The sequence below is a fragment of the Micromys minutus genome (genome assembly GCF_963924665.1).
Source record: "Micromys minutus genome assembly, chromosome: 24".
Taxonomy (NCBI): Eukaryota; Metazoa; Chordata; class Mammalia; order Rodentia; family Muridae; genus Micromys; species Micromys minutus.
In genome coordinates, this window is record NC_137959.1 from 1375384 (window position 1) to 1447472 (window position 72089).

A 72089-nucleotide genomic window follows, 5' to 3' on the forward strand; every position below is an offset into this window, starting at 1 on the left:
TTCATCAACATAATCCACCATATAAACAAACTGAAAGAAAAAAAAATCACATGATTATCTCATTAGATGCTGAAAAAACTTCGACAAAATCAAGCACACTTTCATGTTAAAAGTCTTAGAGAGATCATAAATACAAGGCACATACCTAAACATAATTAAAGCAATATACAGAAAGCTAATAGCCAAATCAAACTAAATGGTGGGAAAGTTAAAGAACTTCTACTAAAATCAGGGACCAAACAAGGCTTCCCATTTTCTCTCTATTTAAATAAACTTGAAGTACTATATTGTACTATGTACCCACAGCAATTAGACAACTAAAGGAGATCAAAGAGATACAAATTGGAAAAGAAGGAGTCATAGTATTGCTATTTGCAGATAATATAATAGTTAACATAAGAGACCCCAAAAATTCTACTGGAGAACTTCAAGTGAAAGATCTGTATGAGAAGAACTTCAAGTCCCTGAAAAAAGAAGTTGAAGATATTGGAAGATGAAAAGAACTTCCATGCTCATTGATAGGCAAGACTGACATAGTGAAAATGGCCATCTTGCCAAAAGCAATCTGCAGATTCAGTGCAATCTTCATCAAAATTTAAACACAATTTTATAGACTATAATATTAATATTTTCATTCAATTTCTGCTTATGTCATGTGGGTCCTGAGCAACTGGAGTGGGTGTTATTCCAAAAGCTGTTGCTTGTACATGGGACACGGTCTATCAGGAATAACTTGTCTGGCCTTAGTGGGAGAAGATGTGCCTAGCATCAAAGAGACTTGATGTGCCAAGGGAAGAGGATACCCAGGGGTCTCCACTGGCTCAGAAGAGAAGGGGAGGAAGGGAGAGGGAAAGATTGTAGGCAGGGTTGATATGGAGGTGGGCAGTGAGCAGGATGTAAAGTGAATAAATAAAACAATTTTTTAAAAGGTAATCCATTACAAACATCCTCAGAGGTTCTTCTTCTAGGTGACTCCAGATTGTATCAAATTGACAATTAAAATTTACTATCACAGTTATTATGAATGGCTTGTGTTCAATGCAATTTCTCTGTAATGGGCACAAGTTTGTTTTTAAATGTCCTGACTATGTTAATCTATAATAGATAAAATATTTTTACTTTCTACTTTACAGATGGGGAATCTAAAATTGTATTATTTTTCAGAGATCAACCATCAGAGTGACATTGCAAATCTGCCAACATTTGAAGGTAAAAAGATTCCTCTGGGTATATAGGAATAGAGACATCACATAAACCTTGACTCTTGGAGTTCACCATTGCTGGAGGAAGCAGGCATAAGAACACTGATTACAAGGGTTAGGCAGTAAGACACTTTTAAAGATAAAGTAGTTGATCAAGGTGGAAACAGAAACTAAACATAATATGGATCCACTCAGGCAGATGGCAAGAAGGCATGAGCCAAGGATACTCCATAGGATAAACCAAATATATTCTGTATATCCAGAACTAGACCATATTCAGCCAACTAATGAGACAGGTGGCACAGCAAGTCCACCTAATGACTGAACATCTGGGCATTCCATTATGCTTTCAGAAAGTGGTCTCTGCAGGTGTCCAGGTCTTTCCCAAACAGTTAGCAAGCTTGGGATACAACCACATGGACTAGGATTTTATTTGGGACTGGGTATATTCGAGGAAGACAAGTTTCCAGCCTTGAAACAAGGCAAGTCAAATACCTGAGCTTCATTCAAGACCTGTCTGAGTGCCTGTGGAACCTTGGGTGACCTGCCTGCACCATTCAGGAATCCCATCTAAGAAACATTTACTTTCAGCATGTCTGTCATAGTCTATTCTCACAATGTCTGTGAAATGACTCATGGAACTCATTTTATGCAATGCCTGACAAAGATTAATAGCTATCTCATTCCTTGAAGCAGCAGATTTTGGGATGCCTGCTACATACCAAACATTGCACTAAATGACCCAGACAAGTTTGTATACTAGTGCAGATTCTATATAAATGGAGCTTACTAGTAAATTATTTTCATTGAGGAACATAATTAGAAGTAGGTGCAATGAGATCACCACCTTTATTAGGAATAAAAATGGAGGCTGTGTGTCATCTCTCTATTGTGCATGATCTGGAAGTGCCCATCTTACATTTCAGATCACTGTCCTTGTATCTTCATCTAGCACCAAGTCCTGGCTTTTTATCTTAAGTGATACTCTTCATTTCTAGCTCCTTCATGCTGCATGCCATTCATTCCTGCATCCCTAAGTCTGCGTTAAAATGAGTCTAAATCTGAGTAGAGGTTTGAATTAAATTGAGCACAGACAAAGAGCACAAGCTTGACCAGAACCACTCTAATTTATGTGGGACTAACTCCAGCAGCACTCAGTGACCGCTGCAACTACAATGGGCCCCAAGATAAATTAAAGTCACTTGCCCCTGAAAAATCCGAACCCCAAGTCTACTTGCCATCAAACCTTCTGAGAGTTAATCATGAGCAGGTCTAAGCTGTCACTGGAAGACATTTCTGTCATAGCTAAGGAAAGGGACAGTACACAGGGGCCTGAAGATTATACAGTTTAAATGTTCTTTAAGAAAGAAGCTACAAGTTGTGATCTAAACCTGTGCCTTTAAGAGAGAAAGAATGTTGTTGATAATCCCGTCATCTCCTTAGTCACTCAGGAGGCTGAGGCAGGAGAATCAAAAGTTCAATGCCAAAGTGAACCACTTAGTAAGATCCCAGGTCAAAAAAAAATCTTTTTTAAATGTTGGACATGTGACTCTTAGCTAAAGAATGTATTTTGCATGATTGGGGACCAGGTTTTCTCCCCAGCAGTAAGAAAAAAAAGCCACGTCAAGAACCATCAAGCCATGCAGAATGTGTGTTCTCCCTTGTGCTGGGTGGTATGAATTCTGGCACCCTGTGACTGTGCAAACTGATCTTGCACATGTTCCGTGTGTTCTATGTGTGGACTCCATTTGTTTGAGGCTCATACTGGGTAAGAGACTCAAGAAAGCCAGCTTGCTTGTCTGTCACATTCCCATGCATTTCTCAAACCACTCCAGCTGTCACTCCATTTACTCCTCCATCTGTAGGCTCATTTCTGTTTCTTCCATCCACTTTGGACTCATTTTGTTTTTATTAAATTTTGCATTTGTTTTTTAAAAAAGGAAAAAGAGGCTACAAAAGTCAGAACATTTGGTCATGTAGCTATTTTTATAATTATTGTTATCGTCATAAACTTTTTCTTATTGTACATTTTTCCAGATGTAATCTTGTAAAAACAAAAAATAGAGACTACAAAGTTTGGTTTATAATAAAATTAAAAATACAAAGGTAATATCATACAAACAGAAACAGCATAGCACAGATTTTTATTAACTGATGATTTCTGTAATAGTCTTTGTTGTCCTAAACTTTGCTACCATACTCATTGGTAGGCTTTGTAGTGACAAGAACTTTGTGATGTTATTCAATAAAAAGAAATAATTAAACATTTTAGTAATGATCAAAGCAGATTTTCTGAATGTCTTATAACTTAAATTTTCTTCCCTTTACAATTTGATATAGGTAAATGATTATTTATGGTGATGATAGTCAAGATGTGCTTTACAGCTGGGTAATGATGAGTATACGCATAGTGGAATGCTATACAAGCATGAAGATTATGGCAAAAACTACTACACATTCTTCCCTTTGCAGAAAAAAAAAACAGTATATATTGTTGACAATTGTCTTCATGGCATTGTAAAGTATAGTCATGATCAGGGGGCTTGGAAGCTCAAGGCACACTGACAGATTAATCAATCCACCCACTACTCATGTTGTTTTTCTGGCTTTATTCTTCTCCCACTATCAATGTTATCTTCAGTATCAGTTTAAATCACAAGACCCAGAATCAACTGAGGTCCAGGGAAAAGCTAATGAGTGCAGCAGGTATCCAACTGTCTCCCTGGAAGCTATCCTATGCCAAAGCAGAGGTACCATAATCATACATGGAAGTGATGGTGACCACATCTATCCTTTTAACCCCAAACCAAGTATTCTTTATCTCAGTTTCTCCTATGCCGGATACTAAAACCATCTCCCAGCTTGCTAATCCTGAGGCTAATTAGTCAAGTGGCTCATTAGCCACAAACTCCTGTAATTATAGAATCTTATTAGTTTGAAAGAAATGGTACAGATGCCTGTACATTGGAGGAGCAAATTCAACAAGTAACATTGAGCCTAGAGAACATCTGCTCCCACATCTCCTGGGAACCAGAGCATCTGCACTTGACAGTTCTGTGCTTCTACCCAGATTTCTACTCTTGAGGAAAAAATAATCTGGCTTCAGGAGGAAATAAAAGGGAATATTTAAAGGGAGGGTTTCTCAAGTCTAATGGCATGCCTGTAGACCATTCCTAAGCACCATGACTTTTATTCTGTCAGCAAAAGGGTGAGAATTTTTGTTTATAATAGCTGTTTTGTGAGGTGGAAAGGATCCTCTTGGATTGCCTGGCTCCAGAAATGAGCTAAATGCAAGAGTGTGACTTAGTGTGACATAGCAGGTGAGAAGCACTCAGAACTGAAAAGTGGGCAGTGACAGTATTTTTGATTATCCTGTGTGTATTTCTTATCTTAAGAAAATTCATGCCTAACCATAAGCTAAAAATAAGTCTCACAAAGTTGTGACTTATTCCCAGAAGGCATATCTTAAAATAGTTTTTAAGCAAATTATTTGGAAATATGCTTATGCCCACTGCTATTCTTTTTGAGTTATTTTACAGGAAAGATTTCAGGCTGTGTGTTGAATAGATCCCACAACAAGTGACATAATAGAAAGCATGTCATTCACTCAAAATAAGATTCTTCCATGTACAGAGGAAAATGGGAAAGGGGAAGACAGAGGGACTTGGCAGAGATGACTTGGTAATCTGGTGGGTGTCTGAGACACTGCAAAATTAATATCACATTTCTAGTCAAGGTCTATAATTGTCTTTTTATTTTCCATCTGCCTTCTTAGCAATTTAGCCAGGGCTTTTCCAAAGCCCCAATGGCTGACCCCTATATCCAACCTTCTAGAAGATGCTTCTGGTCTTCTGACCATCAGAAAGTCCCTCTGTGCTTCTCTATATACTTTATTGCTTTCACATTGCATAGACATCTGCTTTACATATTGCTTTCCTGAGACTTCACTCTCAGCTCTGGCAATCCCAGGAAAAGCACATTTATTTGCCCAGAATTCAAATGGCCTTTGCTTATTCAGAAGTTCTGGTTGGAGCTCTGGGTCAAATTACTCTGTGCTTATCATATAAAGTTTTCATATGGAGCCCTGGGACAACAGATATCAGCCAGAAATAGCTTCAACACTGGGTAGAATTGTCATGGGCAAGATATACAGCAGTCACTGAACAAGGAAGGCTTCGGGGTGACCCCTGCTGGCACTTCCACTTAGGGATTTCTTTGAAAGCACCTACAGCTTGGCCCTCTTTGGAGTCACATACCCAGCCAGGAAGTAAATGACATTTTTGTTATTTTCTCTGCCCCTCCTTCAATGGTTCAGTGCTCACTATTAGACTATCCTGCTGGGATCATTTCATTGCTAAATTCCCCCCCATCATTCAGAGACTATCTCGTGTGTGAAACATTCATGGAACATTCTTTCATCCAGAAACCTCCCACACCCCATTTTTTTCTTTCTCTGCCTCACCACTTTACCACTTTGTTGTGATTTTTTTTCTTAGCATGAGTTACATTCTAGAAAAGTCTCTATGGCTAGGCTCCCCACATTCAACACACACTTCTCACATCTGATAATTATCTAGTCCAGTGGTTCTCAACCTGTGGTTGAACTACTCATCCACAGGGGTTGCTTAACACCATCAGAAATATTATCTATTTACATTACTATTTATAGCAGTTACATAATCACAGTTATGAAATAGCAATGAACATAATTTTATGGTCACCACAGCATAAGAAACTAGGTTAAAGATTCACAGCATTAGGAGAGTTGAGAATCACTGCCCTAGTCATGGTATAACTGCTCCATCTATGTCTTAAGTTTAACACTAGTAGAAGTATCATCATCATCATCATCATCATCATCATCATCATCATCATCATCATCATCATCATCAACATACCATTTACTGATATGTGGGACCTGGTGCCAGAAATCCCACACAGCTTTACCACCCCCACCACTAGTTCCAGCTGGCATGTGCAAGCTTGGGTGAATGGGGAGATAACCCAGCTTGGCCACAGCTTTGCTGCTGGATCCGAGAGACCAGCTTCACTGCTTCTGCTGCTGGGCTTTGCAGGGTACACGCTTCCACTTCAGCCACAGGAAGCCAGGCCAGGCTGAATCAAGCCAGCAAGAGACTTTGGTGTGGGATGCAAGAAGCTTTGGGAGAGAAAATTTCTTCCCAACTGAAGGTGTTATCAGCTCTTTAGAACAAAGGATCTCAGGCAGGGAAATGATTCTTACACTCATCTTTTTTTTTTTTTACTTTCAACCCAAGTTCCTATATATATACAGTCTTGAAATGGTTCAGAGTCTGACAACTAGTACTTCCTATTGGCTTGGCCTGAGGGCTTAGGAAGACCTTGTCTACATATTTGAGGTGGTCCTGACGCTGCCTGTAGCTTCTGCCTAGCTTGCATGATATGATAATTAAGTTAGCTCATAAATAACACCTTGGGCTTATCATCAGAAGCCTCATAAATGTCAAGCAACATTATTGTTGTTTTTATGTTAGACTTTGCACCTTCCTATTTTTCTATATTTCCTATGAAGATGGAAGACCATATCAGTCATATATATCTATGCCTCCAATACTTATAAGGATACCTTATTTTGTGTGTGGTATCTCAAAACTTTTTGCTGAATGAACAACCTTCTTCAGTATTTCCTTCTCCTCTATTCCATCCTCTAAACCTTGTTCTTGAATGCTACTACTTCATCTTATCAAACTTTAACCAGGAACATTGTTTATATTCTAATTGGCTTTTTATACTTAATTTACTAGTTATTGGTGAGAGTATACATGATGTGTTATATAAGTAAAACAAGAGTAAAATTTTATAAAACCAGTTTTCTTCACTTTTACATGAGTTTTAGGGCCTCAGCTCAGATCTTCAGGCTTGTGCAGCACACACCTTTCCCTACTAAGCCAATTTTCCATGCATTGTTTACTTTTTGATACACAGTATGATATAAACCAGATTGGCCTCAATATTATTATTTAAAGAAAGATGATTTTGAATTTCTTATTCCCTTGTCTTTATGTTCTGAGTGTTAGGATTATAGTCATATCATTTCTTTACTCTATTAAGCTTCAGTATAACACTATGAACTGTTTAAGGGTTGGACCTATCCATTTGCCTCTATATAACCCGGCCTAGCAGTGTCTCTGGAACATGAAAAATTATTATACAGAGGGAGTAGAAATATTCCTAGTTCACTTATTATCATAACACATTCCATGAGATTGCATGGATTTCTGTCATGTACATAGCAAACATGCCTGTTCCTAATATATGGTTTCTGTTTATCTATTATCAGAAACTGTCTATGGCTTCAAGTTTTGTCTTTTTGCTTTCTACTTTTGAGCTGCTGTCTGACCATGCACATGAATATCTGTCAATCTTTCTGAGTCGCTGATATTGCTCTGTCCTAATGAGGATGCCCTATGGCAGCCTATCTCTTAGAACCAATAATGTTACTCACATCACTCATCAGGTCGTACCTTCCTTGTAATCTCGCAAGGTGCAAGTCCTCTTTATCATAAGTATTTCCAAGATGTTACTGGCTCCTGAGTTAGTATCTGTCACAGTTTTCCTCAAGGTTTTTATTTTCTATTCACAGACAGTTGCAAGGTTCAAATATAACTTTTATGTCATAGTATTCACAGAGCTTGAGAAATGATTGGCCCAGAAGAAGCATAGAAAAATATTTGGTGGATAAAGTTTAGGTAAGTATTACCTGAGTCTATAGGACCCTAGTAATAGAAACTCACTTTTAGGACTGTGAATGTTTCTTGTACATGTGACAGAGAGCTGTGTGACCTCATGTTAGTATGTTATGGTTTTATATATATATAAATATATATATATATTTATAAATATATATATATATAAATATATATATATATATTCGGAATATTTTTCTACTTTGTGCAGGAAATCTTTTCATGTGCTTGATAGTCATTTGTATGTAATATTAAAGAATTAATCATCTTGAAAGTACAAATGCACTAAGAACCAGTGATATGCAACTCTGTTTCAAAAGATATAAGGATCAGCCATTCCCTACAACTGAGCTAACTCAGATACATTAAAAAACAAAACCATAAGAAGAAGCTTTAGAGGCCTCTCACCCTACACAATTCACAGACATAGAGTAAATGTTTGAGGTCTAGAGAAGACATGATTTGGCTGTTCTCAAAGAGTGAGTTTTAACAAAGGCAGAATGAACCAGACCCAAAAGAACTGCTACTACTCTCCTCTACAATAGTCAATAAAAGTACAGTATAGCACACCAGATATTTGCATGAAGGTGAAAATTTAATTAATTAACATAAAACACAACATAAGACAAGATGCTAAGCTGTAACACACAAGAAAATAGTACTGCATTTATTGTTATATAGGAGACAGGACATCTACTGAGTTGTTCCTTTGATGAAAATAAGCACTTTGGCTGAGTTACTTTGGGGAAGAATCCAAGAAGATTTTGCTATGAGAAAAGCATGTATATCCGTATATCGAGGGTAATAGGAATATACAATGCCTAAACTTGAAGGGACCTAATTCTTCATCCATGACAATCTCTACATGTATTAACATATTGCATACCCCACTCAATATTGCTAGACTAAGCAGTATCTGATCTAGAAATAATTCAGTTTTCTTAATCTAAGAGTGCATGAATATAGAGTGCATGAAGTTTAGAATTAGACAACTCTACATGTAAATGCACATCCTGTGTCAGTCATACCCAAGAGGTTGGGATGCTGCTCTCTGTGAAGAGCAAGTCAAAACACATGATCCTTTATTCTGTGTCCAGTGATTCTTTGGCCAACAGGATGTGATAGATTTGAAATATTGCCAGCCTCCATGGCTCCCTGCTTTTTGTATCTCAGGATACTTATTCTAAAGTGCAGAGGCTAGGATATGAGGAAGCCTAAGCCAAGAGCAAAAATAACATTTTGACGTGCAGTTTCTTAACATCTATAATCAATACAAAATATAGGAGAGAGGAAATCTTTAGATAATTTCCTTTCCAGTGCAGACAGTTATCAAGAGAATTTTTAATCTAGAAGCACCTAAATAAAATATATCAATGCCCAAAATGGGTAAAGAGAAGAACAAAATGATGACACGGAGTAAACTACCATGTTTGAAGTAATTTGTTACTCATCAATAAGTCATGAAAACATATTTTGTATGAAGACTCAGTATGGCAGTCATCTGATCTCATCTGATCTGATCTGATCTGACCTTGTGGGACATTGACCTTCACAATGATCAATGCATGCTGCCTGTAACCCACCAGAAGCTGTTTGTTTGTTTTGCTTGTAGCATGGATTTTTAGATCCGATAAGAAAAAGAAAAGTAGAAGTGAACATTTTTTTTTAACCATCTTGATTTTTATCTCTGTGACTTTAAACTCTGTGTTCTTAGATAAAAGCAAGAATGTGGTCACTGGGATGAGGTAATTTATCTCTTAAGCAAGAAGCTGGGACTTCTACTGGATCACACTGAGTAAGTCATTCCCAGGATCAGCAGTAGAAGAAGACTTCTGGCTCTGGCTGAGATAACAGATTCTGACTGTTCAAATGGAAATGGAATGTCTTTGCATAAGCAGGATAAAAGAGAGTATGACTTAAAGCAAGAAATTTCCTAATGTTCCTGCTAGCAGGCCATCTTGTGATAAAGCTCACATGGAAAATACTGTCAGAATTGCCAAAAAAAAAAAAAAAAAAAAAAAAGCAGCTTTGAATCCCAACCATGGTCCGAACCACAGGAGCCAACCTGCCTTCAAAGAGTAAAAACCAAAAAAAAAAAAAAAAAAAGAAAAAGAAAAAAAGAAAAATATGGGACAAAGGTAATAAAAAGAAGCTATGAGTCTGAACTACAGCCACATAGTAAATTACAATCACAGGAACTTTTGTTGTGACTACTTTTGCATGCCTATTAATTACTTTTCTTTCTGTCTCCCATTTTTATGTTGTCCGATGTAAAATGTGTTTAATAGAAATTTATTGTATATCTCAGTACAGGACATCAGAGAAGGAATGTGAGAATTGCAGAAAAATGGAACTGATCCAAAGCTTATAGAAACTTTAAATTCTTTTGGAGAAAATAGTGTAAGGTGCTCTTGGTTGGTGAGAAAATGTAGTTTTTTTTTTTTTTTTTTTTTTTTTTATTTTTTTTAATGGCAGGCACAAACAATAGTCTAGTGTTGGACTCACTAAAAAGTTAAAAATGGTGAAACACATACACACATATGAATGAATGAATGAATAAATGAATATGTAGACTTTGTTCTGTGCTCTGTTGACTGAATAAGTCAAACTGCCCAGAACTCCCTGAATAGCTACACCAAACACAAGGCCATGGGAAATATTTCACAGATTTGAAAGGTTGCAAAGAGAAAGCCAGAACATTTGATGTAGACATTGTTTTTCTTTTGTCTTGACATACTAATTGTTAGGGTACTCTTGATTTTTTAGTTATGTGATGTAAACAACTAAAGGAATGAATGTGTTTTGGCTCATAATCTCAGAAATGTCAGTCTACCACAATGGTGAGGACATGGCAGAAAAGACAACTCACATAAGGTGGCCATGAAGCAGGTAAAGAGGATACAGGATACAAGAAAGACTTAAGCACCAAAGAACATGTCCATGGTGATGCAATTTGCCTATCTAGGCCCTACATCCCACCTTTTACCATCTCCCAATAATATCATCATATTATGAATCTATCCACAGATTAATATATGGCTGGAGAGACAGCTCAATGGATTGAGAAAACAAAAGAGAGAATGATAGGACATAGTATCATGTGACATCATTCTCTGGTCTTTGTATACATCTGCATGAATCTGGTCTCACACATACACAGACACACACACACACACACACACACACACACACACACACAAACACACACACACACATACTGAGAAAGGGGGAGGGGCAGGGATGAAATCACTGATTATGCCAGAGCCTTCATTTCTCCAAAGCTCATCAGCAAGCTACCAGGTCCCACACACAAGAGACAGGGTAGGGTAGGGTCATTTCATAACTGTTTTTATACAGCCTGGTGCTGCAACAACTCACATACATATGCCACTAGTCTGCATCAATTACTTTACATGCTGTAAGTTCTAACTCCAAATGTGTCTCCTCCTCCTTTGATGTCTTGAAATCCTGGGTCTAGGTATTCAACTCCACAGCAAGTGAAGACATCTTCCCCCTGCTGGTCAGGGATGTCATGGCTTTTGCCTTTGTAGATTCTATTTTGTCCCAACTACCCATCCTTACTTAGAGTGTCACACCACATGAAAAGCAGCTTCTTTACACAGACTAGCCAATGAGTTCCAGATAGAATTTTCAGAAATCTTACCTACATACATTCACTGTTTCTGCCTATTTCATCAGACAGAAGCCTTTCAGCTATATTTTTTTCTGTATACTGGTCTTTTTTCTACTCCCACCCAAGACCTTACCACTTAAAATCCCCTCTCAGAAATGCTCTCAAGGCGACATCACCCCAAGTTCCTTCTTTTCAAATGTTTTTAGCTCTAGTGTCATGTCTGTTGTGCAGTGTTCCTGTACCAAAGCATCTGTAACGAAGCCCTAAGCATATCATCATTTATGGTTTCGATGGCACCAATAATGCCATAAAATTATTTCTATTTGTGTACACACCAGGTACCCTTCTTTTGAATACTGATGATAACAGAGATTTTTTTTTTTACTGTTCTGTTCACCACTGGACTCTGTACCAAACTGGTACGGAGTATGTAATCATGGTCCTTGCAAGATGAATAAATAACTTTGATCAAGTCCTTTACCTTTCAAGCCCTCTGATCTTTCATACTCCATGCTATACTCAGGTTTTCCTTACAACAGGGATATCAAGAAGCTTCCCCAGTAGTGATTGCAAAAACAGTTTAGTAGTATCTAAAAGGATGCTCGATTCCAAATTCCAAAACACCTCTCCTGTATCTTCTGGTAAGAGCCTCAGCAGATGCCAGGTAACCAAGCTCTAGTGGTATAATCTGTTCTACAAGATTGATAAATGCCAAAAGAATATTTTTATTCCATCACAAAATGCTAGGTTCCTATTCCATCAATAGTGCCTTATGATACTATGTGCCTTAATCTTCAAAACCATCTTCATGCCTCCATGCCTAGTAATTCTCATTCTCCAGTCCTTTGTTTTTCTGTTAATCCACAGAGCCAGTGACAATACCCCATCCAGTGCCCACTGAATCACACTCACAGCCATGTCTAATTGATTTACTTACTTCTGCTTTACAGAGAAGAATAAAACTGAGCACCATTTTCATCTAGCCTGGAGATAAGGAGTGATGTAGAGATATAGAGAATTTCTAGAGAAATTAGCTGTCATTCTATATTCAACATGCTCAAAGAAATATAGTGTGCCTTATATAGCATTCGAATAGATCTAAACTGTTTGTATGCCAACTATGTGTTATGATATATAGATATATGCCAGTCTAAGATATACAATTTACTTTCAATTCCTAATTCAGTAATTTGGGAGGTGGCAAACACTTCACCACAAAGGCTGGATTAGGCGCCTGTTAGATTACAAGGATATGGCTTTCCTCCCTTAGGTTCAACACCACACACATGGGTCTGTAATATGGCTCAAGAAATTTGACCTGAGACAGATTTAATGGCAGAAGGAGACATAAAATGACGCAAAAACAAGTTTTACTCAAGAATTTCCTGCTTTGAAAAAAGGTCTTAACCTTCAGAAAGACCATGTCCTCTCCATTGCTCCGTCTCCTCCTTTTCTTGATTCTTTCTTCCCTTCCTTTCCTTTCCTTCCTGTTCACCTCTGTTTTGTTGATCCTCTCACTTTAAAACACTACCAAACATCAGGGTTTGCACACATCCTAAACTCAGCCCCATGCAAGGTTTTGCCTCATGGGTCATGAGCCACAGAGGGAGCCAAGCCTGTCAATACTTTGCTTCTGGACTTTTAGTTCTAAAATGTATAAGAATATATTTGAAACATGTTAGCCTACTCCTTTACCAAAAAAATAAAACAAAGGCATCTGCCCTAATTTATGGGCCCCCACCCATGAAATTTGCTCATAAATACTCTACAAACATCCAAATATCAGAACTTTTCCCATTTCTTGTCACAACTGTATTTGTATGTTCATTCCTGTAGTTTTTTCATCGAGATCTAGCTTCCTTACTATAGTATGAACTCTAAACTTCTAGACAACCTTACTTGTTTTAAATCTCATTAATTGATCATTGTTGAAACTTATATGCACATTATCCAGATATGATAGCTCATAATTGTAATCTCAGCATTCAGGATCTTGAGATAGGAAGATTACAGTGAGTTAAAGGCCAACCTGGGTTACAAAGTAAGGTCCAGGTCAACCTGAGCTACATGAGAGAGTATTTATTTATTTTTCTCATAAATAAATATATGTAATTATCTAATAAATGTTAATTAATTAATTCAATAATTTTTAGTCTATCCAATTAAAGCCAACTATCAAAAGTATGCATCAGTTGTGAAAATGACTATTTTAACAAAAGCAACTTAAAGATTCAATGCAATCCAAATGAAAATCTTACAATGTTCTTTACCAAAATAAACAAAAACATATTAAAATTCATATTCAATCACAAAAGATATAGGGTAGCCAAAGCAATAATGCTAAAAGAAAAAAAATTGTCATTTCATTATGCAAGATATATTGGAGAGCTACTGTAATAGAAGCAATACAGAACTGGCAGAAAAACATATGTAAACACATAAAACAAAATATCAGATTACATTATGCATACATGTAACTACAGCCAACTGTTGTTTGACAAAGATTCCAAAAATATATACTGCAGAAAATACATCAGCAAATGATTCTAGAGAAACTGGGTGCCTACATGTAAAAGAATAAAATTAGATCTATATCTACCACCCTTCACAAAATTTAGCCTCAAATGGATCAAAGACCTCACTACGAAACTTGAAGTACTAAAACTACTAGAAGAAAACCTTTTATGCTCCTGCCATATCGAAGGCTGTACAACTATTACTTTTTCTCAGTCCTTTATGTGTAATCTTCTCATGGCTGATACAGACTGTACTGCATCGTGCTTAATGTTCCCTCCTACTCAATTAGCCGCTTGACCTTTCCAATAATTGGAAATGAAAATTTAACACTTTGACTTGTCTGTTTTGAATTCTTTGGCCTATTGATTCTGAATGCCTAACTCATGTTTCTCTAGAACATATTTTTTAAAGTATACATAATTTACACATTTCTATGTCCAGCACTACCATGGTATTATTCCTCAGTCCTATTAATTCATCTATGCCATACAATTATCCTTTGTCAGTATTTCTCTCTATATCCATGCAGAGCAGAAGTTCCAATGTATATTAAAAGGCCACGTGAAAAGTGGAGTCACCTCCCACCAGCACTCCTATGTAAGTGTAACTCTTCATGTATCCTCCACAAGTAAAATTTATATTTAGTATTTTTGAAATTACTTTGCAGTTATATTTTGTTGGCTGTCTTCCTCCCTGCTTATACACTCCTTGATATCATAAAAGAATTGAATGTTATCTAGCTTTGTCTTATCTCTCTGGCCCTGAGCACAAAGAAAGCATTGAAGGAAAATAGGAAAATTGGTGGAAGAAAAGGGAGGATTCAAATGAAAAACTCTCATTTCCTTATCACAACCTGTTGTTTCTACATTGCCATCAAGTTTGCCATCTGTCCCCTTTATTGCTTATCTCAGCTTCCAAAACGTAAGATGATTATAAGGATTAAAACATGTATATACAAACAAAAAAAATCTATTTCTAGTTTATATGTTTCTGCAGAATTACACCTCTAGTGTATGTCTTCATGTTGAAATTCCCACTTGTCCAATCTTAATTCTTTGTAAAATTTGAGATATAGGTAGAAAAAAGCATTCCCTGTTATTTTGAGTCTGAAATTTTCTAACCCTTTTACCTTGTTTTTTCCACTGAAATATGCTTTTAATAACTTAATTTTATTATACAATGTTTCTCAAGAATGATACATCCCTGCTCCATTAGATCAGCAAGATTTGAGGTTTTGGTTTTTCTAGGTTCTGATGTGCTATGTAAGAATGTTCCTCCTTCCCTGCTTTTCCTCCTTCCCAGCACTGTACCTCTTTAACTCACTATTTCCTCCTCATGTTGTCAATCAAATGATTCCCTATAGAATTTGCAGAATCAACTTTTTCTTTTTGTCTCTGATAATACTGAAAAACTCCTTGTTGTTAATCTACTGGCTTAAACTGCATTGTTCTAGTGCAACCAAAATAGAAACAAGACATCCTATGTCCTTTAAGAGGGAGAGATCTTGACCAAAGAGCATGGATAATAACCACTTGTGACATTATTGTGGGATGAGATGAGGAATAGACTCACACAAAATGAGATTCCAAGGCTGAGGCTGTAAAGGAGCCTGCCATGGCAGGCTTCTCACACACCTTTTTATTCCACTACAAAGCTTGACAAATGTTTTCATAGTAAAAAAATTGGGAATAGAGAATTTCAAGCCCTAATAGGAACCCTATTCATTCTCCATCAGTTTCAGAAATGAAAGTGTCTTCTAATAGACACTTTGTCTATTAGACAAGTTGTTTCATACGTATTAAATATTGTTGTCATATACGTATGACATAATACTTATATAAATTGTTGATACATACATATATGTATATATTTATATATTCTTAAATATATAAAAAGGCAAGGCTAGTGAAGTCATCGATTTTGGAGGAAAACTTATAACTTCCATTTTACTAAATTAGTTCTAACTCTATTCTAAATATTTGTTCTTATATCCACAGATATAAGTGTAATTATAACCACTCACCAAGTAAACTCCTCATTACAACAGATCAAGACCAGGAAGCCATTATCAATCAAGAGGCATAGTTGCACAGTAAGTCCGAACAAATACATCTAAAATACACAACCCCATACCCAAAGCTTCAGAGTCATTGTGGAAGAAGAAATAGAAAGATTTTAAGGGCCACAGGATAGGTATGATGTGATATATATCTTCTAGGACTGCTGAAGAATTTTTTTTAATTTTATATAAAAGAGAAAACTTGGAAACTTATGCTTGTCTATATACTTACTATTCCTACGTGTGATATCAAATAATGGTCTCTTTAGTGTAAACTGTGTGAGTAATTAGTCAGAGGTTTGTGGTCAGTTTGTATTTTGATGATGTCCCCAGAATAGGGAAACTTAAATTTGGTATGATAAAACTCTGTTCCAGAAAGTTTGGATCTTCCCACAGTGGTGTCCATCAGCTGAAAAGAATGAACTATTTATTATTCCTTCAATCTACATTGTAGTTCGCCTTATTTAAACAAGTTTTCGCCTTACATTTCATGTTCGGCAATGTGATCTATCCCCAGTGATAGCCCTGTTCTTTGAAAGCTAGTGCTCTTCTCTGGTGCAAATGGGCTTTTCCTTACCACTCATATTCAACCTTTCTAATCCTGGGAAGCTGTCTCCTCATTCTTGGCTAAATCTCCCTGATTCCTTTCTTTTCAGATATTCTCAAAGCAGGCCTTTGATGCAAACAAAAAAAAAATAAGTCTAAGGAGCTTATGTCATAGAGCAATATTACAAAGGTAACTGAATTCTTCAGGTCTAAAAGCCTTAGCTCCTAGTTCCAATTTCTTTACCAAGAAGAGTTCTTAGAATACATATTGAGCTCATATTCCCTTACTCTCTTACCCTCTTATTGTTTTCCATTTCTGTCCCTTCTCTTCATTCCCCTCCCCCACTCTCTATGTGTTCATAGCCAGTCTCTACTCCTCTCTGTTTCTCTCTCTCTCTCCCTCTCTCTCTCTCTGGCTTGCTCACTCACTCACTCACTCTCACTCTCTGTCTCTACTCCCTTCCCAACTCACACCTTCTCATTCTCTAAATAAACTCTATTCTATATTATACCCATCATGTGGCTGGTACCTCAGAGGAAAGAAATACACACTAACATATACACAAATACATATTCATACTGAACTTCTGGTCTATACAAGAGTCTATAATACTTAAACATATATTTAGATCATCAAATATTTTATCTTTATGTAGACATGGATATGCAGCAGCAGCTGGTCCCTAGGAGTGAACAAGGATGTCTTGAAGTGTTTGACAGTCTTGACATTTATTTGTAGGTGGAGCTTTTAACAGCTCTGCCATCTCTGAAATCCATGTTCACTGGTCTCATTGAATTAGTTGGACTGTTCATGACTCTATGAGGTGATACAGGGACATCTTATGAATTTATTCATTACAAATGTTCATTCAGAACATACAATGCACTGAGCACTGGGCCAGGCTCGACACGTGTGAGTTCATGGTCAAGTTTTTCATTTATTCCAGAGTGCCTAGCTATCATTACACACTTAACTCTTCCCTTTCTGTAAACTTTAGAGAAAATGCATTTTTCTCCTGTTTTAATGCTTCCTGCCTTGCTGTTACTCTCCCTTATCTGAAGGAGGAAGAAGACATTTGACTGGTAATTTAGCAAAGTAACATTGGGTATAGGGTTCTTCATGCAGTTACTGAGGATTGTGTTTTGCTAGAGCTAGATCTGACAAGGAAGACACCACTCACTCAAGGAATTTCAAATATGGCAATCTGAACTGCCATGAAAAAATGCTATCTTGCAAGTTGTTTAAATAACATAAATATATTTTCTTACAAACCCTCCCATCTCATCTCCTCCTTGCTCTCTTTCATATCTGTAGCCTCTTTTCTATAAACTGTTGTTATATACATGTATTTATGTAGATGTATATCCCAAAATACATAAAACAAACTACTCAAATTCTTACTATCCAGCTGTTTCTCCCAGTAGCAAGCACATTATTCTGGTGTTTTAAAATATAGTGTAGAAAGTTAAATTTCTTTGAAAAATATATGAACCCTACACCTTTCTTTCTTCTCTGAGTTATCACCTTCCAATGGAGGTAAAATAACAAAAAGTCAGTGTATCATGTCTTGAGGGTCTTCACTCCTCACACTTTGAATACTGGAAACAAATATCAAGCTGCTTAAAGTTTTTTACCCACACATTTTGGAAGAAGGGGCTCCTGACTGTTGGGTTTGATAGACCTTGGCAGGCAGGCAGTTCCTACAGGGAGCCATCCCCCAGCCAGATAAGAAAGCTCATCATGCACCACACCATCCACCTCAGCAGATTCCCGAACCTCCATCCACATCTTTGTCTTCTGGAACAGTAATTGCAGGATTCCTCCTGGCTCTTTACTGTTCTCTATGCATGAGTAAAGACCCAAAACAGTCTCAGACCCGCCAGCTCAGCCTTCAAAGCCTCCTGCAACCCCAACCCCAGACCTTGTTTTCCACTGCACTCTTCTCTGTCATTCACTGTCTCTCCTGAATCCCTTCCCCTACCCCACTTTTAACTGACTGCCATAAAGGGCTTATACCTCCATTTTCACAAATAAGAAACAGCATGAAGAACTTGAAAAGTCTTTTCACCCTTTCTCCAGAAGGTCACCAGTTAACAGCTTATAGGACCGATAATAGACAAGTGCTTTCAGGCACAAATACAAGTATAACTCACCCTTGCAAGCCACTAGAGCTCTCTCTGCACTACATAGGAAGAAATGGCAAAGTTTTGTGGGGCTGATTGAAATTCCATTGCTTCTAGTTGCAATGCTCCCCTGTGGCAAACGTTGACTGGTCATCTTCTGCATCAGTGGGAACCTAGCAGGGTAAACATCACAGGTACACAAATTTGAGAATACTTGAGAAGGCCCTGCCTACTACCTCCCTCATCTATTAATCTACTATTGATATTCTAGTTCTAAGACCCATTTAATAACCTCAATTCTGTCATAACTTTTATGTATCAGTTGAATGTCAACAGGGTCAGAGGATCATAAATTGTTTGTGCTCACGTCAAATTGCAATTTAACATTTTAAAATTTAGATCTGCATGGCTTAAAGACTATGATACTACAAAAATAATTATTTCTGCCATGACTCTGCAAGGGACACTTCTTAATCATATAAACATTCATCATAAAATAAACTTAAGATTTTTTTTTATTATTTCATGGGTATGGGTGTTTTGTCTGTATGTATATAAGGATTATCCCTGTATGTTCAGTGCCCAGATAGGCCAAAAGGGACACTGAATTCTCTAGAACTAAAAAATATCATCCAGAGTGAGGTAACCCAATCACAAAAAAACACATGTAGTATGCACTCGCTGATAATTGGATATTAGCCCAAAAGCATGAAATACCCAAGATACAATTCACAGACCACATGAAGCTCAAGAAAAAGGAAGACCAAAGTGTGGATGCTTCAGTTCTTCTTAGAAGGGTGAACAAAATACTCACAGGAGAAAATGTGGAGACAAAGTGTGGAGCAGAAACTGAAGTAAAGGTTATACAGAGAGTGCCACACCTGTGAATCCATCCCATATGCAGCCACCAAACAGTCTCTATTGCTAGTGCCAAGAAGTGCTTCCTGACAGGAACATGATATGGATGTTTCCTGCCGGAGGTTCTGCCAGAGCCTTACTGACACCCAGGAGGATACTTGCTGATAACCATTGGACTGAGCATGGGGACCCCATTGGAGGAATTAAAGAAAGAATTAAAAAAGCTGAAGGGATTTGCAACCCTGTAGAAAGAACAACAGTAACAACCAACCAGACTCTCCCAGAGTTCCCAGGGATAATCATCAACCAAAAAGTACACATGGAGGGATCTATAGCTCCAGACACATATGTAGCAGAGGAGGGCGTTGTCTGGTACCAATAGGAGAAGAAGCCCTTGGTCTTGTGAAGGCTTTTTTCTCTAGCAAAGGAGAAAACCAGGGTGTTGATGTAGGAGTTTGTGGGTGGAAGGGGGAACATCCTCATAGAAGCAGGAGTGAGAATAGAAGTGGAACAGGAAGGAACAGGGAAAGGGGAAAGCATTTGAAATGTAAATACATAAAATATCCACTGAAATGCAAAAAAAAAAAAAAAAAAAAAAACACTAGTAAACCAACTGCAAAAATGGAAATTTGCCAACTGATAAATAAAAAGTTCAAGATAATATTTTTCACTATTTATTTACATCCCAAATCTTTCCCCCCTCCCAGTTTCCACTTGCAGACTTCCTCCCCATGCTCCTCCTACCTTTGCCTCTAAGAGGGCAGTCCTCCCTGCTCCCATATCCTCCCACCCTGGTATATCAAGTCTTTGCAAAATTAGAAGCATCCTCTTCTAGCGAGGCCAAATATAGCAGCCCTCTGCTATACATGTGTTGGGGGCCTCAGACCAGCCTGTATATGCTCTTTGGTTGGTTGCTCAGTCTCTGGGAACTCTCAGGGGTCCAGGTTTGTTGACACTGTTGGTCTTCCTGTAGAGTTACCATCTCCTTGAGGGCCTTAAATCCTTCCCCTAACTCTTCCATAGGAGTACCTGTCTTCTGTCCAATGTTTGTCTGTAGAAATTGGCATCTTTCTCAGTCAGTTGCTGGGTAGAGCATCTCAGAAGATTGCTATGCTAGGCTCCTATCTGAAGCAAAACATAGCTTCATTAATAGTGTGAGTGATTAGTGCCTGTCCATGGAATGAGACTCAAAATGGGTTGGTCGCTGGTCAGCCATTTCTTTACTGTCTGTTTAATCTCTGTCCTGCACTTCCTTTAGACAGGACCAATTTGGGGTCAAAGTTGTTTAGGTGGGTTGGAGTCTCCACCCCTTTATTGAGTGTCCTGTCTGGCTACTGGAGGTGGTCTCTTCAGGGTCCATATCCCAACCATTGGCTATTTCTAGTAAGGTTACCTGTATTAAATTCCGGGAGCTCCCCTCATCCCAAATCTGCCATTCCTGGCAGTTGCATATGGTTACTTATTATCTTGACCCTCTCGGACTCTTTCCTGTCTCTCTTCATGCCTGATCCTGTTCCCTTATTCCCTTAGTCCTCCCCTCACCCACACAACTCCCTGCCTTTTGCTTCCTCCCAGGATTATTTTGTTTTCCCTTCTAAGTAGGATTCAATCATCCTCAATTGGGCCTTCCTTCTTGCTTAACTGCTTTGGGCCTGCAGAGTGTGTCATAGGTATTCTATATTTTATGGCCAATATTTACTTATCAGTGAGTGTATACCATGCATGTCCTTTGAGATTATCTCACTCAGGATATTCTCTAGATCCATCCGTTTGCCTGCAAAATTCATGGTGTCCTTGTTTTTAATATTAGAACAGTATTTAGTTGTGAAAATGCACATTTTTTTTGGTTGAGGGCCATTTGGGTTTGCTTCCAGTTTGTGGCAATTACAAATACAGCTGTTGTGAATATAGTGGAGTGCTTGTCCTTGTGGTATGGTAAAACATCTTTTGGGTATATGCCCAGGAGTGGTTTAGCTAGGTTTTCATCTTCAAAAGTGGTGCTAGTCTAACTGTATGTTTGCATGTAGATTAATGTAAAGAGATTCATATTTATCATCTGGCACAAAATTGAAAAATCTAAAGATATCAAAGACCTAAATGTACAGCCAAATACACAGAATCTAATAAAAGAGAAAACAGAAAACACCCTTGAAGGCATTGGCACAGGAGAAAATTTCATGAACACAACACCAATGGTGCAAATGCTAAGATTAAGAATTAATAAATGGGACCTCATGAAACTGAAGCGCTTCTGTAAGGCAAAGAACATTATCAATAGGACAAAATAGTAGCCTACATATTGGGAAAAGATCTTTCTTTACTAACCCTTCATATGACAGAGGCCTAATATGCAAAATATATATAAAAACTCAAGAATTCTTTTACTCTAAAAAGAAACCAAATAACCCAGTTTAAAAAATGGAGTACAGAACTAAATAGAAAATTCTTAACAGAGGAATCTTGAATGGCCAAGAAGTACTTACAGAAGTATTCAACATCCTTAATCATCAGGGAAATACAAGTCAAAATGTACCTGAGATTCCATCTTACACAATCCTGAATGACTAAAATGAAAAAACTCAAGCAACATCACACACTGGTGAGGATGTGGTGAAAGGGGAATACCCTTCCACTGCTGGTGTGACAACAAACTGGTACAACTACTCTGGAAATCAATCTGACAGTTCCTCAGAAAATTGGAAATAGTTCAAAATAATACTCTTAAAGGAGCTCATTGAACTACAAGATAATAAAAATTGACAACAAGTTACAGTTCTGATCTTTTTTTCTATCACTTTGTTGCATTATTTATTTATTGTTTTCCTAATACAATATGTATTCTTATAATCTCAAAAGCCAAATTAAGAAATAAAATTTTATTTAAAGAAAATTTGGTTAAATATCCAAAATCTGAAGAGAGAAATGTCATCTATATCAACTCTACCCCCAACAAGGCTCAGGGAATATCATGGAAGAAAGGATGGAAAAATCAAGAGACCCAGTGATAGGAGGAGTATTGTGGCATGCTGTCTTCAGGCTATTTCATGGCTGTTGTAAGCATGAAGTCATAACAGCTCTGGCTACCTATATAAAATCTTCACAAGATCCAGCCAATTAAAACACCATTTCCACTCCAAACACTATAAAGCCCAGAATAAAGCCATGTATAGCCATCATTCAATCTTTGGCCACTGTATAAAGAACATAATAAAAAAAAGGTTAGTCTCTTCAGTAAATAGTGTTGGTAGCTTGGGTATCTGCAGTGAAGGACAAACACAGATTTTTGTATCACACTGTACACAAAATTCAGAGTAAAACAGATGAGCTCTTTAAAAGAATACCCAAAATAACACACACACACACACACACACACACACACACACACACACACACACACCACATGAAATTAAGAAAAAAACAGGGGAGAGGGAGGGAAGAGAGGAAGAGAGGAGGGGGAAGGAAGAAAGGAAGGAAGGAAGAAAAAACGGAAGGAAGAAAGGAAGGAAGGAAGGAGGGAAGGAAGGAAGGAAGGAAGGAGAAAGAGGTGGAGAGAGGAAAGGAGAGAGGGAGAAATGAGAAAAAAAGGGAGGTAGAAAGGAAGGTACAGAAATAAAATTGTTTTAAATGGGAAAGAAAACTAAATAGGCATTTCTCCAATAACACACATATGGCCATCCATCTGGCATTGGTGTATGGATAATGTGCTCAGTATCCCTAGCCATCAGGGAAAAGATGATCAAAGCCACATGAACTTTCACCTCCGCTCTGATAGGCTAGATGCTACAAAAGAAAGAAATAACAGGTGCCAGTATGGGTATGGAGGAAAAGCATCTGTTGTGCACATTATAAATCTCTGTCCCCTGGACACGATGGGGATGTTCTTCCATGGTCTTTCAACAGTGTGGTTGCTGGCATAGGAGCTGAACAAGATCAAACCAGTTCATATCCCATTAGGGAACTGACCACAAGGCCCCACTCCTACCTGAAGAGGTACAACTAACCAAAGGCTAGCAGGAGGAAAAGTCAGTTCTCTTGGGTTTGTGTCCCCTGGAAGGGTCTATGCCCCAGTGGACAGCCCTGTATGACCAATTCTATTTGGGCTCTGAGGTTGGGAAGGTAATGAGAGTGACTTAGAAAGAGTTGAGGGTCAGGGGTAAGTGTGTCTGTGTAAAAATAAAGAAGAAAAGATGTCATGCATTTAAAAGTGAGTGAAGAAGGAATAGGAAAATGGGGGAGGGAGAAGAAAGGGTGGAAATGATATAAATATGAAAGTCCTGTATGAAATTCTCTAAACAAAATATTTTCATTTTGAAAATGCATTGTATCCATGTAAGAACTACTCGGAGAATATATAAATAAGGTTAACTTATTTTAAAGATTTAAATGAATGCCATTGTTGTATGAAAACAACATGGAACAAATAAAGGAGGGGCTGTCTCTGACTCTCCTGCTTGCCTGTGGATCCTGCTCCCCTCACTGGGAGGCTTCTCTGTCCTAGTGGGGAAAGGGTATGCCTAGTTCAGCAGTGACTTGATGTGCCAAGTTAGGATGCTTCCCAGGTGAGGGCATCTCCCTTCTCAAAGAATAAGAAAGCAAATGGGGGAGGAACTGAGGAACCAGGAGGAGGTAAGAGTCACAGTTGTAAAGTAAAGTAAGTAAGTAAGTAAGTAAGTAAATAAAATGGAGCTTTTTCAAAATATAAAAGTACCAGATGATTCAGCAATCAGATGGTGCAATAAGAGACTGAGCTTGGCATTTAGAAAACGTGGTGATCCCGAGCTCATGGCCACACTATCTTCCGTGAGCTGGTCATGAATATTGCTTCACTGTCAGTGACACTGATATGCTTTAAGCACACAGTGCAATCTTTGGGTTTTTAGGAGGCAACAACCTACATGACATTAAACTAAGTGAAGTGAGTCAACACAGGATGAGTTCTGCATGATTGCAGTTACATGATAGATCCAGAGAAGCAAATCTCTCAGAAGAAGAATGGAGCAGCTCTCAATGCTGCTGCAATGGGAAATGGGGAACATTAACCAAGAAGTAAAGTTTTGTCCGTACAAAATGAATATGAAATAAAGATACTATATAGCACAGTGTTTAGAAAATAATATTATACTATACTATGCCTAAAATCATAGGTCTATTATGTTAGATCTTATATTAAATGTTTTATTAAAAGTTAGGATGTTGGAGATAATGGGTCATTGTTTGATGTAGTGTCACAGATATAATAAACCCCCAAGCTTTTCAAGTTGTATAAGACTAATTATGTATAGTTTATATCAACAAATGATAGATGACAGAAAAATGATAATGTATTTTACATAGATACAAATAGAGACAAATAAAAAGTTTTGCTTTGTAAAGAAGTATACAACCAGGTTGTTATCAGTAAACAAGTCTCTCTTGCTCTCTGTCCCTCTCTCTCTCTCTCTCTCTCTCTCTCTCTCTCTCTCTCTCTCTCTCTCTCTCTGTGTGTGTGTGTGTGTGTGTGTGTGTGTGTGTGTGTATGTGTGTGTGTGTGTGTGTGTGTGTGTGTGTGTGTGTATCTCACTCTCTCGCTCTCTCCCTTTTGCTCTCTCACCCTCTTACCCACTCACTCTTCTCACTCCTGGTCTCCTGTGAAAAGTGTTAGTTTTATAATTCTGAGATTAAATAAAAGCCCTTCCTCTGTTATTGAAAATCCTTTCCAATGAAATTCGAAAACTCCAAACTTCAGACATATTAAGAACTTTTTCTGCTCCTAGCTCAATCTTTAGAGGATCATTCAGCACTCAGCGGATGGTCAGGTTAGCACATATCAGCTTCCTGGCATGACAGGGTCAAATAATGGGTGGAGAATTGAGAAGAGGGTATATATAAGGAAAGAGAATAGAACTTTGGGAACATCCCCACCCCCCAAGTTCTGCAGATAGGTTGAAGTATGTCCCTGCACTGCCTAGTTTTAGAGGTCCCAGCCATTTTCAAAGCAGCTCTTTATTGATTTGAGGCCAGTTGGATAATCTTTGACCCCAACACTCATCTTCAAACTCTTAAAATGTGAGTCATTCACTCCTCAGCTCCAAAGATGCCATGTCAAGTTCAAATGCGATTCTGCAGCTCTCTTTGCTTGCCTGGAATTGTAAGGGCAAATATTTGCCTGTGCTTTGATGGAAAGGGAGGCAGTGCTCACAGCTCCCTGGTAAATCTTTCTCTGAATAGTCCTCTTTATTTTATCGCACCTATTTTCCTCACTCCTGAAGTTGAAAGGGTGTTGGGCTAGATCAGGAAACATATGTTTATATCCTGATAGCATGTGGCAATATTAAGGACTGTTGTCCTTGGCCTTAAAGGTCTCTGTGAAATAGGATGCATTTCATACTTTTTGCCCTAAACTTTAGAACAAATTATTGTTGCATCATTTTAGTGGCTCATGTGTGGTTATAATAATCCTTCTTAACATCTTACAGAACTCAGTTTGGAAAACATAGATTAAAAAATTTGTGCGGCAATCCTCACATGTATTCCTAGCAGAAGAATGTGCCTGAATCGTTCAGATTTCCTGGAAACAGCAAAGTACAATTACACAACAGTCATTATGGGCTTCTAATAATGTCAGAGAATAAGGAACATTTATGGCATGTGTTTCCTGATCACGGAAATTACCAAGGACCCCAATATCACCATTAGGAAACTAGTTAGCTTACTCATTATCTCTGCATACTGAGACTCAGCTAGCCTTTACAAAGCATCTAAGATAGCCAGAAAAGGTGTCTCTCCTAGAATGAAATTTCAAAGTTCTCACCGTGGTTAGTGAGCCTATATACCATCCCGGAACACTGTCTAAATCTGAACCCAGCTTCATCCAGGTGCTCTGAGCAGTTATTGTAAATGATGGTCTCAAATATACTTTGTTTACCTTAAGTAATGTTAATGATGTTTTCTTCATGCATGTGACATATGGTCTGTATTTAAAGTATTTCACAAAATGGGGGAGCTATTTTTCTACTTCTTAAAGGCATTGATTGCTCTAGCTCCTGGGCATAGTTTAAGCAATTATAATCACATCATACAAACACCCTATACATCTCCCCTTTACATAGGGATATAACATGAGGTTTTTCCATATTCTGGGGTCTTTATCAATGGTGTGTCATAGGGCTCATCCGTAAATATTATGCAAGTAAAAACACTACCAAATATTAGGAAACACAAAGATTAAAGCACACTGAAAATGATAACTCGAGAGGCTGTCTTCCTGGAAAAAAATATGAGAAAGAAAATACACAGATGGAAGCTTTGAATTTTATATTTTGGCATGTATTTTCTGAGGCAGAGTTCAAGTCCTGAAGGGAATGAGGAATCCAGTTCTCACCACGGTCCAGTGCTTCCTCACAGAAGAAAGCTGGATCAAAAAGCGCCCTGCCAGATCAATTGCTGCCAGTGTCTCAAAGCCAAGGACAGCATCTTATTCAAATATTTTGCTTTAAAGTCAACTGAAAGTTAAGCTTTAAAAATAGCATAAGGCATTTTGAAAACCTAATTAGGCTCCTCTGAGATGCTCAGGGGCACACTGAGTACCTTGAGCCAGATTTGGGCAGACAGGAAGTAGGAGGGGGAGTGAAATAATCCACCTGTGAACTTCCAAGCAGTGGAAAGCTAAGCTTTGATGGGTCTCAGTGGGATAAGTGATAGCCTGCTGACTATCAGCTCACCATCCGAAAGGAAAGCAGAGGTGAGGCTCAGGGACAGCCTTTGGCAAGAGCTCTTACTTGCAGAAAGTGTGTGCTGCACTCTGCCTGTGTTAGTCTCTACACTTCAGCCAAAAAAAAAAAAAAAAAAAAAGGCTTATCTTCCTTCTCCTCCTCTCTCTTTCAAGGGGAGATCTGCAAAAGACTAAATCTTACTGCTTCGTTTTGTCAGAGGCAGGGCTCATGAGAGCCTAAGTCATGCTTCTTTTACAGCTCTGTGCTATCAGTGCCTTCAACCAGATGCAGAGATCCTTCTGGAATGAATTTGCCTTGCAACGACTCTCTTCTAGCAGTCCTTGTTATATATTTCAGTGTTTCCCAGATCTTCATTTTTCTGATAAAAAAAAAACTCTCCATCAGATTTTCTGTCACAACACATACATTCAACTCTTGTACAACAACATTTAAGACACGCAAGACAGGAGAATAAGAGATAAGATTTGAGTTTGAATTTCTGTTCCCCACACAAAAAAAGCCATATAAGTATGTATGTGTCTGTAATCATAGAAAAGCGAGTCACAGACAGGTGGATAATAGCAACCAGTTGGCCAGTCTGCAGCTCCACACCATGTATATGTTCCTGGCTATAAGTCTTACACATACTCCCTCCCTTTAGCGTAGTCTTTTGCTATCGTGTACCTCCATGGATGTACAAATGCCATGGCTTGCTGATCCTAGATTTGATGTTCCAGAATTGAGTCAAAATAAATTTCTCATTGTTTTATTATTACAATCCATAGGGTATGTCTTCATTTGATGCAAAGCTGACTAATACAGGTATACTTTTGCTCCATTCCATTCATCTTGACTCACACATTTGCATTTGTGGAAGAAGAAAGTGGCATACAGAGAGCACTGATTTACAACATATGTTGCATCTGGTAAATTCAGACCTTAGGATGTTTTCTTAGTTTGCACCTAAAGTGATGTGTTGAATGTCCATTTTATCAAGGGAAATTCTCGAGAGAGAGAGAGAGAGAGGGAGAGAGAGAGAGAGAGAGAGAGAGAGAGAGAGAGAGAGAGAGAGAGAGAGAGAGAGAGCCCAAAGAATCCAAATCCAAAGATATATTTATTTTATCATAAAATTAGTTCTTCAGTCAGAGCCATGAAATATGGGCCACCATAGCAATAAACAGTACATTAATATAGGTCCACCGCTGAAGGTCTCCACCAAAGCATTACAGGCAGGGATGGCACGTTTCTATTTAGAATGTCTATGTCTATATCTAAACATGAAAGCCCACATATTCCCTTGAATACAAACTTCTGCCTTCTTTACAAGGAAAGAAATCATAAGTATCAACCTATATTAAAGGAACTGGCTTGCTCCCTAAGGAATGTGCCAAACAAGAGTTTATTGATGGCCTTTGTGGCTAGCAAAATAGACACTTTGTCATGGCAGTAACAAAATAAGCCATAAGTCAGGGAAGTCCTTGTTTTCACGCCCAAGCCTCAAAACTAAAAATGCTCATCTAGTAAGGTGGCTTCTTGTTCCTCAAAGTAAAATTCAGCTACTTGTCTCTCACTCTTATGGAGGTTATATTTCAAAATACTATTTGCAGAGAAACCTTCTCAGTATATCAGGGTCCTAAATTGGTTCTTGTACTCTGTTCCTCTGGCACATGAGTCTCATAGAGTTACAAAGTCCAGTTAACATCATGATGCTTTGTTAGAGTTCAATGCAATCAAATTATTTCTGGTTAGTATTAAGATAATATGTACAGAAGTTTCCACAGTCACATGGTAGGAAAGAAAACCTCCCATCTTAACCACATGAAGTCAAACTGCTTCTGATTACCTTTATAGATTAGTATTGCAAAGAAGTGTTTTGTAGATCAACAATTCTATTGGACAGCAACGGCTGTACTGACTTGTTTCAGCAAATAGTCCTCCTCTCTAACCAGAGCTGCAGTTGGCAGCACTGGCTGACTATATTTATAATAATCCACAGTGTCCAAGTTCACTGGGATTTACCAGTAGATAAAGAGTCACATTAAATAATGAATCATTACTCCTAGACTGTTAAGTCCTTTTAGCATTTATGCCTACTATTTGTGTCTACTAGTCATACTTGAAGTATATAGCATGGTTTCTTCTTTGGAAAAAAGTGTTAAGCAATTCCTTTCTATCAAAACATTCTTCACTTAATGAGCCAGCTAACCACAGCGGGATTGATTCTACCACACTAAGTATATTGACCCCTAGTCACATTCTCAATTTTGTTTCGTTGAGTAACAAATTACCAAAAATTTGTAGGCTAAAACAAGTTCTATTTATTATCTCACAGTCCTGACAAAATTTCAAAATAGCTGATGTGTGTTCTCTGCCTGGATTCACCCAAGTGCAAAGTCAAGATGTTGAATAGGCCAGACTTCTATCTGGAAGACCCCAGAAATCACTCTTGCAAGGCAATTCAAATGGTTGAAAGAACCTTCAATCCATTGGGGACTGTATTCTACTCTCCATTATTGTGTTGGTGTTATACTTTAGTATTATGATTCTTGCCTGGCACACACAAGTCTTTGGGTTTAATATCCAGACTTAAATATAACCCCCCCATCTTCCTTGTTACATGCATTTTATATCTTCAATCCCAGCAACTACACCTAATATCCCCCTGCCTCTTATCTGCTGATTTCTGCCAGCAGCCAGAATAACTAGCTCTGTCCAGTTAGGTTTCTTTTGCTGTGATAAAGCCTGCACTAACAACAACTAGGAAAACAAAAGGAAAGGACTTTTTTCCTCTGACAAAATATGGTGATAATTTAGCCTTGATATGAGTCCATCTTTCAGAAGGAAGTCAGAGCAGGATTTCAGGTAAGGCACCTGGAGGCAGGAACTGAAGCAGAGATGGTGAAGGAACATTGCTTACTGGCCTACTGTCCATGGCTTGCTTACCCTGCTTTTTTTACAGCAAAGGCCACATGCTCAGGGTTGGCACTATCTATAGTAGGCTCAGGCCTCCTACATCAATTGTTTATCAAGAAAGTATCACAGGACCTCCAATTCATTGGGGGAATTTAGTAACTTGTGTCAAGTTGACAAATAACTAACTCATAATCTCTAGGCATTAAAAATAAAATACTCAGTGATTGGAGTCATTAGATAATATCCTTGTCTATCCCCACCATATGGTACTAAAAATAGATTGAACCTAGGATCTTGTACATACTAGACAAGTGCTCTATCACTGAGCTGTAGCTCTGGTTTATTTTTGGTTTTATTTTTGAGACAATGTCTCATTAAGTTTCCAAGACAATTTTGAGCTCAATTTGTGGTTATGCTGGCCTTGACTTGATAGTTTCCCTTTCATAGGCTCCAAAGTAGCTGAGAAAATACTAGTTTTTATACCTTGTGCCAGATAATGTCATGGCCATTTAATGCCATGATGGAAAATATTAAGAATAATGTAAGTGATACTACACTCAAATTGGGGGTAGGACATACAAAGGCAGACCAGCTGGAAGTCATTCCTAGAATTCTACATACCAGGCTGGTTATTTTTATTGTACTAGGCTAGTGTCTTAGGGTATGCATAGGTGTGAAAAGACATTATGACCAAGACAACTCTTATAAGAAAACATTTAATTGGGGTTTACTTACAGTTTCAAATATCCAGTCTATTATCATCATGGCAGGAAGCATGGTAGCAGCTAAGTAGACATGGTACTAGAGAAGGAGCTGAGAATTCTCCATCTTTATCTGAAGGTTTTCAGAAAGAGTCTTTCTTACACACTAGGCGGAGTTTGAGCCAGGAGTCCTCAAAGCCCAACCTCAGAGTGACACATTTCCTCCAACTAGGCCATGCTTATTGTAACAAGGACACACCTCCTAATAGTATTACTCCCCTTGGGCTGGGCATTTAAAACATAAGTCTATGGGAACCAAACCTATTCAAACCATGACAGCCAATGTAGGTCCACAGTCTTGAAACCCCTGTAAAATGGGCTAATCTCAAGACATTCATCACCCGAACTCCCAAAGCCTCCACTCTGAGTGACAGGAACATGTGATATTTTACCACTGAGGATTAAGTCTCAATTCAAAACTAGTGAATAACTAGATAAAATAATTTCAAAGAAGTCCAGGTTCTTCTTTACCACAAGTTTATAGTTACCTTGGCAAAATGGCAGGGTGTTTTCTCATAGAAAGGTTTGGAAAAGTGTTCAATTAAAGTCTTCAAAGATTTTTTCCAAGGAAATTCAGCCTTCTACTCAGTTAATGCATTTGGGATGACTAAGCCAGCCCCTGACACTGTAAAAAAAAAAATACCACAGTCTTAAACATCAGGTATTTGTTGTGTTTCCTTATAGATCTGAAGGCTAGGTGTCTGGAATTAAGATGTAGTAGCTTCTTATGAGGTCTCTTCCTTGGTTTTGAAAATATTTTTCCATGTCTGCACTTTTCTCTGTAACATAACCTTCACTTCTTATAAGGACACTCATCTTATCTAATTAGGTTCCATCCTAATGTGTATCAAATCTAAATTATCTCTTAACAAATTTGTCTCTAAACAGAATCACAAGACACACTGAGAAATAAGCATTTCGTTTCCTGACATGATCCTTTTTACAATATAAATGAAGACAGTCATTTCTCCCACTTAAAGTAGTCTCATTCTATGAGCTCTTCTGTATGATTCAAAATGGTGGAAATACTGTAACCTCTTAGACAAAGCATTTGGAATGAAATGTGTTCCAGATTCCTGGGGAGAGTGCTATTGAAGGTGTTGATTGTTTTTACTTTAGCTCTGAAATGCTTGAATTTACAAGCTGAGCTTTCTGGGAAATAGCACTCTCAAATATTAACATGAAACTCACTTGTCTTTAATATATACTTTATACTTATAGCCAGAGGTGAAGTAGACACAATGTTTTCAGTAATTTTGTGCACACAATAGTTTTGTGATGTCAAATACTCTAATTGTGGTATTATGGCAAGGGCTCAAAAAGGTTTGGATTTGGGAGCATTTCCTGTTTCCAGTTTGGGGATTCAGGACGTTTAAGCTATAATATTGTAAAACTTCAGTTCTCAGAAATACTTAGCTTTTGCCTCCCACATCAGGGGCCACTCCCTTTTCTCAGCTGTATACTAGGGGAGAAGTCTCAAGCAATATAAGAAATTGCATGGAGACAATCCTGAAGCAGCTCAAATTCTCTAACTACCCTCAACACTATTAGCATAACTACATAATTGATCCCCAGCCAATATACAGAACCTAGGAAACTTATTATAGGTAACTTGGGCTATTAAGTTTTTGAAACAATTGTTATTTACCCAATACTAAACTGAAAGAATGCTGACTTCATTAGCAGTAAACTTTCTACAACTCTGATTGTCATTGTAGTCCTAAAGACAATACAGATAAAACCTTCAGAAAAATGTGAGTGAATTACCCAAGAATTCATTATTGGAAGTATCTGACATAGTGGGAAGGTGGCCTCTCAGAGAGGGAATGCCATGGGCAGGTCTGCAGCTATGTGAGTTAACAAGTCTTTTGCCATATGTCTCAGTTCTTTTCTCTATCTTTTGATGCTCTTATCTAGCATGAAGGACAAAATAGCTATGGGACCTCTAGCTCCATAGACCTTGTAGTTGTGTCTGAGCTTATGTTTCACCAGATATTACTATACATGAGGGATTCACTGAGAATAACCATAGGGGGATTCTAACTTTATCACTATACCCTCTCAAGGATATCCAACTTTTGTAATTTATCCTTCTCTTTGTGTATACTCTCCAGTGCCAGCAGATGCAATCTGCCCACATGATAACTCTACTGTTGCTGTAGCAACAGACTCTCTCCATCCTTTGATCTCCCAATATTAAGGCTTCTTCCACCACTAAGTCTCATGCTACCATTGGCAATAATTTAAGTGATTAAAGCTAGCAAATAACATTGATTATCAGCTATAAGCCAAGATGTCTTCAGTACACTCATGAGATATGTAAGATATTCAATCCAGGAACACTCTTTGACAGATTATAGTGCAGGCACAGAATCAGTGAGAGACATGGCCAAAAGTTGAAAGACGGAACCAACTAAAAATACTTAAGCAGAGGTAAAGAGCAGCAACAACGGAGGATGAAACACCCAAGACTCCCCATGACAGTAAACTGTAATCACTTCTATGTAGAGAAAGGAAAATATGAGAAAAACTCTCAGAACTGGCAAGAGTTGAAAACATAAGAGAATCTGGTCATTTGGGAGATATATACATAGATACTGCTAAATGAAGATCTAGTTGGGAGGAATTATAGGAAATCTATGATCTAACATGTTTCCCTTCCAATATAACCATTCCCTGACACTCTCTACCATTGGCCAGTCATTGAGAAGTAAGAGCCAGGGAGTCAGGTGGATACTGTCCACAAATGTCAGCCTCTAGTGGCTCAGAAAAGGTGGAGAAAGCAGACCATGCCTTAAAAAGTCCACATAAAATCTCTGGTATGATTCAGATCCAAATCTTATTTTTCCCCTGGCTACACTAGTGAGACTGAGGACCTGATTAAGGCCCATGTCTTGTCCTGTCAAAATTGCTGCCCAACTCTTTGCATGATGGAGTACACAATACAGGCTGCGAAGTTCTTGGCAAGATGGTGAACTTCGATTCTATTATTCTCATTGTTTTTCTCCTTTGCTTGATTTTTTTTTACTATTTTTCTAAATTGTTTTGAATCATTTTATCTCTGATCCTGAGCAGTACTTCCAAAATGTGTGTTGTCCACTCCTTAATTTCCAGCATTCTTGCAAACTTACCTTGGTTTCCTTTTTATTGCTGTGATAAAACACCATGGCAGAAGCAAATTATATAAGAACTTAATTAGTCTTACAGTTCAAAGGATTATATTCCATGGTGATGCTACAAAGGAAAAGCTGAGAGCTCACATTATGATTCACAAAAAGAAAGAACTCCTGAAATTGCCGGACTCTTAAAACCTCAAAGCCTAGTGACATACTTCTTTCAACAAGGACATGCCTTCTACTTCTTCTAAAAGAGGTTCAACTGAGAATCAAGTATTTAAACATATGAGCTTATTCAAATCACAATGTTCATATTCAAATCCCACAATGTGTGATGTGTATGTGTCTACGTATATGTGTGTACACATATGCTAAAGGTGAACATGCACATAGGTGTGCATGTACATGTGGGAGTCAGAAATTGTTGCTGAGTATCTTCCTAAATTGTTCTAAATTATTCTTTCAAGAAAGGTCCTTAGAAGGTATAGTGATAAAGTTAGAATGCCCCTATGATTATTCTCAGTGAATCCCTCATGTATAGTACTATCTGGTGAAACATAAGCTCAGACACAACTACAAGGTCTATGGAGCTAGAGGTCCCATAGCTATTTTGTCCTTCATGCTAGATAAGAGCATCGGAAGATAGAGGAAAGAACTGAGACATATGGCAAAAGACTTGTTGACTCACATAGCTGCAGACCTGCCCATGGCATTCCCTCTCTGAGAGGCTACCTTCCCACTATGTCAGATACTTCCAATAATGAGTTCTCGGGCTGTCATTTTTGTTTTACAAACCTCTTATTGTGTTCCTGATTAAATCTAGACTATTATCCTCATCACCCTAAATTCTCCAAGTATCAACCTCATGGAGAAGCTATAGTCTAGGATCAGGCCTCTCTTCTTGCAGGGCTTATACTCTTGACAACCAGGAAGCACAGTAAATAAGACTTGCCTAGAACCCCTCATTCACATCTTACTTTTGTAAGCATTATTACTACTTTTTCTGAGATCAAAAGACTTCACATTATTTTTTACCTTCCTATCTCCCATTTATAATAAAACTTTCTTGACAGGTATCAGTGATGCTCTCTCTCTCTCTCTCTCTCTCTCTCTCTCTCTCTCTCTCTCTCTCTCTCTCTCTCTCTCTCTCTCTCTTTCACACACACACACACACACACACACACACACACACACACACACTTCATCTTCCTGTCTTTACTTCCACAGTACTAGAATTAAAACTACATACAACCAGGTCCATATACTTATAAGGCAAATAATTTACCAGAAGAGCCATTTCTCCAGCCAGTGTGCTGGGGAGTCTATAGTCTTGTATATACTGGGCACTCTGCCTCTCTACAGCTCAGGGACCACAGCAAGAAAAGTTACCCTGCAAAACAATTAGATGTTTCATTACACACAACCAGGTTGAATCAAGGAAATTAATTGAAGATGGTGGCCTTAAGCTTTCAGAAAGAAACTGCAAAGGCCACAGATTGCGGTCATATACAAGACACAGCCAAGTAACCAGCCTGTGCTCTGTCCTTTATCACTTGTCCCCAGAAGCTTGATACATCTTAAAAAAGCATAACTTGGTTTGGTTGGAAATGTCTACCTCTGCTACTCACAAAACAAGAGTGTGTTATCTCAAAGGAAACTGAGCAGAGATAATACTTTGTTGTGTGGGTATGTATGTGTGCATATGTGACAGAAGTGGACCCAAGGAAGCATATGACTATGTATAGAACAGAGCCTAGTGGGCATTAAGCGCTAGCCTGAAGTCAAAGCAGGTTGCTCTCTATTTTTCTCAGAACTGATGGACATATTGACTACGTCAAGTTCCCCTGTGGCCACAAATTATACTGTGAAATTTTGGCTTGATTTAAAATCACAGAGAAATGGGTGTGTTTACAAGAGAGTGGTTAGTTCTATAAAAAATGCACATATGAACACATACTGTGGTTCTTCGCTGAACCATCAGCTTACCCCAAAACACCCAAGTCAATCACCATCCTGATATTGTCTTTGTTAACTCTCTTAACATGATTTAAAATCTTTTTTAAAACTTTTTACTCCAATCCAAATGAATTCAAGTTCTAATACACTTCACCCTGCCCCAGCCTGTCCTGCCTATATTGCTCATCAGGACTCCTTGCAGGGAGTAGACCATAGGCAACAGTACCATTATGGCTGCTACTCAGAATCCCTCACAGACCTGGACCTACAGGCTAGAATCAGCTCCTTTCTCGCTACACTCACAAGGCCAATTCTCAGGGCACTTCAGAGAAATCAAAAATAACACCTCATCAGAAAAATTTCAGGACCCCTGCAAGAATGAGAACCTTTGAGAATGGCCTTTTCAGCTTCAAAGCCCCCATGGTGAGTAAAGTTTCAAAGCATGGCATGTTAGCCTTTGATAATTTGATGTTTTAAAGCAATGGTCTTAACCTTTTCTTAGGTCATAGAACCAACCGTTTGGAAACCTAATGAAAGCTATGGAGATCCTTCTGATCTTTGTTTATGAATATTTTCTTTCTCCCTTCCCCCCACTTCTTTAGGACTGTGTTATATCCATTCATTCACACAAAGTTGACATTCAGCAAGACATTATGATTTGGGTTGAATTGCTGCATTCATTTACTCTTTGACAATTTCATATGTAGACAGTAAATTTGAGGCATTTTCACTAATCATCATGGTCTTTTATCACCCCATCTCACTAACCCTCATTATTCACAACAACTTCTTTTCTGCTTTAATCTATATATCCTTTAGGATTCATAGACCTTCAGTGAGAAGTGTGGCCTCACAGCCCTAAGAATGCTGAAATTATGAGCCCCTTCTGTGCAGGTCTTGTGCTGGCAACTACAGCATTAGTGGGTTCATGTGTGTAATAACTCATGCAGTATCATGTCTCAAAGACACTGTATTATAGCATTCCTCCACAACCTCTGGCTCTTGCCTTCTTTCTGACACCTCTTCTAAGATGGGTGATAGAGAGGTTCCATTTAGGGCTGAGCACTCCACAGTCATTCCGTCTCTGTGCTTTTACCAGTTTGAGTCTTTGTACTAACCTCTGATCATTATAAAAAGAGTCTTTTTTCATAAAAGCTGTGAGTGGCACTAAACAATGGTCATAAAGATAAGGACGTTAAAAGTAATTTGACACCATGTCTACTTAGTAAAACAACAGCAATAGCTTCTTCACTCAAGTCCATGAACTCCCCAGCCACAACTTCTTAGCTGGGTTTATAGCACAGGGAAATCACCAGGTAAGGTGGAGGCCTTTCTACTGCTGATGTATTTTTACAGTAGGCATTTATTTTTATTAGTAGCTGCTCTTGTCCTGTAAGTGTATTTTGAATATTATTCCCACATTCAAAACTTAGCCATATGTTTATAAATCATTCCACTAAAAATACTTGTTCATTCATTTGTTTTCCAACCAGTCATTTTTTAAGCTTTGAATGTACTGAGAACTTTTCCATGTCCCAGGGTCTGGGGAGAAGCAGGAAACAAGCCAATGATTCCCTGCCTCAGATTCATTCCATTTGATTTTACAGTGCACAAATGAAATAGCAAGTACGGGAAAAGACCACAAAGCCTAGCAGAAAGAATATCAATTCTAGAATCGAGGGGAAGAGCTAAAGGGTGCCTTCTGAATATACTGGGATAAAAGAATGGGTAGGAGTTACTTAACATAGCTGGTGAAGAATATTCAGCTGTCCAGCAGCTTGTTGCATCAACAATAACAATAAATGCCCTTTCTGAGAAAAGGCCTTAATTATAGGAAACAGAACCTAGGCTGAGATCTATGGAAAATGGTGTTACTCAGGCTAAGAAAGTTTCTTAATTCTTTCAACTCCCAGCAAGTAAACAATGAGTTGAGGGATCCAAAAGAGTGACCCTTGACTTGAGTCTCCAAACACCTCTGTACTTCTACTAGCAGTTGTGAACTTTGGGGCAGTCTCGGCATAAGCTCAGTGTTTCTCATGTTTACCTTTTTTATTGACATTGGCTACATTTTCTAAAACATAAATGAGCCCTGCTTCCCTTGCACGCACGCATGGTCCCAGGGCTGATTTTCAGCCCTCCAACTCTATATTTCCTTTCACTGTCTCATATCTTTATTTTCTCATTGGAAACTCTCCTGAACCTTCATCTTTTCATTTTGTAACATAGACTTAAACCCTTTCTGCCTCCTCAGAGTGCCTTCTGCATCAACTCAGGCCATCACTCTTACAGCACAGATCCTAAAATATACATATAATTCTGAGTGCCACGTGTCTGTCTGGGAGCCAAACACTGCCTGGAGCCTTGTGTATTTCTCTGTCTTCTCAAGTTTCTCATAAGACTTAAGTGCTGGCCTAACTCCAATGTGGAGTCAGGGCTGGAGAGGCTACAGACCTTTCTCCAAAGGACAGGCTGAACTAGCAGAGTTGAGAGAAATGCAGAGTCAGAAAAGTGATAGGAGGGGGAAGCTGTGCAGTGAATAGAGCAGAGCCTACTCTAGCTCATCTGAGACCCCATGCAAATCAGGTTAACCCACATTCAGGTGAAGCCACCTTACTTTCTACATATTTGAACTTGGATCCAAGTGAGGAAAAAGCCCATTTCTCCTCCTGAGACCTTTAGTTATTCATTTGGGTTAAACCAAAATCTTCCTGCTTGTACACCTATAATATGCTTAAATTATTTTAATTTAAAAAATTATACAATATATTTTAACCATGTTTCCCTTCCCTCAAATTCTCCCAGATCTCCCCTATCTCCCTAGCCAACCAACTTCATCTAATGTGCTCTCTCTCTCTCTCTCTCTCTCTCTCTCTCTCTCTCTCTCTCTCTCTCTCTCTCATCTTTATTTCTATCTCTCTTGATCCCTCCCCACTCACACTCACATGTAAACACACACACACACACACACACACACAGAATGTTACACACACATGTTAAACACACAAAATGATAACAAACAAATGATAAACTAATAAGACAAAATTGTTGTTTTACTTACAAATTCTTATTCGGCATTTTTTCCTGTGTGTTCAACTGAATTGTTTAGATTTTCTCCCATGGCTGCATTCAGGGAGCCTTCAAAGAGACTCTAAACTTATTTTGTTCCATATCTGCCACAGCACAAACTAAGTGCCTCCAACATATTCACCTCCTCTTATCAGTCGTATTAAGCTGAAATGAGTGGTACTGAATTAAAAGGCACTGTTAAAATGCAAATCATTTACCCAGACTCTGCAAGACATTAAGGCCCCATTTAAAATCTTGGCACAGGGTGATTTATTGGATCAGCTAAGAACCACTCAGTGAGCACTGAAGAGTTGAAATGTGGGAGACACACTGCAGACTCCAGAAAACCTTAAGGGAGAAGAGGAATGGAGGATCTGGAATGACACATAAATCCACCATGCTAAGGCTTTAGCTGTTCTGGCCCTGACTTAATAATAACTAAAGGAATGTACATAAACTTGGGAACCAAATAAACTGGGTTCTAATTCCAGAGCTTTCTTTACTGGTTCTATGACCTTGGAATAATTAATTAAACCCCTGAACCACTATTTCTACTAAAGTGTTTAATGGGGTATGCTGCTTACCTTTCCCTAGCCCGAAGATTTTGATTGTGATCAGCGGCATATACTTCTAAATGTTTTATAGACTGGTGCCATGGAGGGAGGATACTCTGAGCCTTGACCAATGAATGAAAGCAATGGTGGTGCACTAACCTGATGGAGGCACGAGGTCACCTTACTCATTCTCCACCATTATGTGTGTGCTCACAACCTTATAAATGCAACCTACCTAAACTGTTTCTGTTGTTCACATGTATATGGTTTCAGGGCTGATAATTTTTTATTGGGTAACCAGTTTGGGAGTTCATCCCTAGGAGAGCTAATTCCTCCTCTCTCAACAGTAAATAGGTAACTGAATTTCTTTATCTAGGGGTGTGACCCAGTGAGATTTCCTCCTTCTGAAAATTCTCTACCATCATTCTCCAGTGATCACTTTCATTCACAGTACCTTAATGTCTAACTATGCCGAATAGAACTGAGAACATCACTAAGTCAGTAAAGTTCTTGTGCCACAAGCATGTGGAACTGAATCTCCAGAAGCTACATAAAAAGTCTTTTTGGAAAGCCAAGCAAAATGTCAAATTTACAAGCCCAGCACTAGGGAGGTAGAGACAGGCAGATATGCGGGGCCTGGCTCTCTAGCTGCTTTAGCCAAACCAGTAAGTTTCAGGCCTAGAGTCCTATTCTCAAAACAAAGGCAGAGACCAACTGAGGAATGACATTTCTGAACTCCACATGAATAACTCATGAATGCGAATGCACACACACACACACACACACACACACATACACACATCAGATGGATATTGTCATGCTCCTCTTTCCACTTAACACTGAGATTACCAGAAAGCATACAAGCACCTTGCACATCAGAATCAGGTCTTCTCATTTCTTGTTGCTAAGACACCTAATGCCACTTTCACAGGCTTTTACCCGGAGAAGAAATCACTTGGCATATAGGCTTCACTAAAATTCTCCTTTCTGGATGAATCTCTCACTGAGTGAGATGTGAATTGTTTTAAATGAAATCTCTCTTTCTCTGCATGCAGACTTGGAGGAAGGGCTGCTTTATGCACTCAGACACCCTCATTTGGTTCCTTCCCTCAAAGAAGAATATAAAATGTTTTCATGTGCTCACACATCCCTGTAAGCTGCAGCAATACACTTCACTAGCTGTAGTAGCCAAATCCTGGGAGGTGTGCATGTGGCCCCCACTGAAGCAGAGACTACAACTCACAGGTGTAGAAACAATTTTTCTACTAGGAATTGTACTTTTCTTTTCTCGTGTTTTTTTCTGGATCCATGCAAAAGAAGAAGCTATGACTTGATGGAAACGGGACATCAGTTATAAGTCAAGTTATATAAGGTATGTCTGTTGTCTCCCCAAGACTTTGTCTGACTGCATAGTTTTACAAAGCAAATTCCTCCAAGATGACTGCTGGGTTGTTCCTCCTGCTCCAATGAATAAGTGGATTTTATGACAACCTTTTAAATGTTCACTGACTACATACAAGTAATCACTGTTGTGTCAGACCGGTCTGAATTGTGTGTGGCCCAACAGCTACCTTCTGAGTCCTGATGATTCTCTCCTTAAATGTGCCTTCTTTAATATATCTTACTTGTTTAAAGCAAGTCTTCACTCCTATTAGCTGGAACAAACAGAATTATCAGCACAGCTTGCCTTGCGCCTAAAGATGGGTGGAGAAGAGATTGGCAGCATGATGTAGTGATGTATCTGCTTAGAGAGAGGAGGGAGAAAAACCAAAGCCTATGGTGCCAAAGACTGGCTGGGATACAGAGAGAGATGACATTAAAAATATAGATTACAGTCAAGTTGTTGAAAACACAGTTGCTTATTGATGTGGGTTTTTTTCTTTTCTTTTTATTTTGGTTGTGCCTACTTGTGTGATGGGCATTGTGCTGATGGCCTGTGAATACAAGTGAATTTGTATCAAGTTCTTACCCAAGGAAGCACAATGCAATAGAAATTCTTATTCAATAGACATAATTTAAACTCCCCATTAAAAGTGCTTTTGAGCACAAGGAACAGAAATTAAAAATGACAGTGCTTACTAATTATTTTAACTGGCCACAAAACACAGAATTTACATACTGGTACAATATTAACTTCTCATCCAATGGTTACAAGACAGATTCTCCAACTCCCGATGTTACATAAAGCCAATTAAAGACTACATGCATTCCCTTTGGTCTTTTCCTACTTCCATATGCATCTCTGTTTCTTAGGGTAACTAGAGGATGAATGTGTAGTTTCCCTAGCCTACAGACTAAAAGAAATTCCAAGGGAAGAAATGTAGAGAGATGGGCTTTTATACAGTCTTACTTATAAGCACTTTCCTGACCAGTGTTGTATCATAAAATTGATCAATTGATGGAATGTAAAGTGTTTGCCTAACATGAAAACAGCTGTAGGTTTGATTCCTGGAATTGCATAAAATAATGTGGCATAGGGAATTACAATCTTAGCATCTGATTCCCTATCTGGGAGGATCATAAGGCCAAGGCCATCCTCAGCCACATAGTAAATTCAAGGCTAATCTGAGGCACATGAAACCTGACTCAAGTGAAATTAAATCTTTCACTGTGAAGTGGAGATCATTTCTAACTTTATGGACAATGAAACAGAAGCATTGAATTGTGTAACTGTGCAATGAGACTTGAATTTGAGGAATAGACATAAACACATCTCAAATAATTCTGCTTCATATTTGACTGCATTTGCCTAGAGGAAGAAACCAAGCAGGGTTGTAAGTGAGGTCCTATATGGCAAGGACATGTTGAATAATGAGAACAGCCGACCCTGTGGTCCAAAGCCCTGAAGATCTGAACATTTAAATTGTTGGGTAAGAACAAGAAACCAGATGGTAAACACAGGGTATCTTTCAAGAAACTGGATTAGATCAAGGCATTTATTCCTCTTGATGTGGTGTCCCAACGCCACCTAATTTCACATGTTAAAAGAAGCCAGGTTTACTCATATCTACAGTTCTAAACAATGAAAGTATTGTTATCTGCCAGACTGAGGTCATGAGTAGAGTATTATGCAACCACTGGTAAATAATTTCTATGTGCCTCCTGAAGAGTTCTAGTAGGTCCGAGCAAGGCAAACATGGCTCTGACAGACTGTGCCCTTCCCCAAGGTCTGTTTGCATTGCTAAACTCTTAAATTTTATTTCTAAAGCTAGCCAGAAAAGTCTATTTTCTTACTTGGCCACTTCCTCCTCCTGGGGCTAATTAACATGGTCCAGCTATCAAATTACTTAAGTCCTACAATGAAAAGCTCCTCTTTGGCTGCCCTAACTAACGTGTTCAATCAAAATAAACCAATTTGTCCTAACACAAGTTTCCTTATATAAACTACCATTTGCCTAAGGGCCACATCTGTCTCCTCCATATCCAGAGGCAGTCCTTTGTCCTTCCAAGACCTTGCCTTTTTCCCTTGCCCATTTTCCCTTTTTTTTTTTTTTTTTTTTTCTCATTCTGTCTCCTGTCTTTGTCCTTTAGTACCTGCCCTCTGTTCCTTTGGGGCAACTAAGTCTTCTTTGTGCTGGTAACTTTATCTTGGTGTATCCAGCACTAAGGCCTGTCCTTTCATTTCCAAAATGGTGTGGTATAAGTACTAGGTCCAAGGCACAGACAGATGGGGTGCACTGTGTCAGAATCACTGTGGATGCACAGAAGGCCTCCATGGTCCCCTGGCATCATAGCCTACCCAGAGCTATATTCCTCCCATGCTACAGTCCACTAGTCATTTGCTTGCTGCTGTGACAAAATGTCTGGCAAAGCAACAGTTTGGGACTCATAGTTTGAGTAGACACAATCCATTATGGCAGAGCAGGCCCAGACACAGGGACATGAGACAGCTGATCACATAGCATACAGAAATGAAAGCTGTGTATATAAAGAGTTTTCACCTTTACATTCATCCCAGGAAAACAGCCAAGGGGGTGGTATGACTCGTGTTCAGGGTTAAGTCTTCCTTTCTCAGTTAAATCTCTATAGAAACCCCTCACAGGCAAATTCAAATTGTTGTTTCCTAGGTGTTTCTAAATCTACCAAACTGAAAGCAAGGCTAAGCATAACCTAAGCTTCTGATACATAGAAATATTGCCACCTCTGATTGGTAAACCATCTTCTCAGTGTAATTACTGTATACGTGGAGGCTGGGACTCCCAGCCAGTCATGAACCTTTACTGACTATTTTCTTATGGTTTTCATGCTTACAGCCTTTGTATCCTTCTTAAGTCCCATCTATAAGCCTAGTAGGTTATATGTACAAAGGCTCCTTCATAACTTAAAAAATTAATTTAAATAAAATGAAGCTCCTCCCTCTTATTAAATTACTGTATTTAATATTGAACTGAGTTTGATGATGTGCTTAGAGATGCTTTCAAATCAATGTTATTCAAAACAATCTCCAACATATGGACTAATGACTGTGAACATGTGGTAAATAACAACCATGAATTTTGAAAGTAGGTCTATATGTTCAATAGATAATCCTAAAACATTCAAAGCTGTGAGAACCCCTTTTTAACAAGATCTTTGCAGGTTCCAAGCAGTGTCTGGCCCCCAGGTTGAGAACCACCACATTGAAATGTCTCATCCTTACAACTCCACAGCTATAGGGTATGTGTGTCTCTAATTTTTATGGTGTCACTCATGCTGTAAAGCTTTATTGACACAGGTATTCGAAGAAGGAAGACTGTTTACAGAGTCTTCAGTGAGGAAACCAAGATCAGTGTCTAATAGGAAAAGCAGGGAAACCTATGAAAGGACTTGAGCATCAAGAAAATTTGATTCCAAGCCATGTCCTAGTACTAGGATGGCTTGGGGATTGTTTCCTTCCTCTAGCAGCTGAGCTCTTAGCCCACTGCCTAAGTGATGCTAACCCCTCATGCTCCCCAGACCTCCTGTTTTACTTCTGGCCATTTCTTAGCCCATATGCTCCACCTGGCACAAGATTTCAGCTTCCAGTGTACAGGGGTGATTTGTCTTTCTACAAAACAAATACAGTCAGAGGGAGAAGAGAAACAAGTAATAAATAATCTCAAAGTGGAAAGCTACTGTGGAAGTTTGGAGCCAAGAGAGAAAAACAAAAACAAACCCCCAAGAAAACATAAAAGCTCAGGATGATTTATTTCATAATTTAAAACCCAAAACCGCCTTCGGGAGGTAGGAGTTGTTTGTCCAGTTTTACCCTGGAGTGAATCATATATAGCTAAGCTATACACCCCTGGAAAAAGCTCTGCTTTTCCAGTGGGAACACTAAGATGTCATTAAGCCCAGCACTGTGTGGTTGTGCCAGAATCAAATGTCCTTTGAAATTGAGAACAGCAGCAAGAAAGCCTCAGGGCTATGCTAAATTTCCCCTGGTCCCACCCAGGAGGTGGCAGGGAAAGAATGGAAGGATGAGGAAATCACTTTGGCCTTAGGAGCAGAGCACAAGATTATAAGTTGAGGGTAAGCAATGAGACAAAGGAGTAAGATACTTATGGCACTGAATTGAATTATGTGTTCCAGTGAGGTACAGACTGGGTGTAACCACAACAATTTCAAACATGTGTCAGTTATCCACAATCACAACAGCACAATGTACAAACTGCCCCAAACATCAGGGACAAAAGGACAGTAAACAGCGTTTGATTGTTTGATTATCTTACAAGTCTAGAAGTCTGTTTTGGCTATGCTCTGCTGGCTTTCTCAGCATGTCTTGGTCATGTGGTGAGTCATTGGGGATTGCTGATCTACAAAACTTTCATTCACATTGTTTGGACATCGGCTGGCTACCAATGAAGCAGGGTTTCCTGGGCTTGTCAGGAAGGGATGGCAATATTCGCAAAATATAGTGGAAACACAAAATTCTGAGTCTGATGGCCAGCCTGGACTCAAATAACAGAAAAATAGATTCTGTCTCCTGACAAGAGGAGATGAAGAGACAGGTGGCCATAGACACAGGTGCAGAGAGAAGAAAGGGGTGGAGATGCATTTTCCCATCAATATTCCAAAATAACAGCCCAACTGTCATTGACACAGAGAGAAGAGACCTTTCTCTGTGGATCACATGTTGAAAGTGAAGGTCTGTTTATTGGAAGGCAGAGATTATCTTACAAGAAAAGAATGGAATAGTCCAAATCCAAAAATATCTTGACATAATAGTAACTACATATGTTAGTTGACTCCTGGTAATGCTGCAGGGGTTCACAGAAACTCATCTTCCCAACAACATTTGAAATTTACAGATAGGCATATGGAACTGAGAGAAGCCTCCCTGCCTTAAAGCACAGTACATCCAAATTATGAGCCCAGGTATGCAGCCAGTATGAACTGGTACATGAAATGTTTTTTTCTAGTTCACACAAAACCAGGTGACATAAAAACTAGCAATAATCTTGACTAATTGTGGGGTTAGTTAGTTCTGACTTCCGTAGAAATAAACACACTAAGGACTGAGAGAATGTATGTAAATGACTGTTGAATACTCAGGTTTTGAATAAAACAGAGGTTTGAAGGCTGCTTGAGTCCACAGCACACACCCAGGACCATAAAATGATCTTGCCTCATTTGATCTATAAGAGACCTACTATAAGGAAGGTAGTATTTCTATCCCTCAGATAAAACATCCAAACTCAAAAAAAATAAGGAATTTATGAGAGACTTTAATGTGTCATTCCTGAGTAACATTTAGTGTTCTTTCACCTCAAACATCTATAAATAGAACAGGGTTAGATGACACCAGGCCAGTCATTCTTTATGTGACCAACCCTCAGTGGTCAGAAGTAAGATAAAGCATGTGCATTGTTTCCTGGGTGAAAATAAGGCTGTAACGCTGGGAAAGATCTAGATAGGACATTAGCTAGCTTTCTCTTTCCTTAATCCCATGTTCTAGGCTAAAGAGCTGCAGTCTCACCAGGGAGGCTGATGTAAAACATGGGCTCTGAAATGCACCCTCCTTCCTGGGATGCTGTTAAAGGCCTGCTGTATATACTGTCTCTGAAATGCATTCTCCTTCTTAGGGAGACAGGGACCTTCTCAAATCTGTTGTACCGTTCTGCTGCCCTCCGGTTCTTAACCTTCCTATCGCTACAACTCTTTCATATAGTTCCTTATGCTGCAGTGACCCTCTGCCAAAATATTACTTTCAGTGCTATTTCATAACTATAATTTTTCTACTATTGTAAATTGTAAATATCTTTGTTTTCTGATGCTCTTAGGTGGCCCCTATGAAAGGGCTGTTCAATACTCTAAATGGTCTAGACCCACAGGCTGAGCAGCACTGCTACAGAAAATAATTAAAAACAAAATGCCCATTTGGCGAGAAGAATCAGATGCGAAAGGCGCCTTCCATAAAGTATAATGAACTGAGTTCTAGCTTCAGAATACATATAATGGAGGAAGGAGGAACCAACTCCACTAAGCTGTCCTCTGGCCTCCACACAATCCAGTGGAAATGTCACCCCAAGGCAATACATCTAACACACACACACACACACACACACACACACACACACACTCACAAGCAGAGTGAGAGAGAGAGAGTGAGGGAGGGAGGGAGGGAGGGAGGGAGGGAGGGAAGGAGGGAGTAAGAGAAAGAGAGACTAACGATGATAAATAAATAAAAAATTTGACTCTCCAACACGGACCTTGAAACAGGAAACAACAGAGGCAATAATGTGCCAACAAAGGGCCGTATATTCCATATGCCCCAGAAGAAACACCATCCACATCGTCTACTGCCGACTCTGTTAAATCTGACATGGTAGCCTGAAACTACATCCTCACCCCACTATAAACCCGCTTCTGCTCCGGGCACATCAAATACAGTGTGACCAATGATGCTGCAGATCACAGGCTATCGACCAACTGCATCACGGCCTTGAGTGCTAAGACCTCTATAATTAGTTTTCCCCATCATAAAATAAGAACATGACATCTCCCAGGACCATGTTAAGAACCTAGTGAGCAAAACCAGAGGGTACAAAATTTCACTTAAAAGGCGTGTCTTTGAGAATGATTACATTGACAACCAAATTTAATAATGGTGCAACACACATTTCACAATTGCTAAGAGAGATTTTTAGATGTTCACACAACAAAAAATATGTGAAAGATGTGAAGTACATGAAGTGATCATTAACTTGATTTAATCACTAATCTGTGTACATATAAAAACACATTGTTAAAACAAATAATTTTAATAGTTATTTGTCACTAAAAATTAAAGGAAGTTTAAAAATTATGAGATGGTATAGTAAAACCATGCTGACAATTAGTAAACACTCTCTTAATTTACATCTAAAGTCGGAGATTTTCCCCTCCCCCAATTTATATAAATCCATACCCCGATCTAGGCTCACACCAACTATGCATTCATCTTTTCTGCTGGAGGCTTCCAGCAGAAAATGGGCAGCTTCAAAATAATGTGTTCAGACAAATGGGGTGGAACATACCTTAAGTCTCATAACTGGGAAATTAGAGACAGGAAGGAGAAGTTTAAGGCCAGCCCTGACACAAAGTGAACTTGAGCTCCTCATGGGCTTCAGGAGAACTTGTCTTAAAGAAAGAAAACCACAAATAGTAGTAATTGCTCACTGTTGCTCCATGGCTTTCCTAGTCTCATTGGATGGCAAGGCCAACTTTTCATAGTCTCAGATTAAAATACTGACTTTTAGGCTAGGGTGTGGCAAAGTGGGTAAGCATACCTACTATGTAACCATAAGGACCTGAGTTCAAATCCACAGCTCACATGTAAAATACCAGGTGTTGTTGTATATTCCCTGAACCCCAACATTGACAAAGATGCCAGAGAATCTCAAGAACTGACTAACCAAACAGCATAGGTAAAATATTAAGTTCCCAGTTCAGTGAGAAACTCTGTTTCAAGGAAATCAAATAGAGTGCATAATACAGGGAAAGTCCTGATGTGCTATTCTGACTACCACAAATACATACACTGGTGTGTGCACCTGAACATTCATAAGAATGCACCAAACATATCATACACACACACACATACACACACACACACACACACACACACACACACACACACACACACACTCATCACTGCACACAAATTTAATAAGCAAAATAAAATCCTGACTCTTAATGTTCACATCCGACCCACCAAGACTCCTCACTGGTTGCCTTTAGAGCATATCCAAACATCCATCGACCCTCCATGGGTCTCAAGGAGACACTCAGCAGTGTCTCTTGGAAACTCATCGCCCATACAACACTATCAGGACATTCATGTAGATCCGTGCTGGTACTTCAGCAGCTGAGTAATTAAGCATGAGAGTGGGTTTGGTATGAAAGTGAGTTCAGCTCTCTCAGCTCCCATGTTGTCTTCCACCCTCGCTTCATCATCCACCATGAGATGATTTTTTTAAATGCCATCATAGATACATGCTTCTCTTTTCTAGTCTCAAAATGGCCAGAAATGTATGTTTCTTTTACAAATTACCCAATAATTAGAATTCCATTACAATAATGTGAAACAAGCTAAGACACCTGGAATATTCAACAACCCCTTCAATTGATCCCCCTGCTTTTGTGACTGAAGCCATTTTATAGAGATCCTCTCCAATTACAAACACCACCTTTCATCTCCTCAAAATCTTCTAACAATCCATTTCACTCTGTGTCAAAGCTGAAGTCCTGGCGGTGTATACCTACCATCTTCTCATCTCCAACAACTCTCCCTTCTCACTCCTCTCCAGCCACAGGGACCTCTTTGAGTATATACCACCTAAGGGCCTTTTCACAAGCTGGAGTTGTTCCTTTGGTTGCAAATTTACTTTTCCAATATCTATATGGCCCATTCACTTCCCCTTTCACCCTGTCCATCACACACCTTCTGAAAATCGTCTTCCCCACTAATTCATTTGGGACTGTGGATCATATCTTCAGAACACCCAACTTTTTAAAACTTGTTCTTTTACAGTTTTTTGAATGCCTCCTTTTTTTTGTAGAGGGTAGTGATCTGCAGAAGAGAGGAGGTGGTGAGGTGCTGGGAAGAGTGGAGGGAGGGGAAACTGTGGTAGGATATACTGAGGAGAGAACAATCTACTTTCAATAAAAATAAATTACATTTTTCTTTATTATTTACTGCTTTCTAGCACAGTGCATAACCACATGTTACATGTAAAATGTACTGTTTTTTCTTGGATGTTTCTCTAGCATTTTTCCTGAAATATCTCAACTATAGGAAACGATGCTTGTCATGGAGCAGGGACAATACTGAGTTGCCAAAGGAAGAAATGAACCAATAGAAATTATCAGCATTGCCCTGCTGTGATCCCTTATACCCAGGAAGCAAGTCTCATTCCTGTCTGGATCTCTTGTCATGAATCTTGATACTGCTGACATGCTCAGTATAGGCTTGCTGATTGAACTAAGCTAAGAATTTTCTTTCTTTGAGGCAGGGAGATGAGGAACACTGACCTCACATAGGCTGCCCCAAAAGGACAGCCCCTCATGTCACATCCAGAGAGCAAAATTGCTTCTGACATGTAATTTAAAACCTGAGACACCTGGATATAAAGTCTTACTGAAGTAAATGAGATCAAACATCAGGGCATTTCCACTCTACCAAATAGATATTCTGGGTTTGCTACAGACTCACAGCTCATTCCAGCCCTCTCAGATAGCCACTCTAGGGGGAGGAGACAGGTAAATTTGACACAGTTGCTATCTAGAAGGTCAGTGCCCACCAGTCCTATCAGTGTCTCCCTTTAATATTTGATCAGTGAAAAATCTGCCTCCAATATTCCATTCTGAGTCACTTCTATTCAAAGGAGCTAAAATCTTATGATAACCTTAGTCCTGCAGAATGTGGATTCCATCTTAGGATACAGGACAACCAGCCTCCTCAAAGCATTTACTGTGGTTAATTATGTCCATGAAGTACTGGAAAAGGACTGCCTTTGATTTGAATTTCCAGTTGGCTAATTACTCTCCGTGTGACTTTGAACAAGTTTATTAGCCTGTTGTTGTCTGAATGTGGTGTGTACTCCCTGTAGTCTCTTGTGTTCAAACATTTGGTTCCCAGCTGGAGGTGATATTTGGGAAGATCATGAAACCTTGTGGGTAGAATGTAAAGCTGTTGGAGGTTGGTGACAGAGAATAGAGTTACTGAAGTCCTGTCCTACATCCAGCCCAACTTTTCTTCTTCTGGTTAGCATAATATAAACTGAGCTGCCCCGGCCATCATGCCTACTCAACTCTGATAGACTCTATGATCTGAAAAATAAGCCAAAATAAACCCCACTCTCTGCTAGGTATTCTGTCACAGCAATGAGAAAAGTAACTAAAATGTAACTTTTACTCAGGTCCATTTCTTGTCTCTAAACCAAGTATTAAAAAACCTAACATATATCATGGCTACACATTCTAGCTAGATGCCCTTTGGCTAGCAAACCCAACATCTCTAGTATGGAGGCCTTTCCCCTATTATTTCAATTATTTTTTTTTTCTGAGATCTCCAAGGTCTCAAAAAAGAAGCATTTAAGCACAGTACCTAGCACCCAAGAGCTCACATAATAATAAATCATAATGATGGAATAGGATCAATGTTAAGAAGAGGAGGTGAACAAGCACCCTGAGAAGACAAATGTGGGAGTTACTGAGCATATAGACTGGGGACATGACAAGTAGATGTGACTTGTGAATACTTGAATAGTAATTTTGTTGGGGTCAAACGAGTGGCCAGTAGGAAGGATACTCAAGGTGTCCTGTAATATTATGGTGTCCTATGCCCATTATGATTAGAACACTTCAGCATTCAGCACTGAAATCCAATAGACATTCTAAGCTTATACATGTGAAATAAACAACTCTGTATTATGGGTCCCAAGTTACCGTCATGGGCTATCTATCCTAGCATTCCAGAAGTTTGTTTTGATTCACACTCACCTTTTAGGAGGAAATTTTGCACTGGAGTTGCCTATGGCTCTTTTTTCATTCTTTGGGTAAATATTTAAGAATTAAGAAAGCACTCATTGGATATAAGAGATGATGAATTTACATGAACAATGAGCTCCATTGTTTCTGGAAAGATGATATTATTTTTATCTACACACATGGCCTTAAAACCCTGCTGTTTTAGTGCTACCTTCTCTGACCAACTCAATATGGCAAAGTAGAGCTCAGTAGTTAATGGGAAATATTAGACAAACATATAAACTGCCTTTTAAAGGAGAGATACTTGAAAGGACACTCCCTGGCCTCCAATATCACAAGAATCTTCCAATTAAATGTTCATAAGCTTGGCACTGGAGGAGATGTGCTGTGGCCACTAAGGGGTAGCTTTAGAGCATTAAATATTAGACTGACTTATAAAATTCTTAAAATTCATATGTTAATGCCCTATCTCTAAAAATGAGGGCATTTTGAGTTCTAGAAACTATCATGGGAATTGAGTCCCTGAACTTCAAGCAATGCCTCTACATAAAGACCAGAACACAGCTCCTCTCTCTCTCTCTCTCTCTCTCTCTCGCTCTCTCTCATACACACACACACACACACCTATAAATGGATATATATCACTATTGTTTTGTATCTTTCGCAGTCTCTCTCTGATTATCTCTGTCTCTTCACCTCCCCTTTTATTCCCTCCACGCCTTTTAAAAGTTATAGCAAGAGGACCCTCATCTTCAGCCAGTGAAAGATACTCTCTATGTGGAAATGAGTGGACTAGCATTTTGACCTTGGACTTCCCAGCATCTTCAACTATAAGATAAAATACCTGTTGTTTAAGGATCAATTGAAAATACTTTGTTATTGCAGCTTGTATTAGGACAATTGTGTTTACAAAGGCACAAGTACCTGTTCCATCAGGAAATACTGAGAATGTATCAGATCTTCTGGGAAGATAAAAACATTTTATCTCTTGTACTTTCTCATGCTTGGTCACTAGGCTACTAGGTCCTAGGAAAAGATGGGTCTGTAAGATGTCAATATACGCTCAAAATTAAGGTACTTCTCCTTACTGGAATGCAAGAAAACGGTCTGGCCAGAAAATACGTTCTCTAGGGACAGAGAAGAGATCTGAACAGGCAGTTGTCATAGGAGATGTTTAGTTAGAAAAAGCATGAATAGCTAAAATTTCATTTAAAAAAAGATCTCTCTCTCTCTCTCTCTCTCTCTCTCTCTCTCTGTGTGTGTGTGTGTGTGTGTGTGTGTGTGTGTGTGTGTGTGTGTGTGTGAAAGAGAGAGAGAGAGAGAGAGAGAGAGAGAGAGAGAGAGAGAGAGAGATAAAGAAATAAAGACAGATAAGGGTAAAGAAGGAGGAAGGGCTTGGACATGGTCACCTGCAAAAGAAAGGACCAGATCACAGAATTTGTCACCTGTAAAGGGAAGGACCAGATCACAGGGTTTGTCACTTGCAAAGGGAAGGACCAGGTCACAGGGTTTGTCACCTGCAAGGGAAGGACCAGATCACAGGATTTGTATTGCAAGTGGATTCAGAAGAAGTAGATGTTTCCAGGAAAACATTCAAGGGTTCTTTCTTCTTCAGGTTCTAAACCCTCCTTGTGTTTTATCCCTTTAATACAGTTCTTCATGCTCTTGTGATTGCTGACTATAAAGTTATTTTCATTGCTATTGGTCCCCTAATATCTAACTTACCTGGGCAACACAGATGGCCCATTGTCTGATCCAATTACCTTAGGGGTGCCAAACCTAGGGAAGATCTCTTCTGAAATCTTCTTAGCTATGACTGCTGCTGCTGTTTCTCTCTCTTTCTGGCCCTCTAACCTGTGGTCCATCAGAGTGGAAGTGAATCTGTGCCCCATCTTAGTCAGGAGGTCTCTTCCCAACAGGGGGCAGGGACATTCTGGCATTGCTATGAATAAGTGGGATACCCGGCCCACTCCAAGATCCACAGATCTTCGGGTAGTCCATAAATATTTAAAACTTTGGAGCCACAGGTCTGGGGGTCCTGTTGCTGGGGTCTCTCTTTTCTTCTTGTCTTTTTCTATCAATCCTCGCTCCGGTTCCGGGTGGACCTCTTGAGAGTTTGAGCTGATCTCGGACAGAAGGGGAATGACAAGGCAATGGGGTGGAGAGGGGGAATCAGAAGGAAGTGCACCTTTGTGAAGGCAACTGAAGGGGGAGGGGGATGAGAGCAGGGCAAGGTAGAGGGATAACATCTCAAATGTAAATACAGAGAATCTAATTACAAAAAGAAAATAGACTTGGGAAACTGGGCTATGACTGGCCTAGCATGCTTGGGGCCTGACATTCTTCCACCAATCACGTTAGAAGGATGCACAACCTTTCTGCCTAAAGCATGTCTGTTTTCACCATTTGGATGAAAACACAATTATGATACCTCCTGAAATAAATCACAAAATGCATTCCAAAAAAGAAAAGAAAAAAAAAGAAAAGAAAAGAAAATTCAGGTCCTCACGCTTACAAGGCAAGAACATTACAAACTGTGCTATCTCCCCAGCCCCTAAAACAAAGAAACAAAACAATTTTTTTAAGAAAACTTAGAATAGAATGGATTGACAGGGTAGGAAGTAAGTGAGCCGTAGCTGAAGGATTCCAGAGCATTAAATGATTAGAATGTTAATCTGTATTTTCTTGGAAAAAAAAAATTGGGTCTTTGATGTCATGAAATACAGAAAATAATATTTATAATAAACTCTAGACTGCCATAAAAAAGAGAAAAGTTTAAAAAAATCATCCACTTAAAAAGCAGTAAAACTGATGACTTTTCTGGAATATTGAATGGCAGTTGAGCAATTGATTCACAATAATTTGGGGGACTATAAGATGTCTCATCAGGGAAAAGCCACCAAGCTTGACAGCCAGAGCTCAATGCCCAGAGCCTACGTGGTTGAAGGAGAGAAATGACTCCCTGTAAAGTTGTCTTCCAACTTATACACTGCATACACACACACACACACACACACACACACACACACACAGACACACACAGACACACACACACACAGAGACACGCACACACAGGCAGGGGATAGGTAGATAAAGAGACAAACAGGAAGGCAGGCTGGCTTGGGGCCGGAGGACTGGTATAACTCTACCCTCAGCATAATCTTCTCAAGGCATCTCCAGAAAAGAGATATATCCAACCAGGGAAGGAAATGGTAATGTTTGGAAGACAGTAACTTTGAAATGAGTTTTAATTACTTGTTTTTGTGGGATAAGGGCTTCCCTGCTATAACACGTGTTATAGAATGTGAAGATCAGAAGAGAACTAAGGTCACCAGGAAGGTGTGATGGGTTCCTTCACTCACTGAGCCTTCTTTGGCCCCAAATATTTGTTATTAACTAAGAAGTACAAAAGTAACAGCCATGCATTCTGTTCCAGTCTCATGTCCAGATTTCACGGCAAAGGATCCTGAGAGATGTATTTTAAACTGAACAGAATCAAAACCAGGAAATTGATGAGGCAAACGTCAATGGCCAACATATGTGGTCACAATCAGCATCTTCTACTTTGGTTATCTGTTAACATTGAATTAACTTATTAATACATTAATCATCTGTGCTGCATAAATATTAGCATACAATTAAAACTGTTGTGTTGGAGGAAATTTATCTCATTATGACCCCAAACATCTAGCATCTAGTAATGAGTTCTGGGCAAGTTAACCTCTATATGACCTGGAAATAATAAGACTACTCACCTCGAAGAGTATTATGGGAATTTAGGAAGATAGTTCAGTGCCTGGCAAATAGCAAGAGCACAGGATTGTTGTCTGTTACTATGTAAAATTAGAAAGGGGAAAATATTCTTCATATTAGAGCTGGAGAAACAGACTCCCCCAACTATGTGAGCAGAGCCTGAAGTACTTCCTTGGTCTGCACACAAAAGAAACAAATAAGCTTTACTTTTGTTCAGAAGTGAAGCCACCACCATCTCATCTCTGTTTATATTCAACTGGAGTGAGATAGTCGCTTTATACCATTTCTGTCCTATCAGCTCTCCTGTGTGCTTTGTAAGGAGAACAGACAAGGAAAGCCCTACTGTGCCATCCTTAACTGTTCTATAATATAATTAGATTCTGAGCAAGCGAGCACACCCCACTTGCTGAATGGGTGCGAAAAAGCCACTGGAAGAAAGATGGAAGGCGTTGTTGAAAGAACATTAGCCCACAAATAAATAAATAAAATGGTCACCCTCACCTGTGCAAATTGGTAATCAGAACTTACAAACAGTAACATATTTTTGCTATCTCACTTTGGGTTTCATGTTGAATTCTGTGAGGTTTGAGGCTGCCATACATGGGGCCAGGGTGACCTCTAATTAGTGGAGCATGGGATCTCCTCTGAGATGTTCAGTTTGCTTGAAAATTCAACCTACTTATGAACAAAAGTCCCGGTTGCCTGTGTTGGTCTAGGTTCTATGGAGAGCGATGGAGTTGGCTTTGTAAGAAAGTCATGCTAGAAGCTGCGGAACCTTAGGGAGAGAAAAAATTTATGAGTGGGAACTCTCTATGAGGAAAAAGGCTCAAATTTATTTTGAGCACTTCTTCATGTTTTGAGCAGTTTCAATGGAATTTTGTTTTATTTTTTAGTACTCAAAGGAACCATACAAGAAACATGCTTTCTTCCCTATTTTATGGAAGTCACTGAGGTCCAGCAAAGTGATGTGCCCAAGTGCCTAGCTGGTGATAGGAGAGAGCCAAAAATAAGATTCACCTCTGTTTGCCTTCCAAACCTAAGAGCTGCTTTTAATTGTCTTTCTGCAGTAAGGGATTAAGCGAATCACCTGAAATGCTGAGGCAATCTCAGGCAGCAGACCAGATGGAGAATTCAGGCAAGAAGGACCAAACAGGCCCCAAGAAGGGACACTGCAATGTCCCACAGGAAGTAGGAAGCAAAGATAGAGTGAAAGAAAGTGTATATTTGAGATGCTGAGACTGCTTGCCTGTGGCAGAAGTGAGAATTTGACTGAGCCGAGGGTGTGTACATCTCTGAATACAGTAGCAGCACACCTACTTGACTGATGAGACCCAAGAAAATCACAAGAGGAGGTGACAGCTTCCTTCCACATACCGGAATGTTCTTTGCCTTACCATGGTCACCAACTCATTTTCAATTATTCTTCCATCATTTGTTACCTGCTGGCTTTCCCTCCACTTCTCCATGTTTTTGCCCATATCCATTCACTAAGCATAGCCTGCTATGAGTAGTTGGTAAAGTGGAGGTGCTGGGGTCCTAATGTTGTTCAGTATTCAACCTCTGCTTGATGGGGCTTACAGTATAATTTGAGAAGACAGAAAGCAAACACAAATACTCTCTTAAGTCAAATGTTACAAAGAGGAATAAGATAGTTAATAGGGGCAGGGAGAAATAGGACAACTTAAGACACAGTGGACAGGGAAAGGCTTCTCTGATGAGAGTGGCCATGTTAGAGGAAACACAAGAAGGAAGCAAAATAGTAATCTATGTAGACATTATGAAAATTAATCCCATCAGATGTGTTCAAGAAACAGACAAAAGATAGCACATATGGAGGAAGTGGGAAGAAATGATGGTTGAAATCACAAGGAGTTTGCTGTCCTAAACCAAAATGTGTGAGTCTCCACCTTCTATATTCTCCCAACATCCCAAAGTTTGTCTTTGTATGCCCTTACTGGGATTCAAGTCACACTCTAGTATAGACTAAATATGTCTGTCCTCAACTAACCTGCAACCCAAAGAGGCCAGGATCTTAATTTCTTCAGCTCTGTCTCATTAGTGCTCACTCACCCAATGGCCCTGGTAACATCAGGAAACAAGTTGAGAGGCCTCAGGTACAAAGCACATGAGAAAGTCAATAGCACTCTTCCTTTGTGTATAGAAAGAGACAATCTTGGTGGGCATGGGGCATGGTATCAAGTGTCCATCACAGCATCCTGTGGTCCAGTCTCTAAGAGTCAGCTATCACAGCATCCTGTACCTAACAGACCTGAGCTACAGAAGTTCAACAGCCTCCTACAAGGGGGTGGACCCTGTGTATATGTGATATTTATGTTCTAATCATATTTCAGTTTCTAGGTGCATGTTAATCATGAGCAAGTTTACCCACAATGGGACTAAGACTCCAGGGGATGGTAAGGTATAGGTGAGGACTTAGGAAGCTAAGACTAAAGAAAGTGGTGTGTCAAATAAAAATGAGTTATTCCATCTCATAAACTGAACAAATGCAGTTGGGTGAAAGAAAAACTGTAACTCAGTATCCTGGTTCACTCCTTCTTCCAGGGGCATTTTATCCCAAACATTACTCTGCTACAATGACAGAGACATCATTCTTTCTGAATGATTCAGATCTAGGAAGAACATTTGAACAGCAAGGATGAGACTTCTGGCTGCTTTAAACATCCAGCAACTATAGTATAACCTCAGGCCAGAAATTTTTTCAGGTAATACTAAAGTACCACTCTCCTGTCTGCTGGTATCTTATACTCAGTACTTTCTGTCCATCTCTGTGAGCTGTTAGAAATCCCTGCCTAGAAATCTGGGAGTTGGTGGTGGACTAGCCCTCATATCGAATAGGTCTCTCATTACAACTAATTCTGAACCTGGAAAGCAATGTATAGCTGCAAACATGAAACTGTCATCATGAGCCCAGACCCTGCATCTCAATCTCCCTGTAGATTCATTTAGATCCTTCTTGGGCTCTCAGATTGCTGCCAAGCCTCAGAGAAACCAAGAAGGATTGTGGAGTCTAGCAAGGAGCAGGAGATTCTCCTCTCTGCTCTCTGTCAGCAATGTTCCCAGAAGTAAGCAGAATAGCCTGGGTCTCAAACACAAGCCTCTGAGTGCTTAGATAGCAGAAAAATGAAGATACCATATAGATGGTCTCTTGAAGTTCTAACTGGGTAGGAGCTTAAAATAGGGGGTGGTAACAAAAATGAACCTATTAGTCATTATTTTTTCAGGAAGTACTCTTTTGGCTCCATTACCCCCAGTTTCTACTGGGATATGCCATGAAACAGAGACCTATCATCAAAACTAAAGCATCTTTGATGTGGTCTAGGAGGTCTCATGGACAGAAGATGCCATGTGACTTGAGTCTTGAATGGCTTATGAGGAGACCTGTGACAATAATAACTCCAAGAAGATAGCCCTTCAAATACAAAAGTCCTGGGTCAGAAACCAATCATATTGACTCAAGAACATAAAAAAGATGTTCAATATAAATGTCATTGCTGTAGCCTGTCATTGGTTACTTTTCACTGCAGTCTGGTGTTACCTTCATAACTGATAACCACTGAAAATGCCTTGTGTAAATAGCTCTTCACTGCTCTGTGGCTATAGCATTGCCACATGTTATACATAGTACATGTAGCTTGGCACACAATGTAAAGTTAAACTTCATTATAAGTAAAAGAAAAATGTGGAAGAAGCACTAGAGGAACTGCATCTGGCATAGAGGGCTTCACTGCAAGCAGAGTGGATATTGAATGCAAATGGGCCTGATGGGAGAAATCAGGGCCTTGTATGTGTTTCAGGCACACATGTGGAAATATGTGAATGGATCCATAATGAATTTTGGTTTAAGAGACTTCCTGACCTAAAACAGGAGACTAAATGTGGGAGAAGAGAGAAAAGAAATAGCCAAGTGAACAGTCTCCAGGACAGAATGCTTCCCCAAAATCCCATATTCAGCATCTTAACTGGGTCTAGTATTGAAGCTCCTGTGACAAATATTATTTCCTGTCAAGAAAATAGAAGTATTCTTTGTTGTCTTTACCTAAAGCATCAGAAAAAGATTCTAGTTGTCTTGTTTTTATAATATCCCTAGTCCTCGAACAAAGAGTTTAAGAAGCTATGATTTCTTCCTTCCTTCCTTCCTTCCTTCCTTCCTTCCTCCCTCCCTCCCTCCCTTTCTTTTCTTTCTTTCTTTCTTTCTTTCTTTCTTTCTTTCTTTCTTTCTTTCTTTCTTTCTTTCTTTCTTTCTTTTTACATAGGTTACCTGGTGGAGGAAGACTTATTGGCTACTCCCAGAAACTTTTAGAACTGAGTTTTACCACAGGAAGGTTGAGAAATTAGAAAAAGAAAGAAATTGATGCTTGCCAACAACAAATGCCAACTGCTAATGGCACATCCTCTCCCTTAAGATGAAAGATGAGCCTTTTCACATAACAGACAACAGCCTTTACCATCTGGCCCTGCTCCTGCCCTGCTACATCTATTGCAATTTTCACTAATTATTTCTTGGTGGTACTAAACAACTGGCATTTGCACTCTGTCCTGTTGGGACTCTCCAACTACACCCCCAGCAAGTACCCCAAATTGCTTATTAACTAAATGCCATTGCAGTCAAAATTTATGTTTGGAGAAAAAGTTCTCCCTGATGCTCTGGCATCCATACACATGACATTTCCGGTCCTTATCCATCCAAAGCATTTTATTCAGCTGCTCTAGCCACTGTGAGCTTCTTAGAAGCACTGTGCCTTTCCTCTGTATTCCCACCCACATTTTATGTAGCTTTGCTTGCCACATAGTAAGTAAGAAAGACAAAGGGCATTAGAAAAAGGAGGAAAATGTTGCAGGATGAAGAAAAGAGAAAGGAGTATCAAGGAACAACAAAACAGAGGTTTCTGAAGATACAAAAGAACACAGAGCTTGAGTTTTTGATCTTAGCCACTCTGACTAGTGTGAGGTGAAATCTCAGGGTTGTTTTGATTTGCATTGCCCTAATTACTAGGGATGTTGAGCATTTCTTTAGGTGCTTCTCAGCAATTTGATATTCCTCAGTTGAAAATTCTTTTTTTTAGCTCTGTACTCAATTTTAATGGGATTATTTGATTCTCTAGAGTCTAACTTCTTGAGTTCTTTGTATATATTGGATACTAGCCCTCTGTCAGATGTAGAATTGGGAAAGATTCTTTTCCAATATGTTGGTTGCTGTTTTGTCCTTTTGACAGTGTCCTTTGCCCTACAGAAGCTTTGCAACTTTAGAAGGTCCCATTTGTCAATTCTTGATCTTAGATCATAAGCCATTGGTATTCGGTTCAGGAAATTTTCCCATGCCTAAGTGTTCTAAGCTCTTCCCCACTTTCTGTTCTATTAGTTTCAGAGTACCTGGATTCATATGGAGGTCTTTGATCCACTTGTACTTGAACTTTGTACAAGGAGCTAGGAAGGGGTCGATTTGCATTCTTCTGCATGCTGACTGCCAGTTGAACCAACACCATTTGTTGAAGAGGCTATCCTTTTACCATGGAATGTTTTTAGCTCTTTTCTCAAAGATCAAATGACCATAGGTGTGTGGGTTCATTCTGGGTCTTTGATTCTATTCTATTGATCTACCTGCCTGTCTTTGTACCAATACTGTGCAGTTTTTAATCACAACTAATCAGAAATACAGCTTGAAGTCAAGGATGGTGATTCCCCCAGAAGTTATTTTTTTGTTGTTGAGAATGATTTTTGCTATTCTGGGTTTTTTATTATTCCAAATGACTTTGCAATTGCTTTTTCTAACTCCATAAAAAATTAAGTTAGAATTTTGACAGTCAGAATGGCTAAGATCAAAAATATAGCAGATGCTGTCGAGGATGTGAAGAAGGAGAAACACTCCTCCACTGCTAGTGGGACTGTAAATGGATACAACCACTCTGTTAATTAGTCTGGCGTTTCCTCAGAAAATTGGACATAGTACTACCTTAGGATCCAACTATACCACCCTTGAGCATATAGCCCAATGATGCTCCAGCATCTAAGAAGGACACATGTACAACCATGTTCCTTGCAGTCTTATTTAAAATAGCCAGAAGCTGGAAAGAACCCTGAAGTCCTTCAACAGAAGAATGGATATGGAAATTGTGGTATGTTTACACAATGGAGTACTACTCAGCTATTAAAAACAACGACTTCATGAAATTCCTAAGCAAATGGATGGAACTTGAAGCTATCATCCTGAGTGAGGTAACCCAGTCATAAAAGAACACTCATAGTATGTACTCACCTATAAGTGGATACTAGCCCCAAAAGCTCAGAATATCCAAGCAGCCATCCTCAGAACTTCTGAAGCTCAAAGAGAAGGAAGGCCAGAAAGTGAATGTCTCAGTCTTTCTTCAAAGGCAGAACAAAATGTTCATTGGAGGAAATAAAGGGGCAAATAGAGGAGCAGGGATTTGTGAAAAGATCATCCAGAGACTGCCTTGCCTGGGGATATACCAATATGCACCCAATAAACCCAAGCACTATTGCTGATGCCAAGTAATGCTTACTGTCAAGAACCTGATATGGATGCCTCCTCATGTAAGACCTCTAAGGTCTCAGCCTAGGTACACCTCCCCACAGAACACAACTTGACAATAGATTGCTGCAATGACAAGAGGTTTATTTTGATCCAAAGCATGTGGAGTTGCTCAGCCTCACAGGGAGAGTGAACCCCAACTCAAAAGGCACACATCTTTTATTCCTTCTTTGTGAGGGGGGTGAACTACTATGTTAAGATTGGTCAGCAAAGCAGCAGTATCATTTTAAACTCTTTGTTCAGAAAGGGGAGAGGAAGGGCAGAGAAACTTTGGCAGTAAGATTGTTGCCAATTTGCTGTTCTTCTCAGAATTCAGTACAGAGGGGCAGGGAGGTTATTCTGAAAGCTGTTATTTTTGTTTTGTCTTAAGTCAACTTGGTCACCATAGCTTGGTCATTCTGACCTGCCTACTAAAACTTTAATTTTCATTTTTAGGATGTTGTTTATACATTCTCAAAAATTTTGCTTCTACATTTCTTCCTTTTTTTTTTTTTTTAGCATGATTTTAATCTTAAAATCTTGGTCTCATCACTGGTGATGGGCCTATATTGTTGCCTTAACATCATTATTTGGACAGTACTGATATGTTCTCTATTGAAAGCAGTTAAGTGATTTAAAATGTAGGGGCCCAGGGTAAGTAAGAATAGGAGTTTATGCAGTGGTCCTACCAGGGTAGAGACCAGAGTCATGAACCAAAGGGAAGAATTAAACCAGGTTTCAAACTAACTTTTGTCTTGAGCTCTTTCTCTCTTTCTTTGTTCTAATCCCTCTCTAATCCTAGCTGAGTTATCTTTAACTCTTCCTGAGTGGTCTGTGTAAAAGCAACATTATTCTCTTAGTGCAGCACACAGACCTCCTTCTTTAAGGAATAATGAGTCTAATCTTCCCTTATTTTAAAGGACCACCTCTGAGAAGGAGGTCAGGGATTCTTGGAGGTCACTTAAAGTCTTTTTTTATCTTTTCTATATCTAAATCAATGGCAGTTCTTAGTTCTCCATAAGCCTTATGCTGAAAGGCAATCACAGATCATCCTGTAGCTGCCCCTGCAGCCCCTAAGCCTAGTCCCAGAATGATTGCCAAGGTAACTCTTAGCTCTCCTTTGTGTCTTATTAATTCTCTAGCATAAGGGTACCAATAGTTTAGTATATCTTCATAAGGGTGGAACAACAGTCTGAGCACTATCTGGACTAAAACACAAAAGTCATGGTCATTGCTTAGAACTTTTAATCTTATACAAGTTGTGATCTCTGAGGCACAGGCCCACCAGCCATCTAGAGGTGGAAGATAGAATTTTTTATCCTCTGAATATCAAGGTCTATGGCTGCACAAATACTGGAGTAGCGGTTGCCAGGGAGGCGATTCCCTCTTCCAGCCTGGCTCCCAGAAGCACACTTAGGATTAAGGCTTTAATTGGTTCTCTCTTTCTCTGGCTTAAACCTGGTTCCCCTTTCTTTAGTATCTCAAAAACTTTGGAGCCCTCATGATATAAGAGTCAAGGCATCAGCTGACCTTGGCCTGATTCAAGACCAGAAGATGTATACAAGGGGTCGATCTTAAAGAGCAAGCCTACCAGGTGTCCTCGGTGGGAATCAAATGTTTATCTGATCTACCATAGTCATGAGTAGAGTTACAAAGAAACCTTTTCTCTGGGAGGACATTGCCTATGCATAGTCTTTCTCTCGGTTTCTGAGTGGGAATATCCCATGTGTCCAACCCAGCAGCTAATTTACACAAATCAGGGGTTAAAGTGGGCCCCCTGACCAGGTATAAGGGTGTGATTCTTTAGGCATGGACCACACCTGTAGCTGATAGGACGTGCCTGGTCTAGAAGGTAGTGTTCCTTACCTTCTGCCGAGTTGAAGTTCCAGCCAGGCCTAGTCAGGGAAAATCCTGCATCTATGTCCACAGGCAAAAGAGTGCATCACCCGTCTGCCTCCTGGGACATTCTTTTCAGCTTCAGGGGTGATACACTGTTTCTCCTCTGCGGTAAAGAGAACCTGGAACAGCTGCTGGAAGTCATCCCAGATTGGTTGGTGGGGAAAAAAGGAGTGACGCAAGTAAAGTAGTCAAGGCCTTCAGGTTCTCAGAAAAAGAAGAGTTATGAGTTTTCCAGTTACACAGATTGGCTCAGGAGAATGGCCAATATCATAGAGGTTGTGGGCACCAATCATCAGAAGGGCTGTAGGCTCTGAGAGCCAAGATATGTGGCTGTTCAGGAGTTGTGCCACGACAACTAAGAGTCCTCTTAGCTGCCCCCCTTCCCCCCTCCCAGAGGCATCTCTTGACCTTGTTGAACTGGTGGAGCAGAGGAGCCCCCCTGGGGTCCTGCTCCTGGGTCTGCCTGAGAAGGAATAAAGGGCAGATAAGGGGAGGAGAACCAAGAAGAAGGAGGTCCATCTGTGGCTGGGAAGACATCTTTTGGTGACAGCCATGTAGAAATGTAAGCTGAAAAAAAAGAGCTGTGATTTTAGCTTTTGGCCGGTGCTGTCCCGCCCCTCCCAGAGCTGCTGCCACCTCTCGGACGCCCACTAACTGGCTCCAGTTAACTACCTAGCTCTGCCCTGCGCAGCTCCGCCTGGAGCAGTTGTACTGGTCCACAACCAAAGGCAGCAGAAGCCAGGGTTTGGTTTTTCTTTTCTTTTCTTCTTTTTTTTTCTTTAATAAAAACCAAAGCTGCTATTCTTATCAGAGCTTGAGCTGAGAAGACAGGCTTGGTCCAATGCCCGTACACAGAAAGGAAATCTCACAGAGCCCCCGACAGGACACAACAGGCGAGGTCAGACACCCTCCTCACACAGAGAACCAGGAGGGGATGCGGCTGCAGTCCTGCAGCAGCAGTGAGGGAAGGAGGGAGGGAGTCTGCACTAATAGGTAGTGTCAGCTTAGTGGTTATATAGGCTACCACTGACAAGTTTACTCTTTTTTACCTAACTTTTTCCTAACGGTTAACTAGGATGTTTAAAAGGGTAGAGTCAGTTTGTCTCATGTCTGAAAATAACGTCAGTACAAGTCCAGATACAAAAAAAGGAAAAAATAAAATAAAATTTTGACACATCCCTGTCACGAACACTCAAGTCCACACAGACACAACAGGAACTGGAAAAAAATCTTAGATGTCCCTGCCACGAACACCCAAGTCCACAGAAAACGAACAAAACAAATAAGACCAAAACAAGGTCTCCTACACGTGATTTCCACAGAAGCCTGATACTTCCTGTACCAGACGACATTCAATCCATGCTGCCACTGGATTAAGAAGGACCGACTTGATCCTATTTCCCAATGGGATTCTGAAGCATCCTCTAGCTTCCTGTGGCCTGTGATGTCGCGGCACATCTGTGACATCTCCACATCACAGCAACCAACCAGGGTCTCTCAGAGACACCAAACCTGAGATCTCTCATGAAGGGACTCACATCCTTCAGACCTTGGGCTCACAAACAGACAGCAGATGCAGACAACAGAAAACAGAAAATACACAGACACACAGGCACAGACCTGCTCAAGCGTACCTCCCATCTCTTCACCAGTTGTGGGTTTGGGGGAAGCACTTTTCAGGCCAATGCACCAAAAATGTAAGACCCCTAAGGTCTCAGCCTAGGTGCACTTCCCCTCAGAGCACAACTTGACAATAGATCGCTGCAATGGCAAAAGGTTTATTTTGATCCAACACTTGTGGGGTTTCTCAGCCTCACAGGGAGAGTCAACCCCAAACTCAAAAAGCATACATCTTTTATACCTTCTTTGTGAGGGGCATAGCATTAAAGGACAGGTTTCTGCCAATGGTCAGCTTCAAAATTTCCTGGAAAATTAATATTACCTTGCCACCCACTGTCCAGAGGTGCCAAAAATGCTCTCCACATCTCCTCCTTATTAATTATATAAACAAGACTGTCTGACAGAAACACTTCTGTTACCTGTTTTTGAATCACATTGTTTCTTATTAATATTCCCTATCAATGTTCTGGATTAACATGGAATATAATATCAATGCAAATCTGGCTTATGTTGGGAAGGTACTGTTCGGAAGTTGCCCATCGTGACAGCCTGTTAATAACTCCGTGTAGGGGTCTTTTCTCAACGTCAAGCTATGCATTTTGGCAGCCAGCAAGTTGATGCTGCTAAAGGCAAGCCTTATCACAACAGGCAGGAATAAAAGTATTCCCAGGACTAGAACGGCTAGCACAAACAGGCCATATATGCCATTCTTGAAGCTGGACCAAGAATGAAATACTGACTTCAGGTCACGAATAAATTTATCAGCAATATCTGCAACATCAAAGCTCAGTGGGGCAACATGCTTTAAATAATCTCAGTGTGCAAGGCTAAAATGTCTAGAGAGGTGTTAGAATTATGCCAAATACCCTGCAAGTGTCTCTGAATCTTTTTCCAATAATAGTAACTATCATGGTAAAGCTAGAAGTAACACAAATATATTAGTACTTAGCATGACTCTGGAAATGGCTTTTTATTATTATTATTATTATTATTATTATTATTATTATTATTCATTATCACTTCATTTTAAAAAAAGAGGGAAACACAGATTATTAAAGGCATTTTGACATAACAATATATGAATAATTTTGTCAATACTTAATTCTTTAAGAGGTTTGATAGCATGCATAGAAATCCGACTAGTTACCATAAGCATGAAGTACTGAAAGAGTTAAAATTTCAAGTTAGCTCCCACTAACCCTGCTTTGAGGACAAGTATGCTTCAAGGCTAAGAACAAAATAATATGTTTAAAGAAATGGCCCAAACCCAGACCGGCTAGACTCGATAAGGTCTTTGATGACCTTGTAGTCCTGAGAGAAACAAAGTATGAAGGTCAGTGTGCCCCAAAACAGAGTGGTCTAGAGTTGAATCATATCCAAAAGCAGACAGAGAGTGCCAATTTGAATAAACCAATGAAATTATTATGTGCTTGTTGCTAACTGCTTATGTAATTTTCCCTATAAATATGTCCCCCTAATTGAGTTCAGGGTCGATGCCTCTGTCTCCTGCGTGAGATACATATCAGCCTGGAGCTCCGTCATTAAACTACCTTGTGCTTTTGCAGGAAGAAGGTCTCTCGAGTTTCATTGGGTAACCCCGTGTCCTGAGACTCGAGTGGGGGGTCCCCAAAGGGCGTCCTACAGTACATGTAGGACAGAACGTAACATGGAAACAGATTTTTTGTTGGGTACAGATTAAGCATAATGATCTGTGAATAACAAAAATTGCCTCAAGGCTATTATCTTAGGTCTTGGATTACTAATGGTTAGAGGTCTGGGTGTACCACACTCTGAGAGGGTGCTATACATTTTTTTTTGGCCTTGGTTTCTTGAGCTTCATATAGTCTATGAGTTGTTTCTGGGGTGTTCAGAGCTTTCTGAGGTTAGTATCCAATTATCAGTGACTGCATATTATGTCTGTTGTTTTATGACTGGGTTATCTCACTCAGGATAATATTCTCTAGATACATCCATTTTCTTAGGAATTTCATAAAGTCATTGCTTCTGATAGCTGAGTAGTATTCCATTCTGTAAATATAACACAATTTTTGTATCCATTCATCTACTGAAGGACATCTGGGTTCCTTCCAGCTTCTGATTATTATAAATAGGACTGCTATGAACCTTGTGGTGCATGTGTCTTTGTGGTATGTTAGAGCGTTTCTGGGGTATATGCCCAAAAGTGAGATAATTGGGTCTTCAGGTAGTACGATGTCCAATTTTCTGAAGAAATGCCAGACATATTTCCAGAGTGGGTGTACCAGTTTATATCCCCAACAACAGTGGAGAAGTATTCTTCTTTCTCCACATCCTCGCCAGCATCTGCTGTTATCTGAATTTTTGATCTTAGCCATTCTGACTGGTGTGAGGTGGAATCTCAGGGTTGTTTTGATTTGCATTTCCCTGATGACTAAGGATGTCCAGCACTTCCTTAGATGCTTCTCAGCAATTTGCTATTTCTCAATTGAGAACTTTTTGTTTAGCTCTATACCCCATTTTTTAATAGGATTGTTTGATTATCTGGTGTTAACTTCTTCAGCTCTTTGTATACCTTGGATCTTAGGCCTCTATCAGATGTGGGGTTGGTAAGGATCTTTTCTGAATCTGTTGGCTGCCATTTTGGTTTCTTGACAGTGTCCTTAGCCTTAAAGAAACTTTACAATCTCATTAAGTCCCATTTGTCAATCTTTAACCTTAGAACATGAGCCATTGGTGTTCTGTTCAGGAAATTTTCTCTGTGCCTATGTGGTCTAAGGTTTTCCTTACTTTATCTTGTAACAATTTCAGTGTACCTGGTTTAATGCGGAGATCTTTGATCCACTTGTATTTGAGTATTGTACAAGGAGATAAGAAAGGGTCTATTTTCATTCTTCTACATGCTGAGTGCCAGTTGAACCAACACCATTTGTTTAAGAGGCTGTCCTTTTTCCATTGAATGTTTACAGCTCATTTGTAAAAAAACAAATCACAATATATGTGAGGGTTCATTTCTGGATCTTCTATTCTATTACAATGATCCATGTGCCTATCTCTGTACCAGTAACATGCAGTTTATAACACAATTGTCTTGTAATATAGCTTGAGGTCAGGAATGGTGATTCCTGCAGATGGTTTTTTTCTTTTTTTTTTTTTTTTTATTCTTGAGAATGGATTTTGCTATTCTAGGTTTTTTGTTATTACAGATGAAGTTGCACATTGCTCTTTGCAACTCTATGCAGAATTGGGTTGGAATTTTGATGGGGATTGCACTGAATCTGTAGATTGCTTTTGGTAAGATGGCCATTTTTAAAATGTTGATCCTTCCAACCCATGAGCATGGGAGACCTTTTTTTTCTGAGATCTTTCTCAATTTCCTTCTTCAGAGATTTGAACTTCTTGTCATACAGGTCCTTCACTTACTTAGTTAGAGTCACACCAAAGTATTTCATATTGTTTGTGACTATTGTAAAGGGTATCTTTTACCTAATTACTTTCTCAGCTTGTTTGACCTTTGAGTAGAGGAAGGCTACTGATTTATTTGAGTTAATTTTATATCCAGCCACTTTGCTGAAATTGTTTATCAGCTGTAGAAATTCTCTGGTGGAATTTTTGGGGTCACTTACATACACAATCATGTCATCTGCAAACAGTGATGTTTTTACTTCTTCCTTTCCAATTTATATCCCTTTGAGTTCATTTTGCTGTCTAATTGCTCTGGCCAGGACTTTAAGTAATATGCTGGACAGGTAGGGGGAGAGGGGGCAGCCTTGTTGAGTCCCTGATATTAGTGGGATTGCTTCAAGTTTCTCAGTGTTAAGTTTGATGTCGACTATTGTTTTGTTGTATATTGCTTTTATTATGTTTAGATATGGGCCTTGGATTCCTGTTTTTAACAAGATTTTTAACATGAAGGGGTATTGGATTTTGTCAAATGCGTTCTCAGCATCTAGTGAGATGACCATGTGGTTTTTTTCTTTGAGTTTGTATATATGGTGGATTACATTGATAGATTTCCTTATATTAAACCATTCTTGCATCCCAGGGATGAAGCCTACTTGATCATGGTGAATGATCATTTGATGTGTTCTTAAATTCAGTTTGCAAAGATTTTCTTGAGTATTTTTGCATCAATGTTCATGAGTGAGATTGGTCTGAAGTTCTCTTTCCTTGTAGGGTCTTTGTGTGGTTTAGAAAAGAGGGTTATTGTGGCCTTGAAAAGTGAGTTAAGTAGTGTTCGATCTGACTCTATTTTGTGGAATAATTTGGAGAGTATTGGTATTGGGTTGTCAATAAATGTCTGATAGAATTCTGCACTGAATCCTTCTGAACTTGTGCTTTTTTTTTTTTTTTTTTTTTTTTTTTTTTTTGGTTAAAAGGCTTTTGATGAATGTTTCTATTTCTTTAGGTCTTATGAGATTATTTAGATGGTTTATTTGGTCCTGGTTTAACTTTAGTATCTGGTATCTGTCTAGGAATTCATCCATTTCCTCCAGATTTTCCAGCTTTGTTGAGTATAGGCTTCTGTAGTAGGATCTAACTATTTCTTGAATTTCCTCAGTTTCAGTTGTTATGTCTCCACTTTCCTTTCTGATTTTGTTAATTTGGATACTCTCTCTTTGTCCTCTAGTTAGTCTGGCTAAAGGTTTATCAACCTTATTAATTTTCTCAAAGAACCAGCTCTCGGTTTTGCTGATTCTTTGAATGGTTGTTTTTGTTTCTATTTGGTCAATTTCTGCTCTGAGTTTGATTATTTCTTGCTGTCTACTCCTGTTGGGTGTATCTGCTTCCTTTTGTTCTATAGCTTTCAACTGTGCTGTCAAATTGCTAATGTATGCTCTCTCCAGTTTCTTTTGGAAGCACTCAGAGCTTCTTATTGTGTCCTGGATCTCCTGGACATTTTGGGTTAGTAGCTTTTTGGTTTTTTCATCTTTTCTGACTGTTTTGTCTATGTTTTCAATGTTGTCTTTGGCTCCCCATATTCTCTCTTCCTTCTCTTGTAGTCTGTTGGAAATGCTTGCATCTGTGACTCCTGATTTCTCTTTTAGAATTTCTACCTCTAGGATTGCCTCTTTTAGTGTTTTCTTTTTTGTGTCCATTTCTGTTTTAAATTCCTTCATCTCTTTGGTTCTGTTTTCTTCTAATTCTTTGAGTTCTTTGAGTGTTTTTCTTGTTTCTTCTTTAAAAGCTTCTAATTCTTTATGCTTTTCCTCCCATTCTTGTTTAAGAATCTCTATTATCTTCTTGAGGTAGGATTTAGGGTCTGAATCTTCTTTAACTGGAGTGTTTTTCATTCCACTGTTTGTTGTGATGGGAGAGCTGGGTTCTAGTGTTGCCAGGTTGTCTTGGTTTCCCTGGGGTACGTTCTTTCGCTTTCCTCTTGCCCTCTTGTTGTCAGTGATTGGTTCTCACCTTTCCCTTGTACCGGGCCTGTGTCCCTGGATCTCCGCTGTTCCTGGTGGTGGGTGGTCTGAGTGCCTGTTGTGTACCCCAAAAGCTGCAGGCTGGGAACAGAGGGCCCAATGCCAGGTTCCTGGGTCCCTGGATCAAGCCGGGCGGGCAGGCGTGCACTTTCTGCCTGCTCCTCTGTGATCTCTCTGCCCACTAGCTAGTCAGAACCTGTTCTCACCCCATTCTCGCCAGTCCTGTGTGTCTGGGTCTCCCCCATTTCCATTTTAAATTCCTTCTTCAACTTTTTCATCTCTTTGGTTCTGTTTTCCTCTAGTTCTTTGATTTCTTTGAGTGTTTTTTCATGTTTCCTCTTTAAAAGCTTCTATTTCTTTATGGTTTTCCTCCCGTTCTTGTTTACATGAGTTATTCACGCTCTTCTAAATGATATCCATCATCATCTTGAGGTATGAGTTCAGGTCTGAGTCTTCTTTTTTTGCAGTGTTTGGCATTCCACTGCTTGCTGTGATGGGAGAGCTGGGTTCTGATGTTGCCGGATTGTCTTGGTTTCTATTGCTTAAGTTAGTTCGCTTTCCTCTTGCCATCTTGTTGCCTGTGATTATACATGGTCTTGTTGTCAGTGATTGGTTCTCATCTCTCCTGTGTACTTGGCCTGTGTCCCTGGATCTCCACTCTTTTAGGTGGCAAATGGCTTGAGCTTTTGGTCTGCATGCAAGGGCCTTCTGGGTGTACTTGAGTTTCTATGGCAGAGTTCATGTTCCCCTGGACCAACTGGAGGGCCGCACCTACTGAGTGCTAAGCCTAGCCCTCTCTGAGCCCCGGCTACTGCCAGTGCATCATAGTCTTGCCAGGCCTGTGTCCCTGGATCTCCACTGTTTCTGGTGGCATAGAAATGGCTTCTTATTCTTACTTAACCTTATAACCACCTCTAATAATTTGAATAATATAAATAATATCAATTCATTGATCTAAATGCCTATCTAAATCTAGTAGAATAATTAAAACATTAGTAACATTTTTGCTAAATGATTAACAAAAGTAGCTGTCTTAACTTCTCTCAAGGCAATACCAGAGGCAGGTAATACTAGCTATCAATACAACTAAAGCTACTATGCCTGCAATAATCAAGCCTAATACCCACTTGCTTCTGTATAAAGCCTGACTAACTTCTAGTATTTGCAAACCTTTTTTCAGAATATCAGTGTCTTGTAATACCCACTGGCAATAAAGCA